Source organism: Triticum dicoccoides, chromosome 7A (assembly GCF_002162155.2).
Source record: "Triticum dicoccoides isolate Atlit2015 ecotype Zavitan chromosome 7A, WEW_v2.0, whole genome shotgun sequence".
Lineage (NCBI taxonomy): Eukaryota > Viridiplantae > Streptophyta > Magnoliopsida > Poales > Poaceae > Triticum > Triticum dicoccoides.
The window spans coordinates 159,234,866-159,301,910 of NC_041392.1; the positions used below are offsets into that span (position 1 = coordinate 159,234,866).

Sequence of the window (67,045 nt, forward strand, 5' to 3'; positions counted from 1 at the left end):
TCACCTAAGTTAGCTCACAAACGATCCATTTCAACTAAGTTAGCTCATAAATGATCCATTTCACCTAAGTTAGCTCATAAACGATCCATTTCACCTAAGTTAGCTCATAAATGATACATTTCATCTTAGTTAGCTCATAAACGATCCATTTCAACTAAATTAGCTCATAAATGATCCATTTCACCTTAGTTAGCTCATAAACGATCCATTTCAACTAAGTTAGCTCATAAATGATCCATTTCACCTTAGTTAGCTCATAAACTACCATTTCAACTAAGTTAGCTCATAAATGATCCATTTAACCTAAGTTAGCTCATAAATGACATATACTTCTTCTTCTAGTCTTTCTTCTTCTAGTCACCTTTTTCTAACTTTCTTATTTGCCATTTTGCATATTTCATTCACTTCACGGAAGCTAGCTTGCTATGATGGAGTGCTTGTTTTTTCTTTTATTCTCTTCTAGTATTCTTCTAGCTTGCTATGATCGAACTTGCTATCTTGATGAAACTTTGCATTGTAATATGTATGGATGGAACAATGTGTATGTGCAACTTGCTATGTATGAATGGATGGAACTATATATGTATGTACGATGAAACTTATGTGCTAGATATGTCATATGTTTGTTGTTAAATAGCCATGTGAAATATATATATATATATATATATATATATATATATATATATATATATATATATATATATATATATATATATATGTCATATATATTTGCTATGAAAATTGTTGGATTTAAAAAAACAGAAAAAAGAGGCAATGCAGGCCCTTTGCCGTCTGCCGCCGACGGCAACGGGCTCTTTGCCGTCAGTGGCGGACAGCAAAGAAGCCACGTGGCAGCCACCTGTGCTTCCTGGGAGCTGACCCATTTGGTCAGTTTGCCTACAGCAGAGGAAGGCAAAGCCTTTGCCTACAGTGGCGGATGGCAAAGCTTTGGTGGGTAGTGACGTGCGGATGACGTCATTTGGCAGATGGCAAAGGCCTGATGCTTGTTTCCGTCAGCTGGCGGACGGCAAAGACTGCCGTTAGCCACCAAACGGACTAACAGCGAATTTATTGCCGCCGGCTTTCTTTGCCGTCAGCCGCTGATGGCAAAGGCCCCTTTGCCGTCCGCTTCAGAAAGCAGACGACAAAGAAGGTCTTTACCGATCCAATCTCTGCCGGAGCCTTTTGCCATCCGTGGCATATGGCAAAGGCCTTTGTCATCCGCCATCCATGCCTTTGCCGTCTGCCTTGGCGGACGGCAAAGTAGCTAATTCCTGTAGTGAAATTCTATGGGCCTTTTGAAGTTGTCGAGTGCATTGGTGAAGTGGCATATCGGTTGGCTTTGCTGGTCACCAGTCGTGTGCACCCAGTGTTTTATGTCTCTCTTCTGCGGAAAGTACTCGGCCTATGTAACGCCCTTGATGCGGCTATATCTCCCACGTGTCAAAGCACGACTTAGAGGCATAACCACATTGAAAGAAATGTTGCAAGTGAGGTAATCTTCACACAACCCATGTAATACATAAGGAAAAGAGATACATAGTTGGCTTACAATCGCCACTTCACACAATACATGAATAAAGCATTACATTCATCCAAATACACTCAAGGTCCGACTACGGAACCAAAATAAAAGAAGACTACCCCAAATGCTACACAGCTCCCCGATCATCCCAACTGGGCTCCACTACTGATCAACTGGAAAATGGAACAACATAAAGAACACGGTCTTCATAGAGCTCCTCCTTGAGCTTGGTTGCGTCACCTGCACGATATCATCGGCACCTGCAAAGTGGTTTTGGAAGTATCTGTGAGTCACGGGGACTCAGCAATCTCACACCCTCGCGATCAAGACTATTTAAGCTTATAGGTAAGGTAAAGGTATGAGGTGGAGCTGCAGCAAGCGACTAGCATATATGGTGGCTAACCTATACGCAAAAGAGAGCGAGAAGAGAAGGCAAAAGCACGGTCGAGAATCTATGATCAAGAAGTGATCCTAGAGAAACCTACGTCAAGCATAACTCCAACACCGTGTTCACTTCCCGGACTCCGCCGAGAAGAGTCCATCACGGTTATACACGCGGTTGATGTATTTTAATTAAGGTTAACTTAAGGTTTTCTACAACCGGACATTAACAAATTCCCATCTGCCCATAACTGCGGGCACGGCTTTCGAAAGTTCAAAACCCTGCAGGGGTGTCCCAACTTAGCCCATCACAAGCTCTCACGGTCAACGAAGGATATTCCTTCTCCCAAGACAATCCGATCAGACTCAGCATCCCGGTTATAAGACATCCTCGACAATGGTAAAACAAGTCCAGCAACACCGCCCGAATGTGCCGACAAATCCCGATAGGAGCTGCACATATCTCGTTCTCAGGGCACACTTAGTCTGTCCAAACTTCCAGTAGGCCAGCCCAGAGTTTCCCCTGGTGGCCACCGGCGGCTGACGAGGTGGACCAACACTCAGAGGAGCACTGGCCCGGGGGTTTAAATAAAGATGACCCTTGAGTCTGCAGAACCCAAGGGAAAGAAAAGGCTAGGTGGCGAATGGTAAAACCAATGTTGGGCATTGTTGGAAGAGTTTTATTCAAGGCGAACTGTCAAGGGGTTCCCATTATAACCCAACCGTGTAAGGAACGCAAAATCCAGGGACATAACACCGATGTGACAGAAACTAGGGCAGCAAGAGTGGAACAAAATACCAGGCATAAGGCCGAGCCTTCCACCCTTTACCAAGTATATAGATGCATTAATTAAATAAGAGATATTGTGATATCCCAACAAAATATCCATGTTCCAACATGGAACAAGCTCCAATCTTCACCTGCAACTAACAACGCTATAAGAAGGGCTGAGCAAGCGGTAACATAGCCAAACAACGGTTTGCTAGGACAAGGTGGGTTAGCGGCTTGGCTTAACAATATGGGGGCATGATAAGCAAGTGGTAGGTATCGCAGCATAGGCATAGCAAAAGAGCGAGCAACTAGCAAGCAAAGATAGAAGTGATTTCGAGGGTATGGTCATCTTGCCTGAAATCCCGCAAGGAAGAAGAACGAGTCCATGAAGAAGTCAAACGGACGTAGACGAACGGATCCTCACAAACGCGACGTAATCGGAACCAACCCGAAGAAGCAACACCGGAAAGAAGCACACAACATAGTAAACAACCATCACATAAACATGGCATGATGCACAACCAAGTATGGTGCATGTCCGGTTTAAATATGCATGGCATGGAAAAGTGCACAAACAAAACTACAAATTAAGTGGAGATCAATATGCAACGAGTTGCATATTGATGAAACACCACATGACTTATTTAGTTCTCTCTCGGTTATGTACCCAAAAATATTAAATGTTGTTAAGCATATCAAGAGGTGAAACATAAAGGGATTATTTATCTAAACAATTTAAATGGGGCCGGATATAGCAAACAACAAATCCGGTAAATCCCCATATGCATTAGTAAATTAATGCAAACAACAATTTAAACCATCTTAATGTTGTTAACATGATGCAGATGACATGATCAAGTTTTTATGCAAGTATTACTAAAAGTTGACATGAGCGTGATGAGAGCATTTGTGTCACCGTGGTAGAAAGAAAGGTGTACCACGGCGACGAAACGGAAATGATGCCGCGGCAACATTCCGATGATCCGGTAGCTCACGGGGATACCGGTGCAAAAGGAAGTGGGTGCGAGTGTGTCATGCAAGAAGATGGGGTGATCCCGGTTACCGGGTTCCCACGGGTCGACGACGTGGCAACGAAGAGGAACAACTACCGTTCATGGGCGGATACAACATCCAAACATGCATCTCATACAACTCATGCATTCGTCCACGGGCGTTCGTTCTCAGCGGTTATACCTTCGAAGCGTGTGTTTCGAAGAGGACCGGTTCGTAGAGGAAGTAGCCATTCACGAGCCATTGAGGGAAGTAGTGGTACATGACGACGGTAGTGGTACACATTTTCGTAGATGTTCTGGGTCGTCGGTAGAGGTACTTGTCGCATCGCCGGGCATATTCGTACCCGTTTCAGAGAGGAACTTGGCCTATCCATGTACTTGGCGTTTTGCAATCCCATGTCCAGGGTCGTCATGTAGTCGTTCAGGCGTCGTGGAGGAACTTGACGTTCACGGGTCCCGGTCTTGGCCATGGAGAGGGGCGCAACCCACGCAAGGAGGGGAGGCCGTGGTGGGTGCACTGGGCATGCGTGTGCAAAGGTCGACGGAGCTGGGCCTGTTGGAGGAACGTTGCGAGGGGCACGCCTCGTGGTCCACTAAAAGGAGCAAGGGAGGTCGCTGCGGTCAACGGTACGGCGATCCCTCACTGGACTTGGCGCAGACGCGAACGAGGGCTTGAGGCGGCTGGCTCCGGGATGTAGGGCACGGAGGGAGGTGTTGATCCGGCCGTTTGACGGCGTCCCCGGTGAGAACCGAGTCGAGGCAGGGGTTCGGCGGCCATGAGATGGTCTCCTGTTACAGAGAACAAGAGAGATGAGAGGTGGAGGAGGGAAAGAGAAGGAAAAAGAGGCGCGAGGGAAGAGGTCTTGAAGGTCGCCGGCGTTGAGAGCTCCGATGAGCTGGTCCGGTGGCCTTGCGCGCGGCGGGCGCGGGTGCTCGAGGCGGCAAGGCAACCGGTGCTGGGGGCCCCGGCGAGCTCCGACCTGAACGAAGGGGACAGGCGGCGTGGTCTTCCTGCTAGGCGTGGAGGACGGTAGAAGCGGGGAACGGTGCCATGGCAGGTGGCTGGAGGAGGCGCGGTCGGGGACTAGCGCCGCAGAGGGAGGCGCGCGAGATCGAGAGGGGGAGATGGAGATGGGGAACGAGGGGTACCGGCGAGAGGAGGGGTCCAGCGAGGCAGGCGCTCTGCCTCCTGGCGGCGCGAGGGGAAGACAAGAGAGAGCGTGGTGAGGGGATAGGGTTAGAAGGGAGAGAGTGGGCCTAGGGTAGGATTAGGTGGGCCAAAAAGGCCGGCCCAGAAGAGAAGGGGCTGCGCCTGGATCCTGGCTGGGCTCTTTCTCTCTCTCACACTCTCTTCTCTTAACCAAAAAGAGAGAGAGAAAAAATAAATATAGATAGAAGAAGAAGAAAAAAAATTAAGAGAGGGTTAGGGATGGAATTCGGGCACGGGGACAATTTTTACGGACTCGTAAAGATGTGCACGGTCCACGAAAATTAGGAGAGGCCTGATTGCAAGAATTTAATTCAAAGTCATTTGAATTTAATTCAAATGGTTTGAACAAGGACTAGGAATTAGAGGTGTCCAAAAATGTTCGGATTTTTGGTGGAGCTCCGGAAAATGATGAAAGAAATATAAGGCAAGGTTAGAGAGTCAACACTTGAAGAAGAAAAAGGCCAAGGGATTTAATATGCAAGTGTGTTAAGGTGAATTCCAAATAAATGGAATATTTATAATAGCTCCATAAATATTAGGAGGATAATGTTATAAAGAGAAGTCACTCTTCCCTCGATTTAAATGGATCGAAGATCCACACAAGTTATTTAGTGGGTTTTAAGACGGGTTGCATATTGACATGATGACATGATGCAAGGCACATGATGCAAAGAGGAAAGCAACAAGCAAACAAAACACATGACGAAACCCGGAATCCATGGATGGCATCTGAATCTTCGGTCTTGGGGCGTCACAGCCTAACTCATGAGGTACTACCCCAACTACCCCAACTACCCCAACTGCACATCGAATTCTTTGGTGCAAGTATTGGTGAAGTGGAGCAACACTCCCGTGGAGATGGCAACATGGGAAGACAAGGTGCAACTCAAGCAAAAGTTTCCCAGAGCACCGGCTTGGGGGCAAGCTGTTTCTAACAGGGGAGGGATTGCCAGCAGCAACGGTCAAGGTGAAGAAGCTACAGATGATCAAGCACCAGGAGTGGGCCGGCCCAGAAGACAGCCTCGCCTGCCGGCTCGGCTGGCTGGCCCGGAATGAGCCCATGCGGGCAATGTACTTAAGCTTGTCGATAGCGCGTGAGTGGCTGGCGAACGACTGGCAGGAATAGCTACTTTCCTCTTTCGTGTTGTAACAGTTAAACCTCCTTCTCCCTCCTCTCCATGGATATGTGAATTGTAGCTCGAGCTGTGATAATGGAGGATAGTTGAGGAACTGTGTTTGAGTGCTAACATTGCCTCCCAAACATATTCCTCAAGTCGATGGGCATAAGTGCGCTGCTACCTGCTGCCTACCTGTGATTTAGATTTCATACAGTTGGCAAAAGATTTGACCGCGGTTTGTATGGAGAAGTATACAGGAGCAGGGGCCATTAGAAAACTGAACTGGGCCTCATTTGGTCTTCCAGTATGGTGGATGGATTATGGAGGGGCCACCGTTTGGTATTCCAGTACAGTGGGTGCGTGCCACACAACCTGATAGAAGAAATAAAGATGACTTGGCTTAGGCGATCACATATAATTTTTCCGCAGACTTGCTTAGGTGGATGGTTGCACGTTGATTGACGATGCGGATAGCCTGCATATCAAGGGAAATAGGTTAGTGAAGATGAACTATTTTAGATAATACTAGGGCATGGGCCCGTGCGTTGCAACGGGACAAAAAAAAGATTACTCCCTATGTCCCATAATATAAGAATGAGTCTGAGTAGTATCACACACCCTTTTCCTATTCCTTGCCCTACCTGATCCTTATCGATGGTTGTTGTTGATATGTGAAAATAGAGAAAAGAGAACAAATATTACATAATCGGTTTTAGTGTTATGCTAATTTCCAACATTAGGTCAAGTGGTGTATATAATTGTACTACCCTTATTTTATATATATGTAATTTTTTGTGTGAGTTGCATACTAATTTTTTATGAAAATTGATGCTATTTTCCTCTAACTTGTTATTCAAAAATTCATATATCAAATAAAGTTTTATTATAAATTTTAGCTGCTAGTTTCTTAGAAGATTATTGAAAATAACGATTTCTCATGAATAGATTGAACCTCCGTAAGAAGATAACGTAAGATCGGAGTTGTAACAACCCGAGACCAATTTTGTCCTCATGATAATGTTTATTTTATTTTATTTTACATTTCATCATGATTGAATATTTCACACCAAATTAAAACTATGGACATTTTGGAAAATCATTTGAGCTTTTCTTGTATTTTATTTAATTGCTTTTCCAATTTCCATTCCAACCTTCTCCAAAATCCTTTGCATTTTCAATTACAAGTTTGGCCCCCAAAACTTTTTCCAAAATTCTCCAATTTCGGTGAAACTTTTTTTTGTGGACCTAAGTATAAATCATGCAGACCACAGGAAAAGTTCATATTTTGTCGACCTTCTTCTATTTACTTTTTTCATCTAATTTCTGTAAAGAAAAGATCAACCGGCCAGGCCCGGCCCAATAAGGCCTAAACCTATCCCCGATCGCCAACAACTCCCTCGATCCTATCCTCCCAATCCCAGCGCCGCCACACACGCTCACAAAGAGGAGCGGGAGCCCTGCCCGCTGCCGTTCTGTCCTCCCTACTCTGATCATCTCCGCCCTATGCCTCGCCCCAGGAGTTCCGCGAGCTGCGCCTCCGCTTCCTCCCCCCGGCGACGCCATCTTGAGCGGCCGCTGAAGCCCTTTGCCATTCGTGCCGAACTGCCTACCTTCTCCGGGAATCTCTGTCCCCAGCCTTGCTCCGGGAGCCCCGCGCGCCGGACTACCGGTCATGTCTGCCGCCTCCTTCTCTTTTTCTCTTGACTCGTTCTGTCTTTGTTGATCCAAGAGGCTAGTTGTTGATATTACACGCAATTTGCGTAGGTATATAAATTGGTAGGATTTCACGAAAGCAATCGAGGTGGGATTATTATTGTGAGTACGTGTGAAAATCAGATAAGGTACCTAAACATGCTTGCAGGCCGAAACGTGCGTGCAGGCCCATTGAGAGGATGTGGATGCAGACCAATTGGATGGACAAAAAATTTAGTACCACCTCGCAATTGGACGGACTTTCGACCAAAACTACCGGAGAAAACATCTAATGCGGGACGAAACCAAGAATATCACCTTGCTTTAATCTAGATATAGATATAGATATAGATATAGATATAGATATAGATAGACAGACGTGCCATGCGTGGACCTTGAAGTGAGCACAGCTCGTTTATAAAATGGGCCGACCTGGGCCATGCCGTGCAGACACGTTTAATGGGGGCGGGCCGTGCTGGGTCGTGCCGGCCCATTTCGCCAGGTCTGGATAGAACTCCCTGAATTACACGCAAACTCATTTTTTCTGTGTCTCAATTTCATTTTTATTTTTCCTCCCAGCCTCCCCCTTTTTCCTCCCGTGCGCCTCGTCGTCCTCCTCTCGCTTCTCCTACCTTCTAGAAACCTCCCCTCCCCTCCCCCGAGATCTCCCGGCGCCACACAGCTGCTCCCTCCACCCCCCACCTCGGCCTCTCCTTCCCTCTCCGTGCTTGTGCGACGATGGATGAGTGGGTTCGCCAAGCAGAGGCGTGGGCGGGCCAAGCAGAGCACTGGATCCGCCAGCAACCCCCGGAGCAGATTTACGTCGCGGTCGCCGTGATTATTGTAACGATTCTGGTGCTGGTCGCAGGTGAAATGCCAAACCCCCCTGAGTCCCGCGGTATCGTGCTTGCTGTTAGGAAACCTAGGTAGATGTGGAAGGTAGTGACGGGGAACTGGCTTGAGTACGCTTTCAAATTTGCCTGGAAGCAATTTATGTGTGATAGTTGTCCCTTTTGTTTGACGTATTAACTAGCTGAGGATCTGGAGTGAGTGACCAATTTTGTAGTTAGCTGTAGTTATACTGACACTGGGTTCAAATGTGATTAAGCACAATCGATTCCGTGCCTTGGATCATGCGGAGAATTGTCGTACAGTTGTAATTCATAGTATTCTGTGATGGGCTGGTAATTTTGGAATTGAACTAACTTGAGTGGAAGCAGAGATACTGGAAGCTCCAGTTAAACTTCATGCTTCAGCTGATTATGGTACATGCTTTGCTGTGCATTACAAGTTGTAACAAGGTAGGAGTGATGCCCTGTTGATTCATCCATATTATTTGTGCATGTGCCTTGTAGAATGATAATACTGCCAGATGTTACAGTTAACAAGTTCTCAAATGTCAGGGCATCTGACAATGGCAATGACATTATAATATGCGTGGCACTAAAAAAAAGGAGGGACTAGTGTTTCTTAATCTAGAGATAAGTTATATTCAAAAGTGTGACATTATTACTCCTCATTAATGTCTTAGTGTATATAATGGGTGCACCCAATGATGTAAAATGTCTTGCTGTATTCATTATGCTTGCTTAGGTTTCTGCTTTTGCGATGTATTATTTCATTGGTACTATTTGTGTAGTAATTAACACGCAGTTGCTTTGTATGTTTGATTGTTTAACAGCTTCTTGTCTGAAATCATCGAAACCTAACACCATAGTTCTATCCGGGCTTAGTGGCAGCGGCAAAACTGTTCTTTTCTATCAGGTATCATTCCAATTCTGTATGTGGTCCTCTTTCTTTTGTGCATCCCCTTATCTAGTGATACAACTTTTCAACTCCTCATGGATTAACATGATATCATAAAGTATGACGAGAGTAATGGCCATGCATGCCTTGCCTCACAAACTTGATTGCTGCTGTTTATCTCTGTGTTGTCAAGTTTTAGAAGTTAGGCATAACAGGTGTTACTCTGACAGAGGCCTTAATTTCAAAACTGACATCCGGTGTCTGATTTGCCAATGATTTTTTCGATATAGCATATGACATTTGTGAATTGACATGGATTTCAGTTTTCTGATTTGGTAAAAAAGATGGGGCATGTGTCTATGACTAACACCGAGAATGATGTTATGATATTCTGTTTGCAATTTGCTCTTGTATATGCTTCCTTTGACGCAATTTGTTCAGTAGCTTATGACATGGCCTTTTAGCTGAATTTCCACTCAGGTTGCGTTGGTGCCATACTGTTATCTGTCGTGCATCTCTTGCCTCGCCCCCTTGATTTTACTGTATATATGATTTTATATAGTGCATGCCTGCATGGCAAGATTTTGGAGAACAAAGACTACTTTTCATTTCCTTTTTTAGTTTTAGTTATCTTTCCAGTGGAGGAATTACACAGTTTCTTTGTATTATCTTTTGGTTTTGTGCTAATTTTCCATCTCTCGTTTTTAGCTTCGCGATGGATCATCACATCAGGGAACCGTGACTTCGATGACACATAACAATGCTACATTTGTTCTGCACTCGGAGCTGGAAAGGGTTAGAACTTTTTGGAGATGAACCCCTGCTACACCTTGATATTAATATAACTATGTAGAATCAAGGCTACCGTTTTCTTATAGAAACATATGTTTGCTGACTGCAAGATTTTTACTTACTTTGTTCCCTTCCACTCAACAGAAAGGCAAAGTAAAACCTGTTCATGTTATCGATGTTCCTGGTCATGCAAGGCTGAAATCGAAGCTTGATGAAGTCCTGCCTCAGGCAGCTGGGATTGTTTTTGTCGTGGATGCTCTAGATTTCTTGTCTAGCATGCAAGCTGCTGCGGAGTAATTTTGCTGACCTACTTTCTGTTATTTGGTGTTGTTTGGAAAATTTGATGGTGTCCAATTTCGCAAACTTTGATTGTCAACCCAATCATATGCTGTATTCAAACTAGGAGTGTGACTAGGACCTTATTTCATATTCAAACATGTATAAAAATGTTTGATCTGATGCAGTTCGTACCGCCTGACAGTTTTCTCTTTAACTCTCACGACAGGTACTTGTATGACATTTTGACGAAGGCAACTGTAGTGAAGAAAAGGATTCCTGTTCTGATATTCTGCAACAAGACAGATAAAGTTACAGCTCACTCAAAGGAGTTCATCAAGAAGCAGTTGGAGAAAGAAGTGTATGTTTCATTTTTCATATTCAACATTCTTGCATGGTTGGAACTTAGAATGCATCATCTTGGGTTGGCGTGTTTAATAATTCTGTGAATTTATAGGTATTGGCTAGATTAGTACTGTAACTTGAATGTATTTGTTTGTTTTTGTGTATATTATGCTGCAAAAAATGTTTACATACATGTATATTCTATCCATATTTCCGTGATCCTGGTACAGTTGAGGTCGCTCTGTAAATTCTGTGAATTATATGTATTGGCTAGATTAATAGTGCAGCTTGAATGAACTCGTTTGTTTTTTGTGTATATTATGCTGCCAAAAAAAATGCTTACATACATGTATATTCTACTGATATTTCCCTGATCCTGGAACATTGGAGGTCACTCTGTAACCACTCGTATATCTTGAAACACCTGAGGGAGCATAACAGAACCATTTGCATTGACTGACTGACACAAACTTGTGCTATTTTTTTTTTTGTAGAAACAAGCTCCGGGAATCAAGGAACGCCATATCATCCGCTGACATCAGTGATGAAGTCCAACTTGGGTTACCTGGAGAGGCATTCAACTTCAGCCAGTGCCAGAACAAGGTGATAGTTGATGAAGGTGCTGGTCTGACTGGTGATGTTTCAGCAGTTGAGCAGTTCATCCGCGAGTATGTGAAGCCGTAGAGTCATCTTTCACCCCATCGTCATAGTAGTGACTAATGTTTCTGCAGAAGTGTAATCTGAGCTGTGACTAATTTTGGCCTGACGAAAGAAGGAAAAGTGGGAAACCATCAGCATGATCCCTTCCCATTAAATCTACTGTTGTCCTGACTTGACTTTGTGAGACATAGCAAATTGCATTGGTAGCTTCCTGACGAACGTTTGAGGATTCAGAACCTGATCTGTTATAGAAATATTGTTGAACATTAGTTGTTATGTACTACTCCCTCCGTCCCACAATATAAGACGGATTTGCAAGTTGTTTTAGCTTGCAAAAAACATCTTACACTGTGGGCGGAGGGAGTAGGTTTTATTTCATTCTTGTCCCTAGTCACATCCTTTTTTGGGCAGGATAGTAGAACAGCTCGATGGTGTTCTTTGTGTGCCTCCCAGTCATCGTAATTAAAGAACAAATAGGTGCGAATCAATCAATGTATATTTCCTTGAGCCATGACTTGCGAGTCATCTACTGGCTAATTTGGAGCAGCTGCAATGCTATGAATTCAGAATTGTATGGTGTGGCTTCGTGCTTAACATTTATATGGACATGCCTGTGGAAAGTTTTGCTCTTGAACTACTGTTCCAATCAGATTAGCTGGAAGTTTTTGTGAATTTTGGTTTAATATATACTTAAATTTGCAAATAATTTATACTTATACGCCGGAGATACGACGATTTTTTGGGGACGCTCAAGGACTTTTGCGGTTCGGGTGTTGTCTTTGGTGGTGGTTTTTTTAGCATTAGTACAGGCACAAGCGCTCATATACACGCGCATACACTCATCCCTATGAACGCATACACGCACACCCTACCCCTATGAGCACCTCCGAGAGACTGAGCCGACATATCACTGTCCACCTAACCATCTCAACCACAGGTTGGTTCGTGTCTTTGATGGTGGTTAGAGTGTTGTTGTTGCTGCGAGTATTTCATCATTACAATAGGGTCTTTGTTTATATTATTTTTTTGTTCTTGGCTGTGTACATCGTCTTTCGGTATCTTGATGGTGCAGAGGCTGGATGTAATTGGTATCTTTGTGATATTAATATATTCCACTTTAAAAAAAGAGGTAAATACACCCGAAGTCATAGAACTTGCACACGATGGTCAGTTTGGTGCACAAACTTATAAAATACATGTTTCCGGTCATCAAACTTGTACAAGCGTTCATATACGATCACATTTCATATACACGGACGTATTCATAGGCTATGTGGCATTCCAGTGTGGCCAAGGCCCATTGTCATTTGCTGTAGCATGTAGATTTGCAGAGAAGCCTTTGGCTTTTTTTATTTTCGTATTAAGCCTCTAAAAATAAAATGAAAAAACAAGCGATGTGGGGTCTTGAAGCTGCAACGTGTCCTAGTAGTCACACGGACAACCACCAAACTACTGATCATTCATGTCTATGTAGCATGACTAATTTCTGTATCATATAAACATTGACTGAAAATAATTTTTACAAGAAATGTAACACGAAAAAAATGAGCACCGTGGCTCGACCATGTGACCTTGTACTCAAGGTTAACTAACATTACCACCGACAACACAACACGTCCAGATGTAAGAAAACAATTTATATTCTTGTGTCTGTGACATTCAAAAAATATTTATGTGTTACAAAAAAGGTACGCAGCATTTTAAAAGTTTCAAAAACTTGTATTTGGAAAAATGTTAATCAACACAACACGTCCATATTAACATTTTTTCAAATACAAGTTTTGAAACTTATGTGTATTGAAACATATACTCCATGTGATACATATATGTTTTGATGTTTTAAATACTCCAGTATACATCTATGTTTTGATACACATATATTTTAAATACTCCAGTATACATCTATGTTTGGAGTATTTAAAAAATATATGCTTAATACTTTTTAAGTGTATGATTGGCATTTTTTTCAAATACAAGTTTTGAAAAGTTTTGAAACTTTTTTCAACTATGTTTTTAACATTTTCGGATGGCGCGAAACATTTTAAAGCTACACAAACTGTTTTATACATCGTATAGGCATTTAAAAATTGTCATGACCAGTTTTTTTGGAATGCATGAACATTTTTAAAATGCAACGTATCATTTTTAATTACGCAAATGTGGTTTACAATGTTTACTTTTTTTAAATGTCACACACCTTTTTTTGTAACACATAAACATTTATTAAATATCACAAACACAATAATATAATTTTTTTTCTTACATAGAACAAGAAGGAATAACAACATGAAAAATATTTGTCCCATTTGATATGTTGTGTTGTCGAAGCCCGGTGGTAATCTTAGTTAACGTTGACCATGAGGTCACATAGTCGAGCCATGGTGCTCCCTTTTTTGGGGTTACATTTCTTGCAAAATTGATTTTTCGGCCGTGTTTATATGATATAAAAACTATTCGTGATATCTAGACATGAATGGTCATTGGTTTGGCGGTTGTTAACCCAAGCCTAGTAGGGACACGTTCCTAGTTTGTAACCGAACCATCCCTTATTTTTCCATTTTATTTTAGGGGCTTTATACGTAAATAAAAAAATATTTTATTTTAGGGGCTTAATAATTTAAAAAATAGGTGCATAATACATAAATATAGAAAAAGCCTACAGATCTATCATGCGTGGTGGGCTTACAGTGGGCCCTGGCCATGCTGGTATGCCACATAGGCCATAGATACATCTGCATACATGGAATGCGACCGTATATGAACGTTTGTGCAAGTTTGATGACCAGAAACACGTATTTTATAACTTTGTGCACCAAACTGACCGTCACGTGCAAGTTCTATGACTCCTGGTGTATTTACCTCTTAAAAAAATCCCAAAGTCGAGTTATTCCAAAAAAAATTCAAGTTCACGTGAAGACTTACATTTAAGACCAGAGAATAATAAAAAAATGCATAAAAAGGACAGAAAGGAAAAGGCCCACCACATTCGACTTGCTCTCCAAGCGAAGCAGCCCCGGGGATCCGCGGTCAGCGTTGAAAAGGGGACGGTGAGAAAAAAAAACAGAAGAGAAAGTGTTCAGCAACCTGAAGCAGAGGGGAAGGAACAAGAAAGGGAAACCCAGACCTGTGCAGAACCGCCACCTCGCCGCGAGGGAGTAAAGGAAGAAAAAAAAAATGCTCGCCCGCACCCTCGTCGCCCGCCTCCGCCCCCGCCTCGCCCCGTCGCTCGCCGGCCTCGGCGGCCGCGCGTCGGCGGGCGCCGCCGCCGCCGCCACCGACATCGTCGTCGACGAGGACGCGCCGCGGCCCCTCGGGCCGCCCGTGCCGGCCGGGGTCGGGGCCGCCGCCGTCGCGGCCACCGTGCCCACCGTCCTGCAGCCGCGCGTGCTCATCTACGACGGCGTCTGCCACCTCTGCCACCGCGGTGAGCGCACGCGGCCCAGACCTAGGACACACGCTCCTCGATTCCTCATTCCTGGGCACCATTTGGGCTCGAACCGTGGCCTGATTTGGGCCGAGCGATTCGCGTTCGACGGTACTGCTTTGCTGCGCCTGGGAATCGCTTGTGATGTTGAACTGTTCGCGGTTTTTGCAATGCAGGGGTGAAGTGGGTGTTCAGGACGGACAAGCACGCCAAGATCAGGTTCTGCTGCCTGCAGTCCAAGGCCGCGGAGCCGTACCTGAGGCTGGTGGGCATGGACCGGGAGGACGTGCTCCGCCGCGTTCTCTTCATCGAGGGCCCTGAGGCCTACTACGAGGGCTCCACTGGTTAGTATCCTCCTCCTTCAGATTCAGAGCAGGCTTTTCTTGGTAAGTGTGTCCTGTCAAGATTTTTCTGACAGGTTACTAGCAATGTGATGCTGAGGTGTTTTCATTTTTCGGTGCTGAGAATAGTAGCAGGTAGCTTCACCTGAGATGGAATTCTTGCTTTAAGGGTGAATTCCTGTCATTTTCTGCAGAATGCTAACACGAGTGCCACTTGAATCCTTAGAGTTGGTTTCTATTTCAGTTATCTACTAGTAGAGTATGAAATATGGTAGTATTTGTCATATCTAATGAATTAGGAGCCAATTACCTTGCCCTTGTTGTTTCTTATGAGTCAGGGCACTTGCAGAATTAATCTTTCGATAGGCTTGTGAAGGATAGGGAAGCACCTTACCTATCATTGAACCCATCTATACTTCAGCTTGTTTTGCTGAACTTATTTATGCTATTGTTTGGCCCATCCCTTGGTCAACCAAACGTTATTGCAGTGTTAAACTGTTGTTGCAATTGTGTAAAATTTGAGATATGTAAATACTTAATTAATTTATTTTGTAGTTTAATCAGTCCTTGAGGCATCGGAAATCTGAAAGTATACAAATAGTTTCAGATTTCCATATGCTTGTTGCAAATTATAAACAAGAGCTATGTGGGATATTACTGCACTGAACTGAAAAACATACTCAGTTCAGCAAAAACAATTCGAGTACAATTATTCCATGGCAGTTGATCTCTTGGTTGTCATGGCACTGAACATTCTTAACATTTTTGGCTTGCAGCTGCGCTGAAAGTTGCATCATACCTGCCTCTTCCCTACTCGGCGCTGAGCTCCTTGCTGATCATCCCCGTCCCACTGCGTGACGCAGCCTACGATTACATTGCAAGGAATCGGTACGACTGGTTCGGCAAAGATGACAAGTGCCTGGTGATCAAGGACCGGGAGCTTCTCGAGCGTTTCATCGACAGGGAGGAAATGCTCGGTGGCGGTCCCAGCAACAGTTCTTATTGATCACAGCTGTTGCTGCCGCTGTTTGCTTCTCGGTAGGTGTAGGTAGAGGAGATGTAAGTAATCTTCACAATTATGTAGGTGATTGTGGTTAGTTTGACTTGAAGCCTGGAACTTGAGCTCCGTTTTCAGTAAGTAGCTAAAAGTGCTGGCTGGAATGCAGCATATATCGCAACATCGGTCAGATGTTCCCACTTTGCGTGCTAACTTTTAGATCCGGTTAACTTCCAAGGAAGGGGATAGTTTTTGGATCTGGATTATCTTACAGTGCAACAGGCTTTCAAATGCCCTGGGCTTGTCAACATTCTCACGATGTGCTTGTGACATTTTGCCTGCAACTTTACTCTGTATTAAGTACTTTGAAATGCATTTCTTTCTTGTTAAATTCCAGAAAAGCACCATCTTATATGGCCATGTAGTTGCAGAAAACCATGTCTCACAAAGAGAAATCACAAGTGTCCATTGTGAAGGCAAAGCGGTTGTGTATAACAAAATAGTTACAGACTTGTCCCTAGATTCATGTGCCACGACGAACATTCCAGCTACTGATCTACAATACAACACAGAACAACAAAATATATACGATCCCGCAAATCTACGTTTGCTGCACACAGGTTTGGAAACAGCTACCAGTGGGCCTGTGGTACAAAGGAGAACAAAACTACACAGGTCTGGGAAAGCTACATTCTTCTTCAGAGCTATAGATTTCGTTCATGAGGCTCCAAGTACGGGAACCCGAGTGTGTCGAACACATCCTTCTCCTCGTGGCAGTTAACTATAGCTTCTGATCTCCCCGCCTGTGAAATTCACGATAAACGATGAAATGCCGACAGAGAAATGAAGGAAGACAGAATTGTAATGACCGACGAACAAGTGTGTGTGCTTACGCGCTTTCCACCACTGCTCTGTGTAGCAAGATACAAACCAGTGTCATCAAGCACGTAGCCCTTGGATTCTGCTAGTATTCTCAATCTGCACGTTGTAATTGTACAAGTTATTCCAAAAGAATAAAGTCGGATTTTCATAACCATGGCATGACGTATGCATAGAGCTCGAATTTATACCGTCGATTTAGAACATCATTTCCAGTCCAGGCTAGCAGCCCAGATGCATACCTGTTCCTTGGGTATACCTGCCAACACCAAAAGGCAGACAGCGATACAAAATGAATTATGGTTTTCAGTTCCAAAAGAAACAAATCGTGCTAACTGAAGAATAAAAACGTCAATATAACTGAATGTATCCCTACTGGAATAGTGGAAGCGCTCCATACCTTGAGATCAATGCGATGCCGCAGCTCACGTCCAGGATATGTGCAAAGACCGAAATATGTGTCAACCCCGCTGTCAGTTCCCTGCATTTCAGACCTTCTTAACACACTTCTTCAGGAAGTTTAGAAAAGACCTTATCAGATACTATAACTTTTTACTTTTTTATCACCACATTGTTTTTTCGGATTATTACTTATATGCTATCTCTTCCATATAATATATCTTCCCAAATTCTGTGGAACTGGTGGCTACATACCTCAATACTGTTTATGCTGAAGATAAGATCCTCCCTTAAAAAATTAATGTCCTTCAGCCTCTGAACAAACTTCGGCAGGAAACCTACATGACTGCAAAGAATTGTAGAGTCGAATCACAACTTCTTGTACTACCAAACTGTAATTGCATAAATACGAATTGCCATCCTTATAGCGGAGAATATGTCATCAATCTAAACTTGCAAGTTACAAGAATGAGATAACAATGTTGTATAACTAAACTGCTCCTCAGACTGATTGTGAGGTTCTGTCTTATCCTCTTTTTTTATTTTCCTAGCTAGTGTTGAATTCAATAGAATATTATAGCTTACACTGAGTAGACCATAGTAGCATACATTCTCCCGATATGTAAATATAAAATCATTAGACAAGGTCTGTCCGGTTCTAAACCTGGTTGCACATGCTTTGAAGTATACCTTTTACCATCATCATGAGTAATTACAATATCCATGTCGCCGCAAGATGATTTTCCACGTCTGTATGATCCTCCGCATACAATTATCACCTTCAAATAATAATCACACATGACGAATTTAGAAATAACCATAGGAAATTGATTGGCCTTAACAGCTTATGTGTGTTCTGCACAAATAGTTCCTCAAAATGGTCTCTGTAACTCACTCCAGGCAAGATATCCTTCCCAACATCTTGCAAAAGCTTCTCCATCTCACTGACCTAGAGAAGAAAAGAATGTAATGTGAGCTGTGTTGCATGGCTGAGTCAAAAATCTATTAACTAATGGAAAACAAGTCCACGAATTACATACCTCATGCCGAGGGATTCTTTGTCTGATATCATCAAAGAATTTTAAGCCAGTCCTTTGAGCATATGTAAGTGAGTCATCTTTCCGAAGGTCATCAAGAGTACGGTGTCCTTTATCATATAACTTAAGAGCAGTTGCAGGACCAACACCCCAAACTTCACCGAATAGGCTGACAGTCCGTACCTTCAAAATTATGCAAATCTATTATCAGGACATGCAATTGAATAATGCTTAAGAATGTAGTCCTAGCTCATAATTAGGTTACCTTTTCATCATTCTCAAAGTGTTCCAGTTTGGAAAGCTTCCCTGTTGTCACTATTTCATTAATCTGTGAATCAAATGATGAATGCAAAATCAATCTTTTCTTGGAACTTCTATGTTCAAATTCCATTTGGCCCATACTACAACTGTTCAGCATCATCTGGCACCTTTAGGTTTTATGCTATCAGCGAAAAATGGCAACAGTTCTTTCCAGTAAAAAAGACAAAGAAATTAAGCCCATCATATTATTATGAAACAGGAAGGAGTATTAGTTTCTTTTACATTGGAGTCCAAAATACACTTGACGGCTTGTTAAAATGTTGAAAGAGTTGCGCACTACACTAGCAATCACCAACAAACAGCAAGAAAAATGATAGAATGAGACATACATACATGGTCTTTCAAAGATTTCCCAATGGTGGGGAGGTTTTTAACTTGGTCGCCACTTTCTATTTTGAATGGCAGTTTCTCAATTACGGGAATGGCCTTGTAATAGCTAAATGATCTCCGGTCATCTCCCATGGCTTCAAGAGAAACATAAAATTTCACAACAATCAACAAAATGATGAGAACATTACTTTGTACAATGTGTCAATGTCCTTTACCTCTATATATGTTGATAAGTTTTCCGAAAATCTCAGTGATGTTCCTGTTGAGGTCTGGTGGAGCATATGTTGTGGGTTCCCCAGAAGAAGCTTCCTGGTTGTATGACTAATGAATTAGCATGCAAAGCAGAAAACCCCATCTATGCCAAAATGAGATAAAGCCCAGAACTGAGAAGTGAAGACTTTCAAGTTTGCACACTCCATGGATGAAAACTTGATTAGATATAAAGTTGCTTGCCAATGGGCAACAGGGTTGAATTCCAATTATTCAACAGACATAAGTACAATCTATAGCTCAAAGTTCATTAGAAATAATATTCTTCTTTTTTGATGGCTCACCGTGTATAAACTTTGACAAACTATAGAAGAATATGTGTGTCAAAATAAGCTAATTTAAGCTTTAGAGAAAAGATGGTTCAGGCACATTGGTTTATCAGGTCATGCTTATACCTCAATATCAAGAGACCCTACGGTGTCCTTGGTATCCCCAGAGCTAGTCTGGCTATGTGCAAGCTGGCCAGGCCCCTTTTGGACACCAGAACCATCATGCACATGTGTACTGGCGTCTTGATGCTCTCCGGTAGCTAGCTCTTTCTTCACACCCTGTCCACCAGTTCCTTTGTGATTCTCAGGATCCTCGGATGACATTTTGCTCCTCTTCGCGGGATTGGACGCGCCTGTACCTCCGGCACCAGCTGCCTTTTTGGGTTTAAATTCCTCTTCGTAGTTGATGGTGAACTTGTGCTCGGGCAGCCTCTCGCCAGACTTGAGGCATTCCTCCAGCCAATCGAAGGACACAACACTCTGCGATGAAAATCCAATGCTCGGGTGAATACAGGCACTCGCTGCAGCCTCTCAGAAGGCTTCCCATACTAGCAGGGATATTTGACACCCACATTACTTTGGCAAGTGCCCCAAAGGACTAATAGCAAAACTTTCACAGCTCAATGCAGATGCACGATTGCGCATAGGAGAGAGTGGAGAGACTAGGGTTATACGGAGCCGAAGGGGGCCGGAGAGAGCGGCTAGTATTACCCCCTGGAAACGGTGGAGCCAGTCGGCGGTGAGCTCCCGGAGCAGCGCCTTGGCGTCGGCGGCGAGCACGTGGTTGATCCTGGCGCCCTTGGCGTCGGCGTCCTTCTTCTCGAGCCGGCCCCCCATCTGCACCAGCTTCTGCTTCCACACCTGCGAGGGCCGCCGCCGCAATCCAAAAAAACCTAAGCAAGAATGGAAGGCGAATCGGAGGGGCGGCGGAAGGGGGGGAGAAGCGGCGACCTCGAGGCGGCGGGACTGCACGCCGTGGGGCACGAAGAAGGCGGAGACGCCGCGGAATATCCCCTCGGCGTCCCTCGGCGGCTCCGCCGGCTTCCGCTTCGGCGCCATCGGAGCTCTCCTCGCTCCCTCCCTCCCTCCGTCCGTCGCCGCTGGGGTTTTGAGGTTTTAGGTTGTTCTAGCACTTTTTCCTTATGGAAGGTTGTTCTGAATATCTATCTGGCCACAGCACATCTGCATGAGGGCATACATTGCTGCTGAGCTTCGAGTCTTCGACCACAGGACAGAGCAAACACTCAAATATCTATCTATCTAGCCATAGCACACAGGCAAAGCAATTCTGAAACAGCTCAGGTTCAGCAAGCACAAACAAATCTGAACCAAACTGTCATGTACATCATCTGATATACAACAAAAATATGAGCAACAAACCAAACCACACCAACAGAAATATCTGTCGTAGAAAGGTAAAAGACCACAATGCTGCCCTCCTCCTAATGTGGGGAGGGGCTTATTGCTTGTGAGTGAGTAAACCAAGTAAATACCCTCCCTATCCTTCTCTCTTTTCTCCCTCAAATTTTACAACTCAAGCATTGTACAGACAAAAACAAATAAAAATGGCACGCAAAACTATCAAACAACGGTAGTATCGATCCTTCTCCCGGTTAAAAACTGTTTACTGAAGCTCACTAACAGGGATGTCTGTGCTCGGCTAACCACTGTCCCGGTGAGCTCAGGCTGATGTGTTTGTCTCTGTGGCTGGTGAGGGTTTGTCGGTGGCCGAGTCCATGTCGTCGTGCGATGGCGCCTCGATGACAGCATCGTCGTGCGACGGCTTCTCGCTGGCTGCGCCTTCTTCCTCTTCCTCTGAAGGTTTGTCAGTGACTGGCTTCTCAAGAGACGTGATATCCTCTGATGACTTCACAGTGGCGTCTTCTTTCTCCTCTGATGGTTTCTCGATATCTGTTCTGTCGTTTGATGGCTCAGCACTGGCTTCATCTTCCACTGATGGTTTGTCGGTGACTGGCTCCTCAACAGCCATGCTGTCCTCTGATGGCTTATCAAGATCCACTCTCTCGTCTGATGGCTCAGCACCCACCTTGTCTTCCTCTGAAGGTTTGTCAGCGGTTGGTTTCTCAAGAGCCACTCTGTCCTCTACTGGCTTCATAGCATCATCTTTTTCCTCTGATGGCTTCTCGAGATCCACTGTGTTGTTTGATGGCTCAGCACTCACCTCATCTTCCTCCGAAGGATTCTTAAGAGCTGCATTGTCTTCTGCTGGCTCCACACCTACATCACCTTCATCTGATGGCTTCTCAGGAGTAACGGCATCCTCTGATGGCTTCTCGGGAGCTGAGCTGTCCTCTGATATCTCAACGATGGCCTCACCGACATATGTGGGTTCTTCGACAGATGTGGCGCTTTCTGGTGTTGTATCTAATGCAATGCTTTGAGGCAGTGTCTCATCAGAAATTTCACGCTGTGCAGGTTCCTCGGTGGCAGTGCTGATCTTTGGAGTGCTTTCAGGCAGTGTTTCAGTAGCTAAGCTACTTTCTGATGGATTATCAGTAACAACGTTAGTCTCAGTTTCGAGTGGCTTCTCAATAGATACATCCTTTTGAGGTTCCAATGGCTGATCAGTTAAATTATGAGGAGCTGCATCCATTTGACGTTCTGATCGCTCCTCAGGCTCTGATGGCTGTCCGGATGATTCAACAGCAGCTGCATCACCTTGAGACTCAGATAGCTTCTCAGTAGACACGTTACTTTGATGGACTACTGGTTCCTCCACTGATGCGTCACTTTGAGGTTCTGGTAGCTGCTCAGCCGACTGATCAGCAGTTGCATCTGTTTGTGGTTCTGATAACTTCACGGCAGCTGTGTCAAATTGAAGCTGCAATGACTCCTCAGCAATTGCATCACTACTAGGCTCTGTTTGATCCTTGTCATCTGCTTCATGCTGAGATTCCAATGGCTGCTCTGTAGATGCATCTTTTTGTTGTTGCAATGGTTGCTCCACTGGAACCTCTGCCGGTGCAACACTTTGAGATTCTGATGACTGCTCAATGCCTGCATCATTTTTAGATTCCATTATCTGGTCAGTTGCCTCTTGAGGAACCACAGCGTCTTGGGATTCCAACGTCTGCTCAACAGTTAGCTTACTTTGAGACTCTGACAAGTTCTCACCAGATGCAGCCCCATCTTGCTCTGATGGATCCTTCGTCAGTTCGGCAGAAGAGGCATCAATTTGAGGCTCTGGTATCTTCTTGAGGGAGACATCATCTTGTGTCATCAGGTCCCTTTGTGGTGTAGCATCAGCAATATCTTCACTTTGAAGTTGTTTCTCAACAATATCTTCAGTCTGAAGTTGCTCCTTGGAAGATTCATTCATTTGTAATGGCTTCTCTTGAGAACTTTCTTGTGATGGCTTCCCGGTGATCGAAGCTTTTCGAGGTGCCTTTTCTTGAGAACTTCCTTGTGATGGCTTCTCGGCGGTTGCAGCAATTTGAGGTGTCTTTGCCTCAGATGGCTTCTCTTGAGAACTTTCTTGTGATGGCTTCTCGATGATCGCAGCAGTTTGAGGTGCCTTTTCTTGAGATGGCTTCTCTTGAGAACTTTCTTCCGATCGCTTCTTGGTGATCACAGTGACTTGAGGTGTCTTTTCTTGTAATGGTTTCTCTTGAGAACTTTCTTGTGATGGCTTCTCGATCACTGCCTTGGTTTGCAATGCTTTATTGGTAGCCATATCACTCGCTGCCAGATTTTTTGGAGTTGTACTTCTTTGCCATGACTTCTTCACAGCCATGTTGCTCGGGGCTGGCTTCGTGACGGTCACATTGCTTTGTGTTGTTGTCACAGCTGCTGCTGCACTGCTTTGTGATGGCTTCTCAAACGGCGTGTTACGCTTCCACTGCCGTTTGATCGCTCCAGTACTTTCAGTTTTCTTTGCATCAACTACACTACTCTGGGGTTGCTTCTCGGTTCTCGTGTTGAATTGCCATGGCTTTTTCACTACTACTGCAGTGTCCTCCGAAGGCTTCACATCATCTGCATTAGTTTGTTGAGGTTCCTCACTGGGCTGCTGTAGCACAGCTGCATTAGTTTGTTGAGGTTCCTCACTGGGCTGCTGTAGCACAGCTGCATCGGTTTGTGGAGGTTCCTCACTGGGCTGCTGTAGAACAGTAACCACTGTACTGGTTTCCACTGGTTTCATATCAACCTCACTGCTCTGCAGAGATTTCTCACTGGCTATTCTGCGGCCCCATGGTCTTTTAATTGTTGTGCTCCTATCTAATGGCTTTGTGTCACTCGTCGGTGACGGCTTCTCGGTTGGTCCACTGTTTTGTTTCTGGTTCTCAGCAACCACAGGGCGTTGCCATGTTTTTTTGACCACTTTGCCGCTTTCTGATGGCTTCACATCATCTGCACTGGTTGATGCTGGCTTATCCGATGGTAACATGCTCTGCTGTGGGTTCTCAGTAGCTACACTGTGCTGCCATGACTTTTTTACCCCTGTGCTGCTGTCCGACGGTTTCCCATTAGACCCATTACTGGATGACGGCTTCTCAATGGCTGCATCGCTCGGTGATGGCTTTTCAGTTGATGCACTAATCACTGACGGCTTATTTGTGGGAAGACTGCGTTGCCATGGTTTTCTTATGGCCGCACTGCTTCCTGATGGCTTAGTATCAACCACACTGCTCTGATGTGGCTTCTCGGCACTGCTTTCAAATGGCTTATTGTTAACTACAGGACTCTTTGACTCACTCTCAGTAACACTTTCACTTTCTGCTGACTTCTCGACTGTGCTTTCTGATGGTTTAGGAACATCAATGCTACTCTGCAATGGGTTTTCAGCTGCAACATCATTTTGGGATGGTTTGTCAGCTGTGAGCTCATTTTCTGAGGTCTTCTCACCGATTTCATCACCTTGACCTGGCTTGTTGGTGGCTTCTCCAGTTTCTGGTAGTTTCTCGACAGCCACTTTTGCATTTACAGTGTTCTCCTCGAACTGACTGAAGTTTCCCTTGACCATAAACAACTGAGAATGGTGGGTCTTGCAATAAAGTTTGCCTTCATGCGTGACATTGTTGGATGGGCTGAGTGTACAACCACCATGGGTGCAACGGAAGCATGATTTATGATACGCGCCCCCGTTAAGATCAACCTGAAAGAAATTAGTTGAATCAAAAACAAGTTCAATAAGGTAAATACAGGAAGTGATAGAATGAGAAAGGAAAGACATTCAAAGAAAAAATATTGCTAAAAATGCAAACATTATAGGCATTTATTGGATCTGCCATAGATGCTGATGATAATTAGATGTCACTTCTGCAGCTGTGCACTATGTTATAAGAAGGCGTTAAAGACCCAACACATACTATTGGATTGGTATAACATCTCTTCACCAAAAAAAAAAATGATTTGGCTCGTGGGCGAGATATTGATTAGTTCTTTTTTCCTCCCTGCTACTCCCTCCGTAAACTAATATAAGGTTTACAGAGGGAGTACTTGCAAGTGGGATTAGAGAACTGCATTAGATGTGGGAATCTGCCAGATCGTAATTCTAATAATAAACATGACACGTTTTATTACATTTGCAATTGCCATGAAACTAGTCTTGTCATGAATTATGAAAATTTTAGCAAGATGACAGGACAAACGACAATTCTTCTGTACAACTTACAGACACAGTAACTCCGGCCATTATAGAGAGAACCAAATACACAGAATACTTATTTTTCTGGGCAGTTGATGGTTTAATGTGCATTAAAGTAGCAGCCAAAGATTAAATAATACTGACCTTTTCAAGAGGGTACACAGTCTTGTTACAAACTACGCACTTGTCTTGCGTGCCAACAAACATACTAGAGAATCTGCTGTTTTGCTGGCCCTGCATTTTGGAAAAATATCAAGGAGGAAATGGACATACTGTTGTGTATATCGCAACATAAGACAAACAATTTCAATACTACGAATATGCTTCAACCACACAAAAGGCGTGTCCTACAGAAGCTCAATACCTTGGGTCCATTTGATTTTTCTGATTTAGCTGATCTTGTCACACCTGACATAATACAGAATTGCTCCCAAATTTAGAGAATAGTATGACAAAATAATCCTGAAAATAAAGACATCTGAGTGCGAATGATCAAGTGTTGCCTTCAGTACCTTCAAAACTTTTTTCCAAACTGCCAGTTGATTTTAATATCTGGTCATAGTGAGGTTTGCAGTACAGGACACCTTCGATGGAAGAATAATTGCTAAACTGCAGAACAAACAAGAAAGAAAAGAAAAGGTTTAGTTAAAATGTTACTTTACTTTTATGTTTCAAAGATGTAGCTTTAGCCACAAACAGGAAAACATGGTACCAGTGCCAAGTAATATGATGTAGCATAAAAGATTTAATGCGAGCATTTCTGCTTTCAGCAAAACAATTAAGTTCTCAAATAATAGAGTATAGACTATGTCAAGCATGTGGTCCGAAGGAATATTCAATAATGCAAGGAGCCCATTTCCAATCTAGGACTAAGAGCGCATATGAACTTAAATTTGTCTTTGGCTTTATCGGTAGTTCATCATGTCAACTGGCTACATCTTTATCATAGCTATAAACTGCTTTTATGCCACTAAAAGAGAATTACAGGGATCATAAAACAGATCAGGGCTCAAGGGGTCCACTCCACCCATGGGCAAATCATCACTGAACTGCATGTGCTATGCTGTCTTGCCCGTTTCTTTAAGGAAAGGCAAGTACAGAGAACTAATCATACTAAATAGTATGACACATTGTGCAACGAAGATGGACTCCTCGAATAAAGTTAAATGCATAATATAACATCATGTCTTTTATTCTAGAAGAAAAGGAATGCCGTTAGAGATGCCTTAAACCGCGTGGCACTCATTACCACTCCCTGCTGAACAACCTGCAGGATGTGAAATGGACAAAATCGTTGCGGTTGACATGAACACGCAGCCTAACTTCATAACTGGCTGTGGTTGAGAAGGAGAAACCCACACAGCAAGTACAAGCACTAACCAACGCATCATTCAACTGAACAATTTGAACAGGGACAGACAATCATAAGCAAGCTAATGATGCCCAGGTACGCATTACTAGTACTTACCTCCCATAAAGCTCGCAATAATAGCCCGAATCACGGGGGGTAAGCATGCAAGCATCTTATAAATCATAGCGTCCGTCCTACTTTAGTACTAGCACTTTATTTGTACCATCATCTGAACAGTGGAACTCTAGTTGGCTCGCATGATTCATTCTGGTCAAGGGGGGAGGGAATTGACCTGGAGGGTGCTCTTGCAGTGGTGGCAGCGGAAGCAGGGGCGGTGGTAGGCGCGGCCGTCGGCGGCGAGCTCCTCGACGGGGTACACCTTCTTGCCGCAGGAGGCGCACTTCTGCGTGGTGCCGCCCCACGCCGCCGCCATCCCCTCCCCCTCCCCGTCCGCCTCCCCGTCGCTGACCAGCGCAGCCCCCGCGTCCCGCTCTTCTCGCCGCCTCGCGATGGCTAGGTGCGTGTGGGAGGAGGAAGGATCGGGGGGAGGGAGGGAGGGAGAGGAGAGGAGAAAGGAGGCAACGATGGGGATGATGATTAGTGGAGGTGAAAGCGGCGGCAGCACAGCTCAGAGCTGCGGAGGGAGGAGAGGGGGGAGGGGGAGGCTTGGCAGAGAGCAGAGAATAACGAGCGGCAGCGCACGCAGCAGCGGAGTTGGTGCGGTGTGCGCTCCTACTTTCGTCAAAAGGGAGAGGGATTTGCTACGCCCACCACTCCACGCTGCTGCATATCCATCCGGCCATTCGGGCGTGTGTCGTGCGGCGTTGATGATGATGATTGAGCACAAAGAAAAAAACATTTATGCTTGTTTTTCCTCTAGGAATAATATGTGCCTTTAGGGCATGTTCAATGCCTAGGCGCTTGCATGGGCGCTTAAGGAAATACAAGAAAAGAAAAATCATGTAGCAGCGGTGTTAGCATCGAGTCCTCCAACGGCAATGACAAGGTACAGGTGCTTAACAGGACGCACTCTGTGTCATACCTCGAAAGAAAAAACGGGCTAGCGCCTAGGGCCAGAAGTAGCGTCGACGCTAGCCTGAATCCTGGGCTTAGCCGGGAATAGGAAAAAACGGCCGGGATATTAGGCTTAACTACTGGGGATTTGATCCTAGCGCCCAGTCTAAGCGTCCCCGTTGTAGCTGCTCTTAGGCCGGTAATATGAGCAATATTTCCGCGCCGCATTCATGCTGGCCCGGAGCAGCAGGGGCTGAATTGATGCCGCATTTCTTTTTTTTTTTTGGAAAAGAAGGTTTGCCCTCGGTCTCTGCATCGGAACGATGCATGCAACCATCTTAAAGCATCTCCAGTCGTTGCCTTCCTAGGAGGCATAAAAATTGCTCCCTGGGGGGCGAGCCGGTGATACAATCGGCGCTGGGGGCGGTTGGGCATCCAGTCGTCGTCCTCAGGTCGCCCCTCAGGCGTCGAGATTGGCCCAGTTTTCGACCCACTTTCGGCAAATAAAGGCCTCGTATGGGCGAGAATCAGCCCATATTTGGCATGGCTCGGCGTTCAATTATCAACATAAATATTTTTTATCACATAGTTCATCACAGAAAATCAAATAGTTCAACAAAATAGTGCAACAACAAATAGTTCAATACAAATTATATAATTCAACAAATAAAAACTCATATTTCATCACACGTCGAGCCCGCGTCGCCCTTGAGCCTCCATAGGTGCTCCACCAGATCCTGCTGCAGTTGATGATGCACCTGTGGGTCTCGGATCTCCTGACGCATACTGAGGTAGGCAGTCCAGGTTGCCGGTACCTGGTGATCAACTTCGGCTAGAGGACCCTGCCTGTAGTATGGTTAAGTGTCAAACACTGGCTCTTCCTGCTCGCTCTTGATGATCATGTTGTGGAAGGTGACACAGCAAGTCATGATCTCCCATATTTGATCTTTCGACCAGGTCTGAGCAGGGTAGCGGACAACAGCAAATCGAGATTGGAGCACACCAAAAGCCCGCTCGACATCCTTTCTGCAAGCCTCATGCACCTTGGCAAAGTGGGACTTCTTGCCTCCTAGCACAACGTTTGAGATAGTCTTCACAAATGTAGACCATCTCGGATAGATGCCATCAGCTAGGTAGTACCCCTTGTTGTAGTGCCGCTCATTGACCTCGAAGTTCACCGGAGGAGAATGACCTTCAACAAGCTTGGCAGAGACAGGGGAACACTGCAGCACGTTGATGTCATTGTGAGTTCCTGGCATACCAGAGAAGGTGTGCCAAATCCAAAGATCCTATGTGGCCACCGCCTCAAGTACCACACTGCAACCGCCTTTGGCGCCTTTGTACATCCCCTGCCAAGCAAATGGGCAGTTCTTCCATTTCCAATGCATGCAGTCGATGCTTCCAAGCATCCCAGGAAATCCTTTTGCTGCATTCTGTGCTAGGATCCGAGCAGTGTCTTTCGCATTGGGTGTTCGCAAGTATTGTGGTCCAAACACTGCCATCACTGCCCGACAGAACTTGTAGAAACACTCAATGATGGTGGACTCGGCCATGCGCCCATAGCCATCGAGTGAATAACTGGGAGCTCCGTATGCAAGCATCCTCATCGTTGTCGTGCACTTCTGGATCGAGGTGAATCCAAGTTTGCCGGTGCAATCCTTCTTGCACTTGAAGTAGTTGTCAAACTCCCGGATGGAATTCACAATCCCGGGGAAAGCTTTCGGCTCATCCGATAACGACGCCGAAATGTTTTGTCGCCGTGCAGTGGAGCGTCGGCGAAGTAGTCGGAGTAGAGCATGCAGTAGCCTTCAAGACGATGCCGGTTCTTTGCTTTGATCCGCCTCGGCGCCGAGCCACCTCGTCGCGGCTTTTCATTGCTCGCCAGCAGGGCGGCGAGGACCATGAGATGTTCCTCTCCTGGACGTCGGCCTCGGCTTCCTCCTCTAGCAGCACGGCGAGCGCTTCCTCGTCGTCCAAGTCCATCACCGAGGCAGGCAAATCGCCGAACACCTTGCGCCCCGGTGGGCGCGTACCCGCCGCTAAACCGTCCCTCCGCGGTCGGAAACAGCGTGAAAAACGCTCAGCTGCTGGTGGAGGGGATGCCTCGGCGAACCTCTGCTCTTTTTTCGGCTGGGATTGGCTATCTAGCGGTGAAGGGCGGTGGGCGGCGCCGGGATACAGCTGTTGGCGGCCGAGCGCGCGGGGGGTGGGAGGCGAGCCGAGGAAGAAAAACTTGACTTTTTGCCTGATGGTGTGGGCCAGCCGTGCTTTTCTCTTGCGCCGAAGCCCCCGAGTGCCCCCCAGTGCGTCGGGTTCGGCCTGCGATCGCCGGGCCAAAAAACGGGGCGAATCGGCAGATTTCAGCGTCCTGGGGGCGCGACTGGAGCGTTTTTTCGGCGCCGGCGCCCAAAAAGTGGCCTGGGGGCCTGTTGGGGGCGCGGCTGGAGATGCTCTTAGTCTCAAAGTAGCACAAAGTCATAAAAGTATTACAGCTCGTAAGCGGAGCAAAAAGTAAAAGAAAAGTGAATGCTCAAAATCGCAACCGGTATGACAATGTAAAGGACAAACTCCCTAGACTCATATCCTATTATGCGACCATCATCCGAACCTATTGAACATAGCCTGTGCTACCATCTCGCACTGCTTGCACCCAGTAACCAAAGGCTCCCTGGAGTCCATAAGAGTGAGTAAGGACCACGTACGGATCCATGCGGTAGCTCTGAAAATGACATGCGAGAAAGTTAAAGTATGTTGTCTATTAAAAATCATATCATTCCTGCAATTCCATATAGCCCATATAAGCGCACATATTTCAATCTGAATACGAGCCGCAGTAATATGATCAACCCCAGCTAACCACGTCCCAAATAGCGATTCAATGTTAACTGGAGGAGTAATGTTAAAGGCTATATGGATTGTTCTCCAAAGCAATTTCGCGAGTGGGCACTCTATGAACAAGTGTTGTATTGTTTCATGATGATCACAAAAATAACAACGGGAACTACCTACCGACCACCTCTTTACTAAGTTATCTTTGGTGAGTATCACTTGCTTGTGTACGAACCACATAAAGATTTTAATGCGCAAGGGAACCTTAACCTTCCAAATATGTAACGATCTTGAGATTGGGCCAGGATTAATTAAATCCATGTAAAAAGATTTCACCATAAACACCCCATTTCTAGCTAAATTCTAGTGCATCGAATCGGGTTGGTCGGATAACTGAACATCTATCAATCTCCGAACCAAGTGCATCCAGGCATTCCATCGCTCACCAACTAACGCACGTCTAAACTGAATATTCAAGGGATTCGATTGAAATATTGTGCCTACGTAATCCTCCTTACGTTGAACAATGTTATATAGGGTGGGGTATTGTATGGCTAGTGGTGTCTCCCCTAACCACGTATTCTCCCAAAATCTTGTTGACATCTCATTGCCAACCAAGAATTTGACCCTACGAAAGAACAAATCTTTCATTCGCATGAGTCCCTTCCAGAATGGCGAGTCAGTTGGCCTCACGGTGACCTGGGCTAGCATTTTCGACTGTAGATACTTATTGCATAGTATCTGTGCCCACATACTCTCTGGCTCTGTCTCTAACATGTAGAGACATTTACTCATAAGACATTTATTCTTAATTTCTAGGTTTTCAATACTGAGACCCCCTTGGTCTTTGGGTCGGCATAAAATATCCCATCGTGCGAGACGATACTTCTTCCTGGCCTCATTTGACTACCAGAAAAATCGAGATCGAAAGAAATCAAGTCTCTTCCGCACCCCTTTCGGTACCTCGAAAAAAGATAGTAGGAACATAGACATACTAGTAAGTACTGAGTTGATCAGCACTAGCCGACCTCCATAAGACATTAGCTTGCCCTTCTAGCAACTAAGACTGTTTTCAATTCGATCTTCGATGCACTTCCATTCTTTATTAGATAACTTACAGTGATGAATCGGTGTGCCCAAATAACTGAAGGGCAAAGAACCTAATTCACACCCAAACAATTGTCTATATGTGTCTTGCTCTTCTTTGGCCTTACCAAAGCAGAACAACTAGCTCTTGTGAAGTTTATTTTTCAACTCGCTCTTGTGAATTGATGCCGCGTGATGTGACCGGACGGTAGGCCTGACGCAACTAGATGGGTGTCGATGCTTTAAAGTGGGCGTGTCGTCCCGAGAAACCAACCTCGGACGCTGCGTCGCATTGAAGCGGGTTGACCGTCCGTTCACCTGGCTTGGTTGTGCCTATTCAATACATGCTCTAACAACGTCCACATCCACACCTTCGCGTTCAACTGCTTCTCCAAACTCCTCCTCTCCTCATCCACACCATGCCCAAGTTGTACTTCTTTGTATCGACAGGCAGCAACGATGGCGACGAATCTTGGCGTTGTCGTCATTGCTCTTCGAGGTCCTCGGGTTCCACGGCTGTCGGCTCCCCCGACAAGGAGGAGATCATCATCATCATCCGCTCCGTCAGCAGTCGCACCCCCTCTCATAGGCCGCGGGGACGGGCGAGGAGTTCGTCCATCAGATCGAGTTGCTGACATAACAGTTGCTCCAGAAACATGGCCTAATGCCCCCTCGCTGCCGCCTGCCGTCAAGGAGGAGCTGCACTCCCCGTTGTGCTACCGCGTCCAGCAAGAGCTGGTGTCGCCTCTCTGCCACATGGAGGAGGAGACGGCGTCCCCCCCCAACACAACCGCGACATCCAAATCATGCTCCGCATGAAGGAGAAGCCACGCATCCCCCAACACAATTGTGGCATCCAAACCGTGCTTCGCATGAAGGAGAAGCCACACACCCCCCCACACAAAGGACGTGAAGGAGGAATCGATGCCCCCTCGCAACCGCGACATCCAAATTTACCGTACAGGACATATCTGGTTGTTTACATACCATGAAATACATGATTAATTTCAAAATGCAGGTCTGAATGAAATCTCAAGTGTTTATTTTTCTCATCAATATTTCATGATACTAATTCTTACTTAGAACTCTTTTTATGTGACCTCAGCTTTTTCATACCAAACAACTTTAGTATCTTGTCAATATATATTTTGGCTAAGCCATGTTAGTAACTACTATCTCCATAGATTATAATGCCTAATACCAAGGCTATCTTGCCTAAATACTACATCGAAAAACTACTTTCAATGAAGTCCTAATTTGTGTCAATAAATTTACATAATTATCTATCAAGGATGTGTCATGCGCATGAAGGAAATATGCCCTAGAGGCAATAATAAAGTTGTTATTTTATTTCCTTATATCATGATAAATGTCTATTATTCATGCTAGAATTGTATTAACCGGAAACTTGATACATGTGTGGATACATAGACAAAACACCGTGTCCCTAGTAAGCCAGTACTAGACTAGCTCGTTAATCAAAGATGGTTAAGTTTCCTAACCATAGACATGTGTTGTCATTTGATGAACGGGATCACATCATTAGGAGAATGATGTGAATGATAAGACCCATCCGTTAGCTTAGCATATTGATCATTCAGTTTTATTGCTATTGCTTTCTTCATGTCATATACATATTCCTTTGACTATGAGATTATGGAACTCCCGGATACGGGAGGAATACCTTGTGTGCTATCAAATGTCATAGCGTAACTGGGTGACTATAAAGATGCTCTACAGGTATCTCCGAAGGTGTTTGTTGGGTTGTCATAGATCGAGATTAGATTTGTCACTCTGAGTATCGGAGAGGTATCTCTGGGCCCTCTCGGTAATGCACATCATAATAAGCCTCGCAAGCAATGCAACTAATGAGTTAGTTACGGGATGATGCATTACGGAACGAGTAAAGAGACTTGCCGGTAACGAGATTGAACTAGGTATGAAGAAACCAACGATCAAATCTCGGGCAAGTAACATACCGATAGACAAAGAGAATTACGTATGTTGTCATAAGGTTCGACCGATAAAGATCTTCGTAGAATATGTAGGACCCAATATGAGCATCTAGGTTCCGCTATTGGTTATTGGCCAGAGAGGTGTCTCGGTCATGTCTACATAGTTCTCGAACCTGTAGGGTCCGCACGCTTAACGTTCGTTGACGATATAGTACTATATGAGTTATGTATGTTGGTGACCGAATGTTGTTCGGATTCCTGGATAAGATCACAGACATGACAAGGAGCTCTGGAATGGTCCGGAGGTAAAGATTGATATATAGGATGATATGGTTCGGCCAAGGGGTAAAGCCCACGAGGCTTTAGGTCGATGCAAAAGGAGTTTTGCGGAGGCCAGGGGGCCAAACGCCGGAGACCCTGGCGTATGGCCCTGGGCCAGGCGGCGAGGCCCATGGAGTCTGGGCCAGACACCAAGGACCGTGGCATCTGGTCCTGGAAGTCCGAGAAGGACTCTTCCTTGCGGGTAAAACCGACTTTGAGGAGGCTTTTACTCCAAGTTTCGACCCCAGGGCTCAACGTATAAATAGAGGGGCAACATATAAATAGAGGGGCAGGGCTAGCACCTAGAACACATCAAGAATCACCAAGCCCGTGTGCCGGCAACCCCGTCCCCTCTAGTTTATCCTCCATCATAGTTTCCGTTGTGCTTGGCGAAGCCCTCCAGAGATTGTTCTTCACCAACACTGTCACCACGCCGTCATGCTGCCGAAACTCATCTACTACTTCGCCCGTCTTGCTGGATCAAGAAGGCGAGGACATCATCGAGCTGAACGTGTGCTGAACGCGGAGGTGCCGTATGTTCGGTACTTGATCGGGACCGATCGTGAAGGTGTACGACTACATCAATCGCATTGATAAACGCTTCCGCTTTGCGATCTTCAAGGGTATGAAGATGCTCTCCCCCTCTCATTGCTATGCATCTCCTAGATAGATCTTACATGAGCGTAGGAAACTTTTTGAAATTGCATGCTACATTTCCCAATAGTGGCATCCGAGTCAGGTCTATGCGTAGATGATATGCACGAGTAGAACACAAAGAGTTGTGGGCGGTGATCGACATACTGCTTAACACTAATGTCTTATTTTGATTCGATGGTATTGTTGGATGAAGCGGCCCGGACCAACCTTACATGACCACGTTCATGAGATCGGTTCTACCGATAGACATGCAACTAGTTTTGCATAAAGGTGGCTGGCGGGTGTCTGTTTCTCCAACTTTAGTTGAATTGAATTTGACTGCGGCTGGTCCTTGTTGAAGGTTAAAACAGCAAACTTGATAAATCACCGTTGTGGTTTTGATGCGTATGTAAGAACGGTTCTTACTAGAAGCCCGTAGCAGCCACGTAAAACTTGCAACAACAAAGTAGAGGACGTCTAATTTGTTTTTGCAGGGCATGTTGTGATGTGATATGGTCAATGAAAGTGCGTTATATCGACTAGAGGGGGGGTGAATAGGCGATTTTTATGAATTCTTCACTAAGGAATTCCAGGGTGAGGAAATTCCTGAGTGAAGAACTACTTGCAGTGGAATAAGTACTCAGATGTAAACATAACAGAACATAAGCATGGTCTTCATGATGAAATGAAAACAAGCACAGAGTACAGAAAGCGTAAATACAGGATAAATAGAATGAAGACGGATAAACTGAAGAAATTGAGCTGAGGAAATGGAGAAAGACTTCAGTCAAAGTCTTCAAACAGATATGAACAAGCACACAACACAGAAATGAGGAAATGGAAGGGTTGAGGAAATGGAACCAGGTAGCTTGGTGAAGACAATGATTTGGTAGACCAATTCCAACTACTGTGACCATTGTACGTCTGGTTAGGGCGGCTAGGTATTTAAACCCGAGGACACACAGTCCCGGACACTCAGTCCTGAACACGTAGCTCAGGACACTCAGTCCTCACCGTATTCCCCTTGAGCTAAGGTCACACAGACCTCGCCCAATCACTCGTGGTAAGTCTTCAGGTGACTTCCAAACCTTCACAGACTCGGTCACTCGGCGATCCACACTTTCCTCTTGGATGCTCTAGACCATGACGCCTAACCGTCTGGAAGATGCACAGTCTTCAAAGGTAACAAGCGCCAGATCCACGCAGGATCAATCTCTTCAGTGATGCTCAATCATTTTGGGTTTGTAGGTGTTTGGGTTTGGGTTTTCCTCACTTGATGATTTTCACTCAAAGTCCTCGGAGGATGGGATGCTCTCAAATGACAAGTGTCAGTTTCTCTCGGAGCAGCCAACCAGCTAGTGGTTGTAGGGGGCGGATATTTATAGCCTAGGGAGCAGCCCGACATGATAAGACATAAATGCCCTTCAATGATATGACCGTTAGGTGGGTAGATATTTTGGGACAGCTAGCGCATAGCACAGCAACGGTCGGAATTTTGAGTAGCAAATTCCTCAGGGCTATCATGTTCCTCATTGTGCAGGCAATCCGCGCTGGCGAATTCCTAACTCCTCAGTCAGAACAAATTCCTCAGAGACAAGAAGAACTTCATCTCTGTCACTGAATAAATTGACTGAGCTTTATGAGATTTCCAATGGCTTCACTTGAAGGGATTGGTAGGTGTAGGATTTGAGTTGAGCATCACATGGAAATTTTTCCTTAGTATTTCCTCGACCCCCTTTAACAGTACGGTGTTTCCTATGACTCAAGAAAGAGAAAAAGAAACTACGAAAACAAAAGTCTTCATGCTTCATGTTCCTCGAATGAATACCAAGTCTTCAGGATTACACCAATTTCTTCACTTTCAAAGTCTTCAGAAATCCAAAGTCTTCAGTCGAAGAACTTCATTTTTAGGGGTCAACTTTCTCTGTAAATATCAAACTCCTCATAGACTTATAGACCTGTGTACACTCACAAACGCATCAGTCCCTTAACCTATAAGTCTTCAATACACCAAAACCACTAAGGGGCACTAGATGCACTTATAATCTCCCCCTTTTTTGTGATTGATGACAATATAGGTTAAGTTTTCAACGGGGATAAACATATGAATGTAAATACTGACATTGAGGAATTTGATTGCAAGTTATAGAAGAACTCCCCCTAAAGATGTGCATAATGAGGAATTTGCTTTTGAAGCAATGCACACTTGAAGAGTAGAATCATGGAGATCTCCCCCTATATCTTGTAATTCATACATGCATTTAACATAAAATATGAAGAATTTGAGATGCATGATGAAATATGGTGACTGATGTAATTCAGCATGTGTGCATTAACATTAATGAGGAATAAGCATGCAGAAAAACTCAGCAAAAGTATCAGACTACCATAGAGTTTAAGTTTACAACTCGATCCAGCAAAGTCTTCAAAAGAACAAGAGTTGTAACTTAGAAAAAACGCCCATATAAGTAGACCCGCTTGAAGACTAACTCAAATTTCTCCCCTTTGTCATCGAATGACCAAAAGGATCAAAAAATGAGGACTAGCGCCCCCGAGGAATATCAAGTTGATGGAGGAGCGCCAGCGTTGTTGGGGTCGTTTGTTGTTGTAGGGCCTGCCGCAGTGTCGTCCAAGTCTTCATACTCGTCGGTGTCGCAGGATGAAGAATATGATCTGGACACCAGGGAAGGAACTTTGACCTTCTTGAATTTCTTCGCTGGAGGTGCAGACCAATCAAAGTTCTCCTTGAGACCCATTTGCTTCAGATCTTTTTCACCATACTGATGTCATAAGATAGCCCAGGTGCGACCGAAAACTTCATGGAAGTAGTAATGGTTTTTCTTCACTGCATTATGTGTGGCAATCATGTTGTGAAGAAGAGAACCAAACTGACGCTTAACCCATTTATGGTTTCGATCCACCTTCTGGTGAAGACTAAGAAGCAGCTCACGGTCAGTCATCACCCTGGGAGCTGTGGCTTGAGGATTTGGCTTGGATGCATTTGCAGCAGAATCATGAGTGGCAGAGTCATCATTGGTGGAATAAGATGCAGCTTTGCGAAACTGACCATCCAATGGACGAATGCCTTCATCAATGATAGCAGTTGCCTTGCCCTTTTCATCAACCGAGGAATATGTCTGCTTGAGGACTTCAATTGGGGGCAGGTAGCTGAGGTGATTCTAAAAGTCAGCCTTGTAGTTTAGTGAAGACCTTGTTCCGAGGAATCTCATAATCCAAGGAGCATAAGGCTTCAACTCAAACGGAGAGAGTGCGACATTGGCCAGAGTCCTCATGAAGAAATCATGATAATCGACAGGAATGCCATGTATGATGTTGAATAGCAGATTCTTCATGATGCCAACAATTTCCTCATCAGACGAGTCGTGGCCTTTGATAGGACTCATTGTCCTTGTCAGAATGCGATAGACTGTTCTGGGCACATATAGCAATTCCTTCACGAGGAATTTGGTCCTTGGGGCTTGACCGGGCTTCAGGGGCTTCATTAACACTTGCATGTAATGGGTAGTGAGTTCAGGCTCCTGGTACAGGCAACAGGCTCCTTCAAGGGGTGGACTGATGGGCAGGGCATGAAGTAATTCAGAGGCTGGTGCTTTATAGTGAGTGTTATCGGTCATCCAATCCAATACCCAAGTGTTGATATCATCAGCATCACCTGTGATGTGCAGTGTTGCGTAGAACTGAAGAATAAGCTCTTCATTCCAATCAACAATGTCAGAGCAAAAGTTGAGGAGGCCTGCGTCATGAAGCACACTAAGGACAGGAGAGAAGCAAGGCAGTGATTCCATGTCCACGTGAGGAATATGCTCGTGGTAGAAGACTTTATCCTTGTTGAAGAGCAGTGAAGAATAGAAATTGGCTTGGCTGGCAGTCCAGAAGCGCTTCCTCCTAAGACGAGCCGAGTCATAAGGATTGTAGTCCGTGAAGAATACATGCTCGCCGAAGAAGTCATCAGTCTTGAATTTTTGCTTCTTCGAGAAGGGGTCCTTTGGCTTGGGCTGAGGGGTATCGGTCAATTGCATCACCACCTCAGGAATCACAATCTCAGGATCCACAGGCTGAGGAATGTCAGGTTCTTCTTCAGTAGCAGCCTGGGTCTTCAATTCTTCATTAAAATTTTCTTCAGCACTAGTGGTTGGAATCTCTTCTTGTACAGACGGAGTGGCACGAGGTTCTTCAGATCCCATTTGTACTTCAGTAGTGACATGGGACTGAGGAATTTGTTGGAGGGGTGTGAACAGAAGAGAATTGGGGTGCTGACTTTCCCAAAAGTCATCGTTCAACACTGGAGTTGTGCATCCAATGTCCACATCCTCTTCTTCATTCAATTCTTCAACGCCGGCCTCTTCAGCAGTAAACTGAGGCATGGGCGATGAGACTATTGGGGTTGAAGGGATTGCATCCGCTTCAATTTCTTCATCCAACTGCTCTGAAGAAGCAACAAAAGGAATGTCATCATCGTATCCGCTTGGTATCACGTATTCTTCATCAAAAGGTACAAGGTCCTTTGATGGCATGGATGAGATAGGAACAACATCAATTGGATTTTCAAACGAGCTGGTCAGCGGCTTCATCTTCTTCGGAGCTGAAGAATCTGATGCAGTTGATACCTTCCTTTTCTTCACAGCTGCATGCTCTGCAACCTTGGTCTTCTTCACATCTGATGTAGATGGAAGGATTGGAGTTGGTGTAGGCACAGGAGGAGCAGAGGAATTTGGTTCAAGATCTTCAGGCACAACTGATACAGTTGCCCTAACTTCTTCATATTCTTCAGGCGCAACACTAGTGGTTGCCCTGGCAATTTCTTCAACGGCTGGAATGTAGTCATCAGCCCTGGTACTAGCGTTTTCTTCAGCAGCATGAGTATCATCAGCAGTTCTAGCATTTTCTTCATTAGGCTGAGCAGATGCTTCAGCCTGAGGATTTTCTGGTTGCGATGGGGCTGCAACATTGGAAGTGAACTGTTCAATTATCTTTATAAATCTGACTTTGGCTCCAAGCTAGTTAGCATAGTAGCGATCAAATTCATCACTCAGTTTCTTGATCTCAGATTGAAGAGCAACAAGTTCTTCAGGTGAAAGCTTCAGAACATTTTGCTTCAGAAAGCGCTCTTTCTTGTACTGCGCTTCCTTCACCCTCCTTCCCTATTCAAATTTCCATTTTTCTTCATCAATGAAGTGAGTCAGTACATGACTTTGACCAGGAGTGAGGTTCAGCTCAGGCAGAGGTGTGTTGGGGTCCTTGTGCCATAAGTCAATGAAGTCCAGGATCAACTTCGGATCCAGCATCAAGGGCACATTGCTGCCTTTGGCTCTAGCGGCCCTGTGTTGCCTATCTCTGATGATTTCAGTGAGTTCTTCATCATCAGCTTCATCATCTTCGGACGGTTCTTGAAAGGCGACCTGCTTCTTATGAGGATTTGGTCGAGAGCCTCGTCCAGCAGTGGCCTTTGTCTTCAGTGGAGAGGGCCAATTGATGAATTTGGTGCATCTGAAGAACTAGCAGAAGCTCCTGAGGCAATAGAGATGCTTGTTGTCCTTTGGCACGTGGCGAGATGCACATGTGCTGAGGATTTTGACGGAGGAGCCGAGGACTTTGGAGGAGCTGGTGTGGCTTGATGAATTGGTCGTGAGGGCTTTGAAGAATCTGGCCGTGAGGGCATAGCTGAGGAACTTGGCCGTGAGGGCATTGGGGTTGAAGCACTTGACTTATGAGTAGGCTTCTTTGGCATGGCCTTCTTTGGCTTGATTGCAGAGGCCTCGGCAGTGGCGGCAGCAGCAGCAGAGTCTTCATTAAATTTCCCTACTGCTTCCTTAGCTACTTTGGCTAGCTTGGCCTGGCGCTTGGCCCATTCATCAGGATAGTCCTCACCACGTTTGAGGCTGGTGGGATCAGCTTCTTGGCCAGGTGCCAATGGAGGTCTTGGGCATGGAGGATTAAGAGCGAATTTCTTCATATACTTGGGAGTAACATATATGTACTCCCTCCATTCCCGTGCCCATCTCCTCTCTATCCTTTGTATGCGCACCTTGCGCTGATTTTTGTCCTCCTTGCAATGTTTGGCCTCATTAGGAGTGCAATAATCCTTGTAGATATCCTCAGGGATTTCAAACGCAGTCTTGACCTCAAGCCTCTTTCCTCCTTTCTGTGGCTTCTTGCCATCTGCCATTTTCTTCAGTTGAGGGTTTTGAACGATTGAGTTCTCTGAAGAGGTATGCAACTTTTCTTCGAGGAACGCCGCAAATGAGTTAAGTTGATGAGAACCTAGTGATTCAGCAACGGACATGTGTACCTGTGAACAGAGTATAGTTGCGAGGAATTTGGAGAGATCATATGCGTTCTCAGAAGGTTTTGCAATAAGAACAAGTTTGAGGAATTTAACCAGTTGAGTCTTGAAGAATTTCACTAAGTGTTCTTTGACTTAGGTTCCAGAGTTGTGCAAATTAAAAATCCACACAATTGAGGAATCTTGAAGAAAAATGTTGCTTAGAGAAACATATCAAGAACATATGATATGTGAGGTGTCCAGTGTGTGAGGATTTGAAGAATAAACACCTTTTGAGGATTTGAAGAAAACATCCGAATCAACAAGGGTAGTAAAATTAACTTTTAATTACCCTAGACGAAGAACACGACGAACTGGAAAGTGTAGATTTGAAGCTCATCGGTTCATATCTTCCACGCCCTAACTTGGCTGAGGAAGACAGCTACAGCGGCGGCGGAGTGAAGAAATCCGCGTCCGGCGTGAGTACGGCGATGACGAGGTCGAGGCAGTGAAGCTCTTCCTCACCGGTGATGATGGAAGTAGTGGCGGCACTAGGGTTTGAGAGCTCGAGCAAGGGAGTGAGGTCGACCGGAGTAAAAACGAAGTGAGGAAGGGAGAGGAGTATTTATAGGCGAAGTGAAAAACTGGTCGCCCAAGGAAATAGGACGAACGTGCCCCTGACCCTTCTCATTCGCGTGACATGTGTCACCCACGTATTGAGAGGTGATGATCGTGTGCGATCGTGGGTGAAAAGGATAAGTATTATCGTGGAACGTGTAACAGTTTGAGCGGCAAAGGCCGAAAATTCAGATAAGATAAGTTTAAAGTTCCTTTCGCAATTTGTTCAGCTGACAAGGACACAGTGAAGATTTTGAACGAGTTTCAAATAGAATGCGCATGAAGAATTTGTGAATAGACTGGGTTGAGTTTAGCATAGAGGGGGAAGGGCCCGATCACATTCACTTAGCAGAACAAGCAACTTGAAGAAATAACAATAAGTGAATGCTGTAGAGGATATATATATCACTACAAAAAAATACACTTCCGTGATGATACGTGTTTGTCATAGTAGGTTGCGTTTTTTTGTCATGCATGTACATCCATGATGATTTTATGACAGAATCAAGATAGTCATACCTGTGCTGTCGTAGAAGTGTTCCATGACATTACCAAAATTATCATCATGGAAGTGTCCACTTCCATGACAATAAATTGCGCGTCACAGAAGTGCTTTCGTCAAGGGTGACCGACACGTGGCATCCACCGTAACGGAACGCCGTTAAGCTATCGGGTCGGATTTTGGATCCGATAACTCGTTAACAACCCTGACCAATGGGAAATTTCCACGTGTAAAATTCTGATTGGCCGAAGGGAACACCTGTCAGCTCGTCAGTGGGCCAGATGTCGCCCGTCCATTGGAGGAGACATGCCTATGATACGTCGACACGTGGCTGGGCCCAACAAAGGCCCATATAGGTTAAAAAGGCCGGCCCAGTCAAAGGCCCGTAGAACTTAATCAGGTACTAGTGGGCCAGCCCAATAACAGCCTGCTTAATAAAGGCCCATTTATGGCCCGAAGCCAGATCTGGCCCGTTAATTGTTCGCCCAATATTTGGGCCCATTTACGGCCCGAAGCTAGATCTGGCCCGTTAATTGTTCGCCCAATATTTGGGCCCATTTGCGGCCCGAAGCCAGATCTAGCTCGTTAATTGTTTGCCGGATATTTGGGCCCAACTACAGCCCAGTGACTTTCTGCCTATTAGAGGCCTGATGTAGACATGGGCCCATTTCAGCCCGGTGTGACTTTCGGCCTGGGAATGGCCCGTGCTGCCCATGGGCCCCATATATGGTCCGACGGGACATTGGGGCCACTAACGGCCCGTGCTAAAGGTGGCAACAGTTAAGCCCAATGTGACTTTGGGCCTGTTAAAGGCCTGTCACGTAATTCGGCCCGTTGATGCCTGTGCTAAGCTTTCGGCCTCTTAAAGGCCCATGATATTAGTGGGCCAACTAAGGCCCGAGATATGTTTTGGCCTGGTAACGGCCCGTGAGCTAACTGGGCCCAAAACGGCCCGGTCTACATTTCGACCTGCTGAAGGCCCGTCGACGACTAGTGAAAATTGAGGCCCAACATGCATTTTGTCCTGCTAAAGGCCCGTGGTTTCATCTCGGCCATAACAGGCCAGTACAATATTCAACCTGTTAATGGCCCAACGCTACCTAGGCCAAACTAAGCACTGGGTCGACAAAAGGCCCAACTAAAATATAGGCCGGTGTAAGTTTGGGCCTGGCGCAATGTGTGAAGGCCCCAATCATTCGGGCCCAAGAAAGACACAGGCCGGCCCAATTGTGGCCCGCTAAAAACCTGGCCCGTTAGAGTCGAATGTTTCGGTCCAGTCGACTACATCTGATTTTTTTTCAGATAGCGAATGATGGCAGTAACTAGTAGGAATTAAGAACAAACATACTCTATACAATAAAGAAATTACGGCATAGTAACTAAGAATAAACCTACACTATACAATAAAGGATTTAAGGTATATTACATCCACTAGGCATCGAAGTTCGCCACCAGTGATCATAAAGCACAACGAAGAAGCAGATTACAAAAACCGGGCACCATTGCAGCATAACAAAATAATACTGAACCGAGACCACTTCTAGGACAGTTCAAGAAAGGTTAGCCTTGCGGGGGAACTGCTGCGCAAGCTGCTGAGTAAGGCTGTGAGACCGTCCTAGCATGTCGGTCATAGCTTCCAGGTGTAGTTGTTTAGCGATGAGGTTCTCATTGGTGTTCTCCGCAATCTTTCTTAGAGATAGGACTTCAAGTCGAAGTTGAGTTGCAGAATGCCTTTCTACTAGAACTTGGAACCGAAGAAGTCGAACTGATTCAGACAACGAATTCTGTGAGCTTGTCTGACTATTAGTCCCAAGTAACTTGAACACTGCATCAAGACAAGACTTTGGGGTTGTCTCGCTATCTTCAAGATGTTTTGCCTTCTTTGCTGCAATATATGTTGGGTTTGTCTCACAGCCTTCAACAGACTTGTGCATGCCATCAGGCATATCACCCTGAAACAAATCAGAGAGATGACAAGTTTTGCACGTGTATAAACAAAGATGATAACTGTTCTATCAATTCTATCCAATTTCAAATTAAAAAATAAAGAGTAAGTTGAAAATATCAATAGCATAATTTGGCATTGTTCATAATGCGGGGAGCTTCGCCACACTACTGGATTACCATGTCAACATAACAAGCATAGATGAAGGGCAAAGAAAATCATTGTGTCTATTTTGGATAATGTGCATGGCATGTTGTTCATATCATCAGCCACATTAGTAAGATAAAACAAGAGATGACAAGGTGCAAACATGGGCTGCTTCACCACACACTGGATTATAAATCCACAAAAGCAAGCATACATATAGGGAGTATTAAGTAATGTGCATGGTATGAATAAGGAATTTGGTTTTACAAGTAAAACTTAGAACCTACGGTTCTTACAAACATGCATTTTGGTAGAAACAGCAAACTAAACAGCAGTAAACGATAGGGAGTATGAGAAAATTAAACAACAGTTGAGGATAAAGGCTTTAGAAGGACTGACTTACATTAATAGTTAACACCGGCTTTATAATGCCCTTCTCCATGTCAAGGGAAGGATAACTCAAGAATTTTCAGCACATAATCTTCTTCATAAGCATTGCATGTACTCTACATTTTGTAGAGATTAATTATAGATATGATAATACTAGAAGGGATAGAGGATAATGAAGATAAGATGCAGATTGATGTTACATAATCAACTACCAATCCCTGGAAGTACAAGCGTTACAGGACAAAATGTACTGACAAGAGCAATGGGCTACACTTCTGCACTGGCATTGTCTGTGTATTCTACTTATTGGTAAGATTAAATATAGATCTGATCTTTTTTAGTAAATGGTGGGCGAGGGAGATAAGATGCAGAATGCTACAAAATGAACCAATCCCTCTTCCCATAATACAAGAGTGTTTTGAACAATGGTGTACTGTACAAAACGTTCTTATATTATGGGACGGAGGGAGTAGCTGTTAATGTAAGTACAGTGATAGACCACGTTCAGTCCTTATAAGAGGACTGCAGAGCTAAACCTCTTCAAAAGCATTGGTTTGATTCTAAATTTATGTAAGAGTCCATACGGATCTTATAATGTCCACCAAATGGACGATTACGAGGCTAACCCATGTGCAGTGATGCTACATAATCAAACAACTATGAAAGTAAGTATGGTCATATAGGGCAAGAAGTACTCACAAGAGCAATGCAGTGTGCAGTATAGTTGCGAGATTCTGTGGTCCCTTGAGACGAATGTTCTTCTGCTAACAGTTTTCGTACAAGTGAGACATTAAGGCAAATGCAAAAATGTAGTTCAAATTGTGATGTGATATCATAGACAGTACCTTACGCTGCAGGCGAGACCAATGTGTAACAAGATTATTCCAGTCACCGTCGGATAAATGTAGCACCGGAGACTTTATAGAAATTTCGTTCAGAGGCTTGCCATCGAAGTGCGCTTGCCTCAGGTAGGAACGATACTTCATCAACGAGTGATTGAAAAGCGCAACCAACCCTTGCTCATCATTACAATCCAGTTTGCTCCTCGCCTATTTAAAAGAATGAAATCTTGTGTCTTCTGTCAGCAGAAACATATGCAGTAATGACCATGAATAACATTAGTACATTACTTACGCGTAAGTTGCGGAGGAAGACTAGAAATTGTTCTGTGTCTGCGGTATAATCTTTCCATGAAGGAAATATGCGCACAAAGTTCCTGACAACAACATAAGCTTCGTCTTCTAAACTAGGAAGAAATGGAACAGGGGTCCTATTTGCTGCAATTGGGGCTCTCTCTGGTTCGAAAAGGGATTTGACAACTGGATTTGGTGTACTCTTTGCTGGAATGGGGGTTTTGCGTCGTACAGCTGGTGCTATGTCAACTGGCATAATCATACTGTTTGCTGCAGTTGGGGTCTGCTGAGTTGGGGCATCAGAAATAACCAGTGTAGTAGGGCTAGAGTCTGCTAGAGTTGGGGTATTTTGTGGGTCAGGTGATATTGCAACTACACCTAATGGGCTATTTGATTTATCAAGTGCCACTACTTTTTCCAAATACTTTGCTTGTGCTCCTCCACGATCAGCAATCGCCCTCTTCCTTTTGAACGTCTGATACACAAGAACAACATTTGAATGGATAAATATGGTATGATGACAGATGGAATATGTACTGAAAATGGATAGGCAGGGCGTATTCACATACACGATGTGTAAACTAAGCTAATGGCAGTTCAACAAAGTAGAAGCAATGCAAAGCATCAATTGCAAGATATGTGCGAGCAATGTAACCTTGGAAAGTTAGAGCAAGTACCTTGATGGGTGAATAAGATAGGGCATCTTCCTCTGACTCCTCCACTAGGGAGCTACATTGACTTAGGTCCCCCTCTAGCTCAGAATCACTGTTAGGATCATATTCTGAGCATGAATCGGTAGGTGGAGAGCGTTTGCATTGCATTGCATCCAGACTTGATTTCAGTCCCTCAATGCCAAGTTTGATAGCCATGGCATTGTTCTGCTTTATTCTTTTCATGCGCGCAAGCTCATAATCTTTATGATGCTTTTCAGAATCTGAGATTCATGAAAACATAAAAAGTAGTCAGATTATCTATGGAATGCATTGCGGATTCAACTCAGAGAGTGTCTCCCTATAAACCCCTGCATATGCAAAGTTCACCTCCCCAACCATGCTGACCAGACCACACACAGAAATACAAACCCCTTATGTCTCTATAACAGGCAGGCACACATTTCAAAACTGAAGTAGGAACATTAGAATCATATGAAATTCGTATTTGAACAAATAAACTAAGCAATTATGAGTGGCGTAATGTTTAGCTTCAAGGGTGGAGTGTTGGTAGTGCGACACAAAGCAAGTAGGCAGATTGTATTCCATGTAAAAGATCGAAACCTATGTAAAAGCTGGAAATGACACTTTGTTTCTATACAATGCAGTGTTCGTTACCCACACATGATGGAAGAGATCACATAGAGAAATGCTATTCACTCATGTCTACGGTTCCAGTATTTAGAAACAGGGTGGTCCACCCTAAAATAATATTGACAACAAATATGACAAGGCAAGCATAGATGTAGTGAATCAATCATTTACTTGTGAGCTTACTAGGACAGGTATGCAGAATTGTAACTACAGTAAGAGACCGTCCAAAATCTGAATGAAGAAGTTTGTCTAGCACTTATTGTTTGCAACTAATCGACGTGAATAATTGGATATTATATCGAATGAGTAAGAAAGACAAGTAAAATTGTCAACAAACCTGGCTTGCAGTAGTAATATGGGTCAATGTCACTACGACCAACAATCCAAAATGACTAGTTTCTGTTCCGAGGGCCGGAATTTTGAAAACCCTGTGAACTTTAGAGGTACTAAAGATTACCGAAATACATCTGAACCATTAACTGTAGGTAGCACTGAGCACACAACAAACCCTAATGACAGTCCTGCCTAATGAGTAATGAATCAATTAGAAAATGGGTGATGAGGAGTGGCTGCTGAGTGTTGAGGATGTATCTCAGGATAAATCAGGTTGGCTTGGTGGGTGCTGCATGCCTGAGCCCTGAACAGACTGGGAAGGTAGGCACGGCGGCGTGCCCGGGCAGCGGTGACGCTGTTGGGCGAGCGACTCCTGGCCTCCTGTTAGTCCGGCGTCTCCTCCTAGAGTCATGCCGTATGGGGACGGCAAGTCGCCGGCGGGGCAGGCGGCTGGGGGCGAGTAGAGATCGGAAGCACGCAATAGAACAGAGAGGAATCGGGGCCTGGGACGACCCAAAATCCCACGTTGGGCCGTCCCACCGTGGGCACCCTGTAGAGATACACACCTGAGCGTCGAACATGCATTTTTGAAACTAATTTAGGATCATTTAGCTAACCAATTAAACAACTCTGTTTTAATAATATCAGATTCGTATTTGAACAACTAAGCTTGTTTAGCTTGATGGGTGGAGCAGTGTTATTATGACACGAAGCACGTATTCTGATCGTATAGTGATCATAAAAGGGGGAAACTCTAAGAATATTTTTTTAGCAAAAGAGGGTTTCCCCTCTGATTTCTATTAAAGAAACCACCACGGAACCAACATGATCAATTAAACCCTAAGCATGATCAATTAAACCGTATTATGGCTGTGCCATGGCAGATTTGAAGCTGCAAACCGGAGAAATGATATTTAGCATCCATTGTTTGCTTCGAACTAAGAACTAAATTCTAAGAGCTGAAAAGAAAGTAGAGTAACCAAGTTAAGATCTATTTTTTGGTTGAGGTCAAAAAGTTGAGGAGATATGAAGTACCACCTCTCTTGCGGCACCGTGTAGGCATCGGGGGTGTGATGGCTGTCGGTGGCGTTGAAGCAGATCTGCGACGGTAGACAGGTGCATCGGGGGATAAGTCTAGTTGCGGTGGAAGAGAAGGTCGTGTGAGCGGCCCCGACAAAGAGGACGACGGCGCCGATGAAGCGAGAGGACACGATGCAAGGCTATTGGTCCGTCGCCGTGGATGAGAAACGTCCATCTCTAGCAGTGGACGATGCGGTCTTGGTAGGTGCTCCGGCATGGTGGAGGACGGTGGCGATGGATGTGGTGGAGGACGGCGGCGATGGATGGGGTGGCGGACGGAGGCTGGTGTGGGGATGGGGTGTTCTAGCGCGGACGGTGTATGAATGGGAAAATGGAGGGAGAGGTACGGGGAACCATGTTTTTGGGACGGGCCTGTCTGAAATATGGGAAAGTTACGAACTTAGCCCCCGTTTAATATTTGGACGTCTCGTCGGTTGGGGATAGGACGGTAACCTCGCATCTCGCCAATATTTGCCCAGAGCGATTTCGGGCGAGGAGAGGGTGGTTGGCGCCCATGGTTGGCGCACACGGTGTATGAACGGGGCTGACAGATAGGGCGGTTGTGTCACGTCTGAGTGAAGTTACAAACCCGCCCCTACTAAAAATATTTGCCTACATCGATTTCGGCCGAGTCGAGTTTGTTTTGCCGCCCCTCGTGTATGAATGGGGAATGGAGGGAGAAACAGAGGTCTTTCGGACGAACTTGAATCAAATGAGTTTTGCCGCCCATGTTTGACGCCCACAGTGTCGGAATGGGCTCAGAGGCGGTCGTGTCACATCTAATTGAAGTTACTAACCTACCCCTATTTAGAGCAGTGGAAATCGGGCTGATGGATTGTCCGTGTAATGGGTAGACAGTAATTTCCATCTCCCAAACACTTGGCTTCGAGCAGCCGACGTGGTAGTGGACATTTTGCTTTTTCTTCCGAATTTTGGGACAATAAGCATCCACATTTACCCTGGCAACTAAATTCGAATCAATTTTGTATTCCTATATGAATCTTTATAAATCATTCTATGTGTTTTTATATATCTTCAAAAGGACAACAAAGATGTATTCCACTGTCATATATGAATATGGTTTACAAATGCCGATACTCAAATTCAGAAACTAGAATCCAGTTTAAGGTGATTTCGAATATTTGGAACACTTCATGTCCAACTCAAATGTCACACGCAACATAATGTGTACTCCCATTTAGATATGTACACAAGCGATGCATCAAGATTCAAATACCGAGTCAATCAACCAATAATGTATAGAACTAACAGACATATAAACACTTATAGAGTATATGGATCAATAATATCAACTAACATACATAAGCCAGGCCGCTGTACTTTCTTTGGCTACAACAGCATCCTTTTTTTAGCCAGCATCTTGGCCCTTTCCGATGCGTGCCACTTATGGTCCATCTATACTACTACTATTGTTGAATGCACATTCAGCCCGATTGGCATATTTGTAGGTCTGGCACAACAATCCAAATGAAATGTCTCCGAGTCTTATCAATTAATACAAACTTGTGCTCAAATAAAATTACAAACCAAAAAACAAAAAAACAATTATTACATGATCTCTAAAACAAATGGTTTGATTGATTACATGAACAGACAACACAAAGGTTATTCAACTATGGAAAGAACATTTCACCTATGATTTACCATGTAGGAATTTAATTTCCTTTTTTCCTTCAGGACCTTAACAATCTAGTCAGTCTCAGCTTGCTTCGTTTTGATATCCACCAAATATTTAATGGTTGTCTTGAGTACTGCTTGTTATTGTGCTGTTTGCTTCCTCAACATGTCAACTTCATCTCTAAGTGCAGAAGCAGAATCTCTTTCTACCACTAGTTTAGCCTCTAGAGCATCAGCAGTTGGCAATTCATAATGCACGATTGGGCCGATGCCACTGCTGTGGGATGATGAAACGTCCATGAGGACCTCGCTCTTTGATCTTGGGCTAACCTTTTTTGCCATTAAAGTTCCGATTGGATTCAGAAAAGTTGAAGTTCGCAAAACATCTCAACTGGGAGTTATAACAACAAACCAGTTAAACAAACAAGGAATTAAAGAGTTTCAATTGGATGCTGAAAAGTAGTTATTAACATCATTGTAACCCGCTGTTGCAGTAGCAAAGCAGTTAAACAAACAAGTAGATATTTAAGTTAAGGCAAACAGGTAATTCTTAACAGTAAGTATCAAACACATAGATAGGCGCAGTCTACAATATGATTAACAGGCTGTGCCATTATGTAATCAGTAGCAAACTAAATTAAGCCACGCAACGTAATTGAACAATTTTGCAATAAGTGGCTAAGTAAAATTCTGAGAAGCAGGTAACTGAACTTACTCTAGTTCTTTGTACAGGCACACTGCAACTTCTTTTTCGCTTACAAGGTTGTACGAAGGAGTCCATGGCATCAATTGCTTGGATACGTAGTCCCAATACTTCTTTCTTCCCACACTGCATGGGTAAGTCGAATGGTTAATCTGGTAAGATGGTGCGTCCTTGATATGTTATATGAGGACGTGTAGTCAGACTAGTTGTAGCCAAACACATCACACTGGCTTTTACTGTATATTTCATGCGATTACTTTTGGCATATCGAGACCTAAGCAATCTACAATAGGATAAAAAGACTGGCATCCTTCACATTATTAACGAACTCAGTTCATAGAAATAAGCAATTCAACCATTCTGTGGGTAAATCAAAAGCGCCACTGGAATATTTTTCACTATCCAATCATACACGCAAAAAGGGGCGACGCCACCATAGGGGCTGGTATGTGCGGCCGCCTCAGGTGGCTGGAAAGTGTGCACCTAGTTTGAGTCGTCCAGGTTGGCCCATGCTAGTTTTGTTCGTCCCAACGCACGAGCAGGCAATGTAAAAAAATGAAGAAAAACATTTCAATTTGGATGGGCCAATAACATAAGTGCAAGGCAGGCCCTATAGCAGGCTCGCGGCCCAAATGAGTGCCTCCCATATCGATCGACAGCAGGAAAAATCCCAATTCATTCGCTCCAGCCTCCAGTCTGGTTTGCTCCTAACCTAGCTGCCGTTGGACAGACCTGAAGGAAATATGCCCTAGAGGCAATAATAAAGTTATTATTTATTTCCTTATATCATGATAAATGTTTATTATTCATGCTAGAATTGTATTAACCGGAAACATAATACATGTGTGAATACATAGACAAACAGTATGTCACTAGTATGCCTCTACTTGACTAGCTCGTTGAATCAAAGATGGTTAAGTTTCCTAGCCATAGACATGAGTTGTCATTTGATTAACGGGATCACATCATTAGGAGAATGATGTGATTGACATGACGCATTCCGTTAGCTTAGCACACGATCGTTTAAGTATGTTGCTATTGCTTTCTTCATGACTTATACATGTTCCTATGACTATGAGATTATGCAACTCCCGTTTACCGGAGGAACACTTTGTGTGCTACCAAACGTCACAACGTAACTAGGTGATTATAAAGGTGCTCTACAGGTGTCTCCGAAGGTACTTGTTGGGTTGGCGTATTTCGAGATTAGGATTTGTCACTCCAATTGTCGGAGAGGTATCTTTGGGCCCTCTCGATAATGCACATCACTTAAGCCTTGCAAGCATTGCAACTAATGAGTTAGTTGCGGGATGATGTATTATGGAACGAGTAAAGAGACTTGCCGGTAACGAGATTGAACTAGGTATTGAGATACCAACGATCGAATCTCGGGCAAGTAACATATCGATGACAAAGGGAACAACGTCTGTTGTTATACAGTCTGACCGATAAAGATCTTCGTAGAATATGTAGGAGCCAATATGAGCATCCAGGTTCCTCTATTGGTTATTGACCGGAGACGTGTCTTGGTCATGTCTACATAGTTCTCGAACCCGTAGGGTCCGCACGCTTAACGCTACGATGACAGTTATATTATGAGTTTTATGTTTTGATGTACCGAAGGTTGTTCGGAGTCCCGGATGTGATCACGGACATGACGAGGAGTCTCGAAATGGTCGAGACATGAAGATTGATATATTGGAAGCCTATGTTTGGATATCGGAAGTGTTCCGGGTGAAATCGGGATTTTACCGGAGTACCGGGGGGTTATCGGAACCCCCCGGGGGCTTAATGGGCCTTAGTGGAAAAGGAGGGAAGCAAGGGAAGTGTGGGGCGTGCCCCCCAAGGCCCAAACCGAATTGGTTTAGGGCAAAGGGGGCCGGCCCCCTCTTTCCTTCTTCCCCCCTCCCAAGTCCTAAATCAACTAGGAAAAGGGGGGAGTCCTACTCCCGGTGGGAGTAGGACTCCTCCGGCGCGCCTCTCCCCTTGGCCGGCCGGACCCCCCTTGCTCCTTTATATACAGGGGCATGGGGCACCTCTAGACACACAAGTTGATCAAGTTGATCGTCTCTTAGCCATGTGCGGTGCCCCCCTCCACCATAGTCCACCTCGATAATACTGCAGCGGTGCTTAGGCGAAGCCCTGCGTCGGTAGAACACCAACACCGTCACCACGCCGTCGTGCTGACGAAACTCTCCCTCAACACTCGGTTGGATCGGAGTTAGAGGGACGTCATCGGGCTGAACGTGTGCTGAACTCGGAGGTGCCGTGTGTTCGATACTTGATCGGTCGGATCGTGAAGACGTACGACTTCATCAACCGCGTTGTGCTAACGCTTCCGCTTTCGGTCTATGAGGGTACGTGGACAACACTCTCCCCTCTCGTTGCTATGCATCACCATGATCTTGTGTGCGCGTAGGAATTTTTTTGAAATTACTACATTCCCCAACAGTGGCATCCGAGCCAGGTTTTATGCGTTGATGTAATATGCACGAGTAGAACACAAGTGAGTTGTGGGCGATATAAGTCATACTGCTTATCAGCATGTCATACTTTGTTTCGGCGGTATTGTTGGATGAAGCGGCCCGGACCGACATTACGCGTACGCTTACGCGAGACTGGTTCTACCGACGTGCTTTGCACACAGGTGGCTGGCGGGTGTCAGTTTCTCCAACTTTAGTTGAACCGAGTGTGGCTACGCCCGATCCTTGCGAAGGTTAAAACATCACCAACTTGACAAACTATCGTTGTGGTTTTGATGCATAGGTAAGAATGGTTCTTGCTAAGCCCGTAGCCGCCACGTAGAATTTGCAACAACAAAGTAGAGGACATCTAACTTGTTTTTGCAGGGCATGTTGTGATGTGATATGGTCAAGACGTGATGAGATATAAGTAGTTGTATAAGATGATCATGTTTTGTTGAAGTTATCGGCAACTAGCAGACGCCTTATGGTTGTCTCTTTATTGCATAAGATGCAAGCGCCAAATAATTGCTTTACTTTATCGATATGCGATAGCAATAGTTGCAAGAGCAATAGTTGGCGAGACGAGCATGTGATGACACATTGATATAGATCAAGATGATGGAGATCATGGTGTCATGCCGGTGACGATGGAAATCATGACGATGCTTTGGAGATGGAGATCAAAGGCACAAGATGATGATGGCCATATCATGTCACATATTTTGATTGCATGTGATGTTTATGTTTTATACATCTTATTTTTCTTAGTTCGACGGTAGCTTTATAAGATGATATCTCACTAATTATCAAGGTACAAGTGTTCTCCCTGAGTATGCACTGTTGCGAAAGTTCTTCGTGCTGAGACACCACATGATGATCGGGTGTGATAGGCTCTACATTCAAATACAACGGGGGTAAAACAGTTGCACACGCGGAATACTCAGGTTAAACTTGACGATCCTAGCATATAACATATATGGCCTCGGAACACTGAGACCGAAAGGTCGAGCGTGAATCATAGAGTAGATATGATCAACATAGTGATGTTCACCATTGAAACTACTCCATCTCACGTGATGATCGTACATGGTTTAGTTGATATGGATCACGTGATCACTTAGAGGATTAGAGGGATGTCTATCTAAGTGGGAGTCCTTAAGTAATATGATTAATTGAACTTAAATTTATCATGAACTTAGTCCTGGTAGTATTAGCATATCTATGTTGTAGACCAATAGCTCGCGTTTTAGCTCCCCTGTTTTATTTTTGATATGTTCCTAGAGAAAACTGAGTTGAAAGATGTTAGTAGCAATGATGCGGATTGGATCCGTGATATGAGGTTTATCCTCATTGCTGCACAGAAGAATTATGTCCTTGATGCACCGCTAGGTGACAAACCTATTGCAGGAGTAGATGCAGATGTTATGAACGTTTGGCTAGCTCAATATGATGACTACTTGATAGTTTAGTGCACCATGCTTATACGACTTAGAATCGGGACTTCAAAGACGTTTTGAACGTGATGGACCATATGAGATGTTCCAGGAGTTGAAGTTAATATTTCAAGCAAATACCCGAGTTGAGAGATATGAAGTCTCCAACAAGTTATATAGCTAAAAGATGGAGGAGAATAGCTCAAGCAGTGAGCATGTGCTCAGATTTTCTGGGTACTACAATCGCTTGAATCAAGTGGGAGTTAATCTTCCAGATAAAATAGTGATTGACAGAATTCTCTAGTCACCATCACCAAGTTAGTAGAACTTCGTGATGAACTATAATATGCAAGGGATAATGGAAACGATTCCCAAGCTCTTCGTGATGCTGAAATCGACGAAAGGTAGAAATCAAGAAAAGCATCAAGTGTTGATGGTAAACAAAACCACTAGTTTCAAGTAAAGGGACAAAGGGAAGAAAGGGGAACTTCAAGAAGAACGGCAAACAAGTTGCTGCTCAAGTGAAAAAACCCAAGTCTGGACCTAAGCCTGAAACTGAGTGCTTCTACCGCAAAGGGACTGGTCATTGGAAGCGGAACTACCCCAAGTAATTGGCGGATAAGAAGGATGGCAAAGTGAACATAGGTATATTTGATATACATGTTATTTATGTGTACTTTACTAATGTTTATAGCAACCCCTCATGTGACACCCCAAAAATTTAAACATGATTTGTCTATTAAAATTTTGCCAGGAAATTAAATTTTTCATTTTCTGGGTTTTCCTTGATTCCAGAACCACTCCTTTCTTTGATTTTTATGGATTTTTTCCCCAAGTGAAAACTTTCCAAATGTATTATTGGACTTGCCTTTTCCCTCAAGAAAAACATTTCTATTATCAGTGGATTTATTTGCATAATTATTTTTCTTTGAGCTTTATTCCTTAAAAGTGATTTTTCTTAAATTTTGGAGCTCTATTTGCACTACAACCCTTTGATAAATTTATTTAAAATTCCAACCAAAATTTGGGGATGTCATGTGATGTTTTTAAATCACTTTTATACAAGAATATATTTCATTCATTGGATATTTTGAACTTTAGCCCAAGTTTTCAAAACTGGTCTAGTTGGCAATTTTTCACTACAACCTATTTAAATATTTCTTTAAAGCTTCCACCAAAATTATGGGATGTTAGTGGTAGCATATAATTCAACTTTATGCAAAAACCCAGTGATGTTCTTTGAAAAATTTGAGTGAATCAACCTCATCTTCTTTCTGGTCCAGTTTGGCTTTTTCTACTGCAACCCTATTTTATTTTGCTCTAGTGCCCTTGAGCTTTCTCCTGCTTATAGCTCACCCTACAAAACCCTTAAGTCCAGGAGAGTGGACCCATTGGAGGATTTTAAGTAAATGCAATGAGGCCTTTTTCTTTCTGTCCAAAACTGAAGATTTACAAAACTTGCATTAGCAAGTTTCTGGCTTTGCCCAAATGACCTTGCCATCATCACCTACATCTAGAGAGGCACTGATCTGGAGTTTTTGGCCACCCCAAGAGTTGCCTAGATGACATTGGCATTCTGTCAAACACCTTGAGGGCATGGACAATTTTGGCATGATTTTTTGTCTTTGCACTATGACCTTGCACCTCTGGACAAACTAGCATGTCCACTAAGCTCCTAGATGACACTAACCACGACCTGTTAATCCCCAACCTCACCACAGCCTCCTAGCATGCCCTGGCATTATGCCGAACAGGCAGCGTGCGTGCGCTGGGCGCGCCCAGAGCACACGTTTTGCACACGCGCGCACCGAGTCGCTGTGTCGCACTACCGCCTCCCCGTGCCCGCTCTGGCCTCTCCCCACTCGCAGCCAACACGCCCGCCCCCTCCCTCACCGCAGAGTCGTCCCTGGAGCCCTACAACGCCGCCGTCAGGTCGGCCACAATAGCTAGCGGCCGGCCACAGCAGCCTCTGCTGCAGACGGCGCCGCCCGAGCCGCCTTCGCTCGCCAGCTGCCCCCTGGAGCAACTCAAGCTTATCCGCAAGCTCGTCCCCTAGCACATGTCGCCGCCACGTCGCCCTGCAACTACAGAATGGCGGTTCGCCGTCGATCCTATCCATGGCCGCCGCAGAACCGACCTCGATCGCCTATAAGAAGGGCCCCCGAGCTCGTCCAGCCACTCAGGCAGCCTCAGGCCATCCCCATGGAGCTCCCACAGCCAGCAAATTGTCGGGGGGAAGTCTTCTTCCTCATCTCCGATCAGTGCGGCCGCCGCCACGCTCCGGTGCCAAGCATCGCCAGCAGAGCCTCGCCACTCTTCCAGCACAACCGTTCCTCTCAAACGCGACCAGGAACCACCGTAGCCCGAGCCCCTAAATCCACCGAAGCCTCCTCCGCCGTGAAGCTCGCCACCGGCGACTCCCTCCACCCCCGCCGACCCAACAACCATAGGGAGGACCGCCCTGGGCTGGCGGATCCATCCATGCCCTCCGGATCCCGCGAGGAGCCGCCAATCGCCGACGTCGATCGCCAGAACCCCGCCTTTGTTCGGCCATAGGAGGAAGGAGGCGGGGGGCGACTGGTCAAACCTGACCAGTGGGCCCAAGGGACCCACTGTCAGTGACCACGAGCCGGTCCACACTGGCGTAAGTGGAGGCGTAAAACCCATAGTACGTCTCCTCTACCTCAAAAGCGTATTCCCTTTCGAACCGTTTTCTTTTTGTGTTTTTATTTTAAAAACAGAAATTTGACTAAACTTTGACTGGACATATCTTTTAAAATAAAACTCCAAATGAGTTGATTCCTTTTCCTACCTCTCTCAAATTTCACCTAGTTTATTTTAAGCTTTATTTCAAAAATAATTGGGACAACTTTTTGTACTGTTTTTAAAGTATGCGTTATTTGAATATTTCTTTTAAATAGGAATTTGGAGGGGAGATTATAACTTTTGGAGGGATCTCACCTCTCCACACCTTGAAGGCAAGCATTTTTGAACCCTGGCATAATATTATCGTGTGTTGTTTGACCCAGTACACCACCACCTTGTCTTGGAGTTTTCGTTACTTTATGTGATGATATGACCCTACTCATAAGTGCATATTGATGACCCCGTGCTATGGAAAATTTGATATGTTGATAGCGATTACCCTCGTATGCTTTTCGTGCCTATCGGAAGGAAGCCGGGAAAGTCTCTGTCTTGGGTACACACGAGCTTGTCTCCGGTCTTCGTTGAGACGGTTGTGTCCGGTACAACATAGTGAGGCATGATGAGTGGTGATTGTGTTTGTTGGCTGAAACATAATTGTTATGCTAACCGTGTAGGGAATACTTAAACCTCCTGAGTCGGCCATAGATCGAGTCTTGTTCCGGTAACCCCCATACTTGTTTCGTGCTACCACTTGTCCCTGCCATAGGTAGGGTACGGTTTAGTAAGTTGCCAACCCCTTTCCTAGCACACATCGTACAGAGAGGCCATGGTGGAAGATACCGGAGGCATCCGGTAGGCATGCCACCTAGTCCGGGGGCATGGGTGTTTTTGGTTGTAGCCGAAGGGGTAGCTCCCCTAGTTTGCGTGCGGTATAAATTTTGTGATCCCATGCTAGTCGAGGTTGTAGCCTTCCCACTTAGAGTTTTGCTTAACAGGTGCCAAGGGTGATTCCAGACACCGGTGAGTTAGGCTGGTGTGTGCAGTCAGGTGTGTTTTCAATCAAAAGACCGTAGACGGAATTAGTCCCGGTGGACTAAAGAAATCCGTTACTCGTGGGTAAAGAGTACACCCTCTGCAGAGATTATACCTATTCGAATAGCCGTGTCCATGGTTAAGGACTATAGTCTGGGATGGGTCAAGTGTCGGTCTTCGGAGGAAAAACTACAAAACCAGAACATTGATTATGACCTATGACATGTGATGATTATGGTTATTATTATTGTGGACTAACCATTTGTATTATTTGAATTATTGAGTATCCCTGGGGTGGTTCTACCTCTCGGATATTCAATGTGATTATTCTTATATAAGCCATTTATGTGGTGTCGCTCAGACGCCCGACTGTGGCATGTTTGTTATTTAAATTACTTATAAGCCCTTTATGTGGTGTCGCTCAGACGCCCGACTGTGGCCTGCTTGTTATTTCAATTACTTATAAGCCCTTTATGTGGTGTCGCCCAGACGCCCGACTGTGGCATGCTTGTTACATCTTTCATATATAAGCCCTTTATGAGGTCGCTCAGACGCCCGACTGAGGCATGCTTTACATTATTATCCTTTCGAGGCGTCGCTTCAGACACCCGATTGGTGCATTCTATTTCTACTCTCTGATTGCATAGTCATATTTGACATGAATAACCTGCTTGCATGCATCATGGTTTATTTTTATGACTGATGTTGTGATCATAGAAAATTTCAGAGCATGTTTATTCATTCATTATATTATACCCGTGTTCACAATGTTTGCGAGTACATTCAAAAGTACTCACTGGCTTGTCCCTGGCTATTGTCTTAGCCAGATTTCTTGCGTGGAGAGGAGCGTTGCGATGACAGCCCCGGAACCTACGCAAATGGAGATAGCAGCCTCGCGAAGATAGGAATTATCCTGGTTAGCTGTTCCTGTGGGAAATGGAGTCCCATAGATGCTGGTGATCCGCAAACCACTTCCGCCATCAACCGTTAGAAACCATTTTGTTGTACTCATAGGCCAGAATGGTCTTGTACTACATATGATGTACTTTGCTTGGAGTTTCTGTATCAAGTTGGTGCCTCATCAGCTAACAGTAATCCTAGGGCTGGTGAGCACAAGGGCCATTTCTGGGAAATAATGTTCCGAAAATCCGGTCCTGACACCTCAGTATTTGATACTAGTTTAGTTGCTAAGAATAGTAACTCGAAACGGGAGTTGCAGAATGAACAGAGACTAGTTAAGGGTGAAGTGACGATGTGTATTGGAAGTGGTTCCAAGATTGATATGATCATCATTGCACACTCCCTATACTTTTGGGATTAGTGTTGAACCTAAAATAAATGTTATGTAGTGTTTGCGTTGAGCATGAATATGATTGGATCATGTCTATTGCAATACGGTTATTCATGTAAACTAGAGAATAATTGTTGTTCTGTTTACATGAATAAAACCTTCTATGGTCATACACCCAATGAAAATGGTTTGTTGGATCTTGATCGTAGTGATACACATATCCATAATGTTGAAGTCAAAAGATGCAAAGTTAATAATGATAGTGCAACTTATTTGTGGCACTGCCGTTTAAGTCATATTGGTGTAAAGCGCATGAAGAAACTCCATGCTGAAGGGATTTTGGAATCACTTGATTATGAATCACTTGATACTTGCGAACCATGCCTCATGGGCAAGATGACTAAAACTCCATTCTCCGGAACAATGGAGCGAGCAATTGACTTATTGGAAATAATACATACTGATGTATGCGGTCCGATGAGTGTTGAGGCTCGCGGCGGATATCATTATTTTCCAACCTTCACAGATGATTTGAGTAGATATGGGTATATCTACTTGATGAAACACAAGTCTGAAACATTTGAGAAGTTCAAAGAATTTCAGAGTGAAGTGGAGAATCATCGTAACAAAAATAAAAGTTTCTACCACATGATCGCAGAAGTAAAATATTTGAGTTACGAGTTTGGCCTTCAGTTAAAACAATGCGCAATAGTTTCACTACTCACGCCACCTGGAACACCACAGTGTAATGGTGTGTCCGAACGTCGTAATCGTACTTTACTAGATATGGTGCGATCTATGATGTCTCTTACTGGCTTACCACTATCGTTTTGGGGTTATGTGTTAGAGACAGCTGCATTCACATTAAAAAAGGGCACCATCTAAATCCGTTGAGACAACACCGTATGAACTATGGTTTAGCAAGAAACCTAAGCTGTTGTTTCTTAAAGTTTGGGGTTGCAATGCTTATGTGAAAAAGTTTCATCTTGATAAGCTCAAACCCAAGTCGGAGAAGTGCATCTTCATAGGATACCCAAAAGTAACTGTTGGGTACACCTTCTATCACAGATTTGAAGGCAAGATATTTGTTGTTGAGAATGGATCCTTTCTAGAGAAGGAGTTTCTCTTGAAAGAAGTGAGTGGGAGGAAAGTAGAACTTGATGAGGTAACTGTACCTGCTCCCTTATTGAAAAGTAGTTCATCACAGAAATCTGTTTCTGTGACTCCTACACCAATTAGTGAGGAAGTTAATGATGATGATCATGTAACTACAGATCAAGTTACTACAGAACCTCGTAGGTCAACCAGAGTGAGATCCGCACCAGAGTGTTACAGTAATCCTGTTCTGGAGGTCATGTTAATTGACCATGACGAACCTACGAACTATGAGGAAGCGATGATGAGCCCAGATTCCGTGAAATGGCTTGAGGCCATGGAATCTGAGATGGGATCCATGTATGAGAACAAAGTGTGGACTTTGGATGACTTGCCTGTTGATCGACAAGCCATAAAAAATAAATGGATCTTCAAGAGGAAGACAGACTTTGATAGTAGTGTTACTATCTACAAAGCTAGAATTGTCGCAAAAAGGTTCTCGACAAGTTCAAGGTGTTGACTACGATGAGAGTTTCTCACTCGTATCTATGCTTAAGTCTGTCCGAATCATGTTAGCAATTGCTGCATTTTATGAAATCTGGCAAATGGATAAACAAAACTGCATTCCTTAATGGATTTATTAAAGGAGAGTTGTATATGATGCAACCAGAAGGTTTTGTCAATCCTAAAGGTACTAACAAAATATGCAAGCTCCAACAATCCATCTATGGACTGGTGCAAGCATCTCGGAGTTAGAATATACGCTTTGATAAGTTGATCAAGCATATAGTTTTATACAGACTTGCGGTGAAGCCTGTATTTACAAGAAAGTGAGTGGGAGCACAACAACTTTTCTGATAAGTATATGTGAATGACATATTGTTGATCGGAGATAATGTAGAATTATTCTGCAAAGCATAAAGGAATGTTTGAAAGGAGTTTTTCAAAGAAAGACCTCGGTGAAGCTTCTTACATATTGAGCATCAAGATCTATAGAGATAGATCAAGACGCTTGATAAGTTTTTCAATGAGTACATACATTGTCAAGATTTTGAAGTAGTTCAAAATGGAACAGTCAAAGAAGGAGTTCTTGCCTACGTTACAAGGTGTGAAGTTGAGTAAGACTCAAAACCCGACTACGATGGAAGATAGAGAGAGAATGAAAGTCATTCCCTATGCCTCATCCATAGGTTCTATAAAGTATGCCATGCTGTGTACCAGACCTATTGTATACCCTGCCCTGAGTTTGGCAAGGGAGTACAATAATGATCTAGGAGTAGATCACTGGACATTGGTCAAAATTATCCTTAGTGTAATAAGGATATGTTTCTCGATTATGGAGGTGACAAAAGGTTCATCGTAAAGGGTTACGTCGATGCAAGTTTTTACACTGATCCAGATGACTCAAAGTCTCAATCTGGATACATATTGAAAGTGGGAGAAATTATCTAGAGTAGCTCCGTGCAGAGCATTGTTGACATAGAAATTTGCAAAATGCATACGGATCTGAATGTGGCAGACCCGTTGACTAAACTTCCCTCACAAGCAAAACATGATCACACCTTAGTACTCTTTGGGTATTAATCACGTAGCGATGTGGACTAGATTATTGACTCTAGTAAACCCTTTGGGTGTTGGTCACATGACGATGTGAACTATGGGTGTTAATCACATGGTAATGTGAACTATTGATGTTAAATCACATGGCGATGTGAACTAGATTATTGACTCTAGTGCAAGTGGGAGACTAAAGGAAATATGCCCTAGAGGCAATAATAAAGTTATTATTTATTCCTTATATCATGATATTAACTGGAAACATAATACATGTGTGAATACATAGACAAATAGTATGTCACTAGTATGCCTCTACTTGACTAGCTTGTTGAATCAAAGATGGTTAAGTTTCCTAGCCATAGACATGAGTTGTCATTTGATTAATGGGATCACATCATTAGGAGAATGATGTGATTGACATGACGCATTCCGTTAGCTTAGCACATGATCGTTTAAGTATGTTGCTATTGCTTTCTTCATGACTTATACATGTTCCTATGACTATGAGATTATGAAACTCCCGTTTACCGGAGGAACACTTTGTGTGCTACCGAACGTCACAACATTACTGGGTGATTATAAAGGTGCTCTACAGGTGTCTCCGAAGGTACTTGTTGGGTTGGCGTATTTTGAGATTAGGATTTGTCACTCCGATTGTCGGAGAGGTATCTCTGGGCCCTCTCGATAATGCACATCACTTAGGCCTTGCAAGCATTGCAACTAATGAGTTAGTTGCGGGATGATGTATTATGGAACGAGTAAAGAGACTTGCCGGTAACGAGATTGAACTAGGTATTGAGATACCAACGATCGAATCTCGGGCAAGTAACATATCGATGACAAAGGGAACAACGTCTGTTGTTATACCGTCTGACCGATAAAGATCTTCGTAGAATATGTAGGAGCCAATATGAGCATCCAGGTTCCTCTATTGGTTATTGACCGGAGACGTGTCTTGGTCATGTCTACATAGTTCTCGAACCCGTAGGGTCCGCACGCTTAACGCTACGATGACAGTTATATTATGAGTTTTATGTTTTGATGTACCGAAGGTTGTTCGGAGTCCCGGATGTGATCACGGACATGACGAGGAGTCTCGAAATGGCCGAGACATGAAGATTGATATATTGGAAGCCTATGTTTGGATATCGGAAGTGTTCCGGGTGAAATCAGGATTTTACCGGAGTACCGGGGGGTTACCGGAACCCCCCGGGGGCTTAATGGGCCTACATGGGCCTTAGTGGAAAAGGAGGGAAGCAAGGGAAGTGTGGGGCGTGCCCCCCAAGGCCCAAACCGAATTGGTTTAGGGCAAAGGGGGCCGACCCCCCTCTTTCCTTCTTCCCCCCTCCCAAGTCCTAATCCAACTAGGAAAAGGGGGGGAGTCCTACTCCTGGTGGGAGTAGGACTCCTCCGGCGCGCCTCTCCCCTTGGCCAGCCGCACCCCCCTTGCTCCTTTATATACAGGGGCAGGGGCACCTCTATACACACAAGTTGATCAAGTTGATCGTCTCTTAGCCGTGTGCGGTGCCCCCCTCCACCATAGTCCACCTCGATAATACTGCAGCGGTGCTTAGGCGAAGCCCTGTGTCGGTAGAACATCAACATCGTCACCATGCCGTCGTGCTGACGAAACTCTCCCTCAACACTCGGCTAGATCAGAGTTAGAGGGACGTCATCGGGCTGAACGTGTGCTGAACTCGGAGGTGCCGTGTGTTCGATACTTGATCGGTCGGATCGTGAAGACGTACAACTACATCAACCGCGTTGTGCTAACGCTTCCGCTTTCGGTCTACGAGGGTACGTGGACAACACTCTCCCCTCTCGTTGCTATGCATCACCATGATCTTGCGTGCGCGTAGGAAATTTTTTGAAATTACTATGTTCCCCAACAAGACCGACACAACCCTTCCTCGCACCCTCGTTGGAGGGCGGTCGCCGGGCTTCAAGCGAACGGAAGGACAAGAAGATGAAGATCCAACCCTGGGTGTAGCCTGCGTGGGAGGCAGCGGCGGCAGCACGGGCATGGCATCGAGCTTGCGCAAATGGACAGTCGCAGCTTGCAAGAGTAGCATGCGCAAGGAGCAGGTACATCACATCCCTGATTATATCTAATTCAACTCTTCAATTTCTGGCCAATAGTTAAACCTGACGGTGTTGTAAAACTGCTTGTATGTAGGGAATCTATGAGAAAATGAAACCAATTTCTACTTATTTTATAACTCCCCCAATCAATACTGAACTGACTGAATCTGACGGATCTAATCAAGTTTCCGTGCAAACATACAAGCTCATGTTGTTCTTGAGCCTGAAGTGTCTAATGAACAGACTGCTAATGAAGGATTTGATGCAAACATTTTACATGCTCCTGGTGATGAACATATAGTGTCTAATGAGGGATCTAATGCAAGCATTTTGCAAGCCCATTGAAGGATTTAGTGTCTAATGATGATCTACTATGTCGAGAGAGACAGAGATTTGTAGGCATTGATGACAAGCAAATTATAGTGCATTTTCATAGCTTGAGGAAACATCGAGGCCATCTACTAGAAAGTCCCCGTATCATGACAACATAGCATAAATACTTTTCTAATCTGTTGTTTGAAACTATTGGCATACTTGTGCAGGATAGATATATTGATATGCAGTTTGCGCACTAGTTATACGTGCAATTACACTTCGATATTTTTAGCCAGAGAATGAATAATTCAAGAAGGTACAGACCATGTTTGTAGTCCTTGTACACCATGTTGCATTTTGTGTTTTTTGGTGCTTGCATCATTTAGTGCTTATAATCTGAACTACTTTGGATCATTAGCTGGTTTTCAAAGTGCATGTAGCTTCACATTTCTCAAGTTATGTTGATTTCCGGAGTGCAAGTGCCTTCGTATTTTTTAAGTTAAATGTTCGCCCCTGGTAACTTGAATTCGTGGATCAGCCACTGCACAAAAATCATACATGAATGCCAGTACGAATTAAATGAAATGCAGGGACTTACACTAGCTCGTTGTACAGGCTCACTGTAGCTCTGCTTGCGCTTGGGATGTTCCATGTACAAGTCCATGTTACCACTTGCTTGGATGTGCAGGCCTTGTGCTCCTTGCACCCCCTCTGCATTTTTGACACGACGAATGGTTGATCAAATAATAGGAATCGACCTTGATGTTGTACCGGAGGACAGATACTTACAAGGTTATACGGGTGTGCAGGATGTGTACCAGATCCCGTAGAGCCGTCATGCTTCGCTAAAAATGGATTTGCTTGTTTCAGATGATATCTCCAGAAGAAATAAGAGTTAAAGTCAGAGTTGCATAGGCGTGTAAGCTAAGAGAGCAGTGAAAGGATATCCTAACATCGTCCGAACAGTGCACAAGGGAGTGATGTGTGGATACCTAGTTCGGGCCGGCGTTTGGGCATGCTCGCCTAGCTAGAGTGCGGGTCCCTTTAGAGCCGTTAAGGGTGATGCACTGGCTAAACGCGCACGGATGCGGATCTTGAGTGGCAGCGGAGCGCTACGATGCGGTGGATGAGACCGTTGGTGAAGCCCCAAAGGCCTCGGGGGACGGAGGTGCGATGATGTGCTCGGTGAAGTAGCCCCGGTGAGCTGGGAGACGGCGTCGATGAAGCGCACCTGATGCGGTGGAACTCGGTGTCTGTGAGGCACGTCGGTTGCGGCGGCCGACGTTGTCGGTGGACTACCCGGTGTGGTGGACGAGGGCGTAGATGAGGTAGCCTCGATGCGGTGGTGAAGTGCGACCGTCGTCTTCGTCGTCGTCGTCCGGCACAGAGGTGGGGAATGGTGGGGAAAGAGACGAGACGAGGGGCAATTCGAGGGTTGGCGGCGAATTAGGGATTTGAGCAAAATCTGGGCGCGGAAGGGGACGGTGGAGAAGAGAGATTTTGCAGGGCTGGAATTGGGGCCGCCAGATATTTCAATCCGAAACGTGGAAGCGCGAACTTATATTGTCGTCGTCCTTTTTTTGGGGGGGGGGGGCTGGGTGTCTGGGTGCTACGCATCCGTCCGACACACGCGACCACCCCAACAGGACTATGCTTCGGTGCTTTAAGGCACCTGCCTTTGTGTCCATGACATGTGGGCCCAACAGGTGGCTGGCCCACATGTCAGTGACCCAAAGACAGTTGCCTTTAAGGCACCGAAGCAGCGTCCACCCCGACACGACCCTGGTCTGCCTGGTGCGCCTACATTTGAGAATGCAAACAGATCTTCTTTCATTTGCAAACGAATCTGTATGTATTACCATGCCCGTGTTTTCCTTGCAATAATTAGTCATTCGAAACGAGATACTCCATCCATTCACTTTTGTAAGTCATTTCAGACAACTTAAAATGAACTGTTTTGCACATTGTCTAAAATGTCTTCAAGGTCTTATAAAAGTGAACAAAGGGAGTACTATAAATTAATTAATGAGGAGTTATTTGAAAAAAATCAAAACGGTACCCACGCTAACGTGGATTAGAGTGTGTGTCACATAATTAGTTATTTGAATTAGAGTGTGTGTCACGTAGTTAGTTATTTGAATTAGAGTGTGTGTCACGTAACGATCTCCAATTCTAACGTGGATTTCGCATTTCACTGTATCCACGCTACTTTTTTAATACAAATTCATATGTATATGATGAACACCATGGTAGTGAGAAAACTTTTGGATAGATTCAAACATATGACCTACAAAATAGCACAACAAACTGAGTCAATGTCAACTTTTCGAAACTTAGTATGGTACGAATTCGAAATAATTACCCGTATGCTGGTCCTCGGTTCAAATCTTACAATGTGCACCGAATTGAAACATCGATATTAAATCTCGTACTATGTACATTCAAATGTTGTTTCT

The 67,045-nt window shown here is 44.6% G+C and overlaps 4 protein-coding genes across 5 annotated transcripts; 2 read left to right on the forward strand and 2 right to left on the reverse strand.

Moving 5' to 3' along the window:
- The first annotated feature begins 8,281 nt into the window (after positions 1-8,281).
- Positions 8,282-11,813, forward strand: LOC119329525 (signal recognition particle receptor subunit beta-like). Its single transcript, XM_037602589.1, has 6 exons — positions 8,282-8,579; positions 9,393-9,475; positions 10,166-10,252; positions 10,394-10,542; positions 10,755-10,886; positions 11,365-11,813. Exons 1-6 carry the CDS (start codon positions 8,450-8,452, stop codon positions 11,552-11,554), a joined length of 771 nt encoding a protein of 256 aa, XP_037458486.1. The 5' UTR covers positions 8,282-8,449; the 3' UTR covers positions 11,555-11,813.
- A 2,876-nt stretch (positions 11,814-14,689) lies between these two features.
- On the forward strand, positions 14,690-16,636 carry LOC119330709 (uncharacterized protein YuxK-like). The gene is made up of 3 exons (XM_037603830.1): positions 14,690-14,954; positions 15,131-15,298; positions 16,072-16,636. The coding sequence occupies exons 1-3, from the start codon at positions 14,705-14,707 to the stop codon at positions 16,299-16,301; spliced, it is 648 nt and encodes a 215-aa protein (XP_037459727.1). The 5' UTR covers positions 14,690-14,704; the 3' UTR covers positions 16,302-16,636.
- Positions 16,637-16,739: 103 nt separating this feature from the next.
- On the reverse strand, positions 16,740-20,988 carry LOC119327557 (DNA polymerase lambda-like). Of its 2 annotated transcripts, none has more exons than XM_037600650.1 (14): positions 20,749-20,988; positions 20,509-20,658; positions 19,924-20,277; positions 19,474-19,567; positions 19,262-19,392; positions 18,873-18,935; positions 18,611-18,790; positions 18,466-18,519; positions 18,261-18,349; positions 17,826-17,916; positions 17,572-17,652; positions 17,363-17,430; positions 17,186-17,270; positions 16,740-17,095 (listed from the first exon to the last, which is right to left on the reverse strand). In XM_037600650.1, the coding sequence occupies exons 1-14, from the start codon at positions 20,854-20,856 to the stop codon at positions 16,997-16,999; spliced, it is 1,647 nt and encodes a 548-aa protein (XP_037456547.1). In that variant the 5' UTR covers positions 20,857-20,988; the 3' UTR covers positions 16,740-16,996. The 2 variants fall into 2 exon arrangements, with proteins under 2 accessions (XP_037456547.1, XP_037456548.1); XM_037600651.1 differs by having other exon boundaries at positions 18,873-18,913; positions 19,258-19,392.
- Positions 20,989-21,121: 133 nt separating this feature from the next.
- On the reverse strand, positions 21,122-27,465 carry LOC119327556 (cell surface glycoprotein 1-like). The gene is made up of 5 exons (XM_037600649.1): positions 27,049-27,465; positions 25,918-26,014; positions 25,770-25,813; positions 25,550-25,639; positions 21,122-24,913 (listed from the first exon to the last, which is right to left on the reverse strand). The coding sequence occupies exons 1-5, from the start codon at positions 27,187-27,189 to the stop codon at positions 21,479-21,481; spliced, it is 3,807 nt and encodes a 1,268-aa protein (XP_037456546.1). The 5' UTR covers positions 27,190-27,465; the 3' UTR covers positions 21,122-21,478.
- Positions 27,466-67,045: the final 39,580 nt, after the last annotated feature.

Excerpts from the sequence above, each read along its gene's own strand:
- LOC119329525 (XM_037602589.1), top strand. The coding sequence starts at position 8,450 with ATGGATGAGTGGGTTCGCCAAGCAGAGGCGTGGGCGGGCCAAGCAGAG. Across the intron at positions 10,253-10,393 it reads TGCACTCGGAGCTGGAAAGG|AAAGGCAAAGTAAAACCTGT; the intron begins GTTAGAACTTTT and ends TCCACTCAACAG. Across the intron at positions 10,887-11,364 it reads AAGCAGTTGGAGAAAGAAGT|AAACAAGCTCCGGGAATCAA; the intron begins GTATGTTTCATT and ends TTTTTTTTGTAG.
- LOC119330709 (XM_037603830.1), top strand. The coding sequence starts at position 14,705 with ATGCTCGCCCGCACCCTCGTCGCCCGCCTCCGCCCCCGCCTCGCCCCG. Across the intron at positions 14,955-15,130 it reads CTGCCACCTCTGCCACCGCG|GGGTGAAGTGGGTGTTCAGG; the intron begins GTGAGCGCACGC and ends TTTGCAATGCAG. Across the intron at positions 15,299-16,071 it reads CTACTACGAGGGCTCCACTG|CTGCGCTGAAAGTTGCATCA; the intron begins GTTAGTATCCTC and ends TTTGGCTTGCAG.
- LOC119327557 (XM_037600650.1), bottom strand. The coding sequence starts at position 20,856 with ATGGCGCCGAAGCGGAAGCCGGCGGAGCCGCCGAGGGACGCCGAGGGG. Across the intron at positions 18,791-18,872 it reads ACTTTGAGAATGATGAAAAG|GTACGGACTGTCAGCCTATT; the intron begins GTAACCTAATTA and ends ATAATTTTGAAG. Across the intron at positions 18,520-18,610 it reads AAAGAATCCCTCGGCATGAG|GTCAGTGAGATGGAGAAGCT; the intron begins GTATGTAATTCG and ends TTTCTTCTCTAG.
- LOC119327556 (XM_037600649.1), bottom strand. The coding sequence starts at position 27,189 with ATGGCGGCGGCGTGGGGCGGCACCACGCAGAAGTGCGCCTCCTGCGGC. Across the intron at positions 26,015-27,048 it reads ACTGCAAGAGCACCCTCCAG|TTTAGCAATTATTCTTCCAT; the intron begins GTCAATTCCCTC and ends TTTGTTCTGCAG. Across the intron at positions 25,814-25,917 it reads TTTGGAAAAAAGTTTTGAAG|GTGTGACAAGATCAGCTAAA; the intron begins GTACTGAAGGCA and ends GTATTATGTCAG.